We start from the raw sequence: 72,089 nt of genomic DNA, 5'->3' as shown, positions 1-72,089 counted from the left end.
GGATTAAGAAGATAGGGACTATAGATCATGATCATGGTAGTGACCGGTATTTAATGTGATGATGATTTGATTTTGCACTCGGCCTTGAACAGAGGTACTAGTATGGTCTCACAATTTTTTATCATTATAGTTGGACCTTAGCCAAATTCAAAATCTCATAGCGGCAAAACTTCCCGCCCACAAAATACAAAAATTTCACATGCTTCCAAATTCCCATTCTACCCATGTGGAGATGACAGCAAAGTCGGTTGGTGGGGGGTATGCCCGTCATTTTTTCTATCACCACATCCCTAGCCCGGAAACCCTCCCAAAAAAATTCATTTCCCTCAGACCACCCACCGGAACTTCCAAGTCCCTCTCTCCCACCTCCACGACCACCGCACCGGAACATCCCCGCCGGACGTCCCTGGCCTACCCGAGGCCTCGCGATCCTCGTCATCCGGCTGCCTGCCGGAGCCGCTTCATCGACGCCGTCATCAACCGGACCGGATCATCCCCGCCGAACCTCGAAACCATATGCTCATCCAGCAGTCTACCGCAGTCGCTTCAGCTGCGGTATCGTCCACCCCACCGGAGCCGTCGTCCACCGCATCGGATCTTGCTCACCGACACCGCTGTGCATGAACCGGATCTGCTTCACCGGCGCCGTGCATGATCTAAACTCTTCTACTGTCGCTTTTCTATTGCTTGCCTGCAAGTTCTTGTTTAATCTTGGGGGAACCTGTTTGTGCTAACGACGCGCCGTTACGTTTTTTGCAGATGATATGAGTAACCATGAATTGTAATGGCCGTCTCTCGAACCCCAAGTAGCACATGTAACGTACTTCATCACCGGATCTATCAACCCCAGGAAGATCTGCTGTGACTCCCACAGAGTGCTTCTCCTAATGTAAGTCCCTTGTTTTAGCGCCATGTTCTGGGTTCAGATGCTTGTTTGTCTGAAGCTCTTTTAGTTCATTCCTAGATATGACCGTAACACCTTGCTATTTTCTAGTTCATTGCTAACTTTAAGCGATTGAACATTTTGGTTTGCATTCCCTGCTATGTAGATGTAGCCATCATAACTTCTATCTTGCTCACTCGTTGTTACAAAAATTATAGGCTGCTACTATTTTGTTCATGCCAATCTTGTTCTCCCTGAACATGTTGGTTTGCATTCCCTGTACTACAGGTGATGCCACTGTTATTTCTATCTACTTCGTCGTAAGATAACAAAGTAACTGCCTGCTATTAGTTCATGCATGCTATCGCTCTACCATCCTGCAGTACAAATTTATTTGAACTCGTCACAGCAGCTACTTCCATCATAATTTTGTCTGCCATCTGATTCTTCAAAAGCTGCAGTATTAACTTGTTTCTCTTAATTGGCATGGCGCTCACATATAGAATGGTGAACATATTGGTGTGCATTCCCTCTTCTACAAGTTCACAGGTGATCCCACTATATTCCGTTTCTGGTCCATCCTAAGCCGTAGCATTAACTATCCTATATGTGTTGCTCATTACAACTTTATATCCCGAAACAAACTAATTTGTTTCCCTCATCTACAAGTTTATGAGTGATGCCATTATAACTCCTATCTGTTTTATTCCTAGCTATTATAGTAACATCCTGCTATTATTTAGTTCATGGCCAATTTTAAGTAATTGCACATGTTGGTTCGCATTCCCTGCTCTATAGCTTTTGGAATCGTAACTTCTATATTTGGTTTACATTCCCTGCTCTGTAGATCTAGCCATCATAACTTTATCTTGCTCAGTCGTTGTTACAAAAATTATGGCCTGCTACTATGTTGTTTGTGCCAATTTTTTACTCCATGAACATGTTGGCTTGCATTCCCTGTACTACAGGTGATGCCATTGTTTTGTATCTAGTTCATTGTAAGCTAACAAATTAAGGACTTAGTTTGGCATGCTATCACTCTGCTATCTAGCCTGTAGTACAAATAAACTTGTCATACTACTAGATAATAATTTTGCGTGCCATCTTGTTCTTCAAAAGCTGCATTATTGACTTGTTTCTCTGACTTGGCATGATGCTCACATATGGAATGCTGAACATATTGGTTTGCATTCCCTCTTATACAAGTTCACAGGTGATCCCACTATATTCTGTATCTGGTCCATCCTAAGCTCCAGCATTAACTATTCTCTATGTGTTGCTCATTACAAGTTTATATCCCGAAACATCTTGATTTGCATCCCCTTCACTATAAGTTCAGGAGTATTATTTAGTTCACAGCCAAAATGAAGTAATTTCACTTGGCACATGTTGGTTCACATTCCCTCCTCTTTAGCTTTTGCCATCGTAACTTCTATTTTTGGTTTACATTCCCTGCTCTGTAGATGTAGCCATCATAACTTCATCTTGCTCAGTCGTTGTTACAAAATTTATAGCCTGCTATTGTTCATGCCAATCTTGTACTCCCTGAACATGTTGGTTTGCATGGGACTCGACATTAGTAAGTCCGTTGTTTCATTCTAACATGCTCTGTTATATTGGCTATTGGTATGCGGCATGCACTCTTTGTTTGCTTATTGTGCGCATTACAATGATCTTGTTATAACGACGAAATGATTAGTTCCAAATTCTATGGAAAACAATATTGTAGTGTCTTTGCCTTTCCATTGTTGATGTCTTAACTTGTAATGTCTTTGTTTCAGATATAGGTGCTGCATGGACAACTTAAAAGATTGCCGGATCGCTTCATTGTATTGCTAGGTTTAATTACCATTCAATTTCTCTGGGTTCTGTAATATGTTTTCAAAGCCTTGCAGCTGATGTAATATTTAGTTAGTTTTTATAGTTCTTTCGCGCATTTTTTCTTTGGTGCTTGTGGTAAGTGAGGCTATCCGACAGAAATCATGTGCTGCGTAAATATTCTCAGTATCTAAATCACAAATTCCCATCACTTAAACGGCCCAATTAAGCGAAATCACATATGTGCCGGCATATAAACCCTAAACTAAACGTGCTTGCCCACTTACTTATTGGGCCAGCCCACTTGCTTTAAGGTGGACCCCACCCACTAATGGGCCGGCCCAGTAACAGAAAAGTGGACCCCACAAGCTTATTGGGTCGGCCCGCTAACTCGTCGGGCCAGCCCACCTGATTTACCGTGGACCCCACACACTAAATGGGCCGGCCCTTTAACAGGATAGTGGGACCCACCAGCCTTTTTGGCCCGGCCCACCATCTTGTTGGGCCGGCCCACTTGCTATATGGTGGACCCCACATACTAAATGGGCCGTCCCATTAACAGGAAAGTGGGACCCACCTGTGTTTTTGGCCCGGCCCACTTGCTATACGATGGACCCACATACTAAATGGGCCGGCCCTTTAACAGGAAAGTGGGACCCACCTATGTTTTTGGGCCGGCCCACTTTCTTGTTGGGCCGGCCCACTTGCTATATGGTGGACCCCACATACTAAATGGGCCGGCCCTTTAAAAGGAAAGTGGGACCCACTTGTGTTTTTGGCCCGGCCCACTATCTTCTTGGGCTGGCCCACTTGCTATATGGTGGACCCCACCTACTAAATGGGCCGGCCCATTAACAGGAAAGTGGGACCCACCTGTGTTTTTGGCCCGGCCCACTAGCTTGTTGGGCCAGCCCATTTGATCTATTGTGGACCCCACGTACTAAATGGGCTCGCCCGATAGCAGGAAAGTGGGACCCACATGCTAATTGGGCCGGCCCAATAACTTCTTGGGCCGGCCCACTTGCTTTAAGGTGGACCCCACTTTGTAAATGGGCCGGCCCGATAACAGGAAAGTGGGCCCCACATGTCTTGTGGGCCAGCCCTTTTGCCTGTTGACCGGTCAAACGAGTGCATTCGGCCCGGCCCACATGCTTAGTGGGCCGGCCCATTAAAGTTTTGACCAGTCAACCTGAGAGGTTAGGCCCGGCCCACGTAACTAATGGACCAGCCCAGCTATATAGTTGACCGGTCAAACTAAGTCAGCTGGTCCGGCCCGCAAACTTAATGGGCCGGCCCGCTTAAGACGTGGCAGGCCTCGTGTGGGCCTACCATCTACCACGGGGTTTAGCCGGTTAACGCCGTTAACTGCCAGTTAACGGCGTCTGCCACGTGTCAGTTTGCATGACGTCAGCAGTCAACGGGCTCCCGGAAACACTTCTGCAACGGTCCGATTTTCCGTGGCGGAAGGGCGCCCAAGCGCGATGGACCGAAAAAAACGTGGTAGGACTTTGCCTGACGCAGTTTCGACAACAGAACCCATATCGTCGGGTTAGGCCCATAGGCGACAAAAAATACCCCTTAGCGGACGATTTTGGGACGTTGTCTATCAGAACTTTTCTTGTAGTGAGTTATGCATCTAGGATGTGTGTATTTGTATTCAAATGCATACTCTAGTTATGCACACGTCTAGGGGGAGTTCCGTCTAGCTTTTGCAAATCTAAGAACCTCATCATAATATCTTATGCTATTGTCAATTCTTGTGGTGTCATCAAACACCAAAAAGGGGGAGATTGAAAGAGCAAAGTCTATACTCCATGTTTTGTGTGTTTGATAACAACACTTGAATGAATCTCACCGTGTACAAAGATTGTCTTTGATAGATTTGCAAGTGCACGGTGCCCTCGCTGAACACGTCATGATCAGAGTACTGAAGCGTAGCTTATAGGTTTTCTGGTTTTGTGTGTGTATCGTGAGGTGACATGGTTGGAGAGGAAAAGAGGAAAATCAGTTTCAGTCAAAGTGGTACTACCGGTACCAGTAGCGGTAGTAGCGCTACCCTACTGGTACCGCTCCAAAGTACCGCTCTGGAGGTTTTTACACTGAAAAGTCCCATAGAACACATTACAGTACCTTTACGGTACCTTGTGCGGTAGTACCGCTTGAGAGCGGTAGTACCGCCTCGGTACCGCTTAGGTACCATAACATGTGTTACGACACTACCGCTGTGGTACCGCTTCGATACCGCTTGGGATCCAGTAAGCCCCAGAGGCCAATGCGGTACCTCAAGCGGTACCTCAAGCGGTAGTACCGCTCTGTGTCCACGCGGCCAGATCTGTGGGGAATTTCGAATCCAGAGCGGTACTACCGCTCATCAAAGCGGTAGTACCGCTTAGGCAGAAACTGAACATAACGGTTGGATTCGGGGGGCCTATATAAAGGGCCCTTCTTCCCTAGCTCGTTTTGGTCTCTTCTCCTTCTCTCTCCTCCATTGTTGCTGAGCTTAAACCTTGAGGATCTCCCCAACCATCCAACCAATCTTGCCCAAATTTTGAGGAGTGGTGGAGGAGGCCCCGATCTATAGTTCTACCAAGAGAGATTTCACCAATTCGTGCTAGTCCTTAGTGGATCTTGGTGGTAGGGTTCCTATGGTGGGATCTTGGATGAAGTGCTCCTATGGAGGCTAGCTTGGAGTTGTGCTAGCCCCATAGGGTGTTGGGAGCCTCCTAGTTTTGTGGAGCTCGCCCCAACCTTGTGAAGGAATCACCGCCTCAACCGGTGCCTTAGTGGAGAAAAGGGAGCCCCTTTGTAGAGCTCTCTTGAGGAAGAAGGTGAGGCCTTCCTTCGTGGTGTGGCCGCCTAGCCTCTTGTGTGAGGCTAGCACCTCCTCAATGCAGACGTACTCCCTCATGTGGGAGGAACTGCGGGAAACAAATCCTCGCCTCGCCTTCGCGCCCTCCAGTTGTCCCGCTCCTCATCTTTATTGTTGTTGTTTGGTTCCTTTGCTTGTTGCACTAGCCTAGGATCATATAGGAACATCTCCACCACTAAAACTATCACATTTGTCTTCTGTTGCACTAAAAATTGAAAAAGATTAAAAATTGCGTAGCGCCCATTCACCCCCCCCCCTCTTGTTCGCTATGATCCATTCAATGATGCTCTATTTAGTGTAAAAGCGGTAGTCTCTAAAGCATAATCCACAAAACTATAATGGCGTCATTTTATTTTATCTCATCATTAATCCAACAAGGTTTGGATACGTCTCTCAGATACTCCATCATCGCTATGATACTCCAAGAAACGTGAGTTGTAGAACAATTTCATAACTCTCTTAGATGTTCGCCAAAACTCGTAATTCAAATATTTCCACCATGATCAATTCATAGATATTTAACTTTTCTATTACGATGATTTCCACTTCATGCTGAAATTTATTTGAATCCATTCAGATGTTTCAAACTTCTTCCTTATCGAATAAATATATCCACATATATATACTCAATTCATTGTTGGAAGTTTTCATGAAGTAGAAGAATCTCCCGCACACAACTATGCCCAGTGAACCACATACATCATCATGTATGTTTCCACTAAGTTAGTTGCCCGTTCAACTCTTGGCCTATGAACGGTATTTCAGTCATTCTCTTTAGAAAATATTTGCAAGCGCCAAACGATTCAAAAATCAAATGAATCCAAAAATCCATTTGCATGGAGTTCCTTCACGCGTTTCTTTCTAACATGACCTAAATGGCGGTTCCACTATAATAAGTGGAATTCACATCATTTGCCTTATGGCATTTTAGCGTCAGTGTTATGCATGTGTGCTTCACCATAAAAAATTATAATAACTTATCCATCGTACATGGAATACTGTCATAATTTGAACAACTCATTGTTTTCATTTGACCATAACAAAATAACAATTATAAAGTTCTTTATTATAAATCTGAAGGGCTAGGTAGAATGCCAACGACGAACACAGTAACACTTTTTATTCTATTCCAGACGTGCATTCCTACCATATTCCTTGTCAGTCATTTAGGCCATTGTATTCTTGTATTGTGTTGTTTTGTATGACACCTCATACAAACCAATATGGTATAAATACCCAAGAATTTCATTGTGTGACCAAACAAGGAATACATTCATAACATGTATATCATCTATATACACCTGAGCTAGACTTTCTAGTCTTTTATTTCTTTCTGCCAAAATCTTTTGTAGTTTCTATTTTAGCTTTCCTCATTCTCAGAAAACACTTCACCTTCAGTAACTTCTAGGTCCATTGGTCAAATACTAATAACCTTGAGGTTCTTACTTTGAAGTGATCATCACATGACAAGTGTTCCAGATTTCACTATTAGTAACCTTTTAATGTGATGAACAATTTCACTCATAATTTGTATCCATCAAATCATGACGACTTTCCGAGACCATGTCTGTACATGCTAGGCTCGTAAAGTTTAACCTTAGTACTCGTATGTGCAAATCTGGCTTGCACCCGTTGTATGCACACGTAGAATCTATAACACCCAATCAGCACGTGATGCTTCGAAACGATGAGTCTTAGCAACGGTGCATACTAAGGACGATCACTTCATGGATATGCGAATATCGTTAGTGCCCAACTAATTGGAGGATTGGGACGCCTGGCGTCTTCAACCTTCGTACATTCCCATAAAACTTATGAGTTTATGTAGTCTCACTAGATTATATTCTATCATCTTGCAATAAGGTCTTAGATATCAGATATATCTCATACCTTGCTTATTTATGAAAACAAAATTTCCAGCTCCTTATTTTTCAAATGGATTAGAACTTCAAGTTTCACGGAGACAAGATGTTTTTAGGCACTAATTGAAACAATTACTCTTTGAATCAGCAGTGTGAGGTTTACTAAAAATTTGCAATAGGACTTAATCATTTTTTGATTTTTTAACAATACGGTACCAGTCCGTAAAGTTTCTTGTCAGACTTAACAGTATTTCTATCTCAGTTACAAGACTAGTGCATGGTAGATAACGGATGTCAATTCTACAAATTTAATTCAAAATACTATTCAGACTATGTTCATGATAATTAGTTCATGTTTTAATCTAATTACTAATGAACTCCAACTTAATACAACATCCCTCATAGTTGTTTAGTGGCACACGATCCATATCCACTACACCAAAACCGATCATCATGTGAGATGATGTAGCTTCAATGGTGAACATCAACATGTTGATCATATCATCCATATGACTCGTGTTCAACCTTTCGGTTTCCTGAGTTTCGAGGTCATGTCTGTACATGCTAGGCTCGTCAAGCAAACCCAAGTATTTCCGCGTGTGCAACATGGCTTACACCCGTTGTATGCGAACGTAGAATCTATCGCATCCGATCATCACGAGATGCTTCAAAACGACGAACTGTAGCAACGGTGCATACGAGGGAAGAACACTTTATTATCTTGATATTAATGTGAGGGATCATCTTATAATGCTACCGTCGCGATCTAAGCAAGATAAGATGCATAAAGGATTAACATCACATGCAATTCATAATATGTGATATGATATGGCCTTTCTTCTTGTGCTTTTGATCTCGCACGCGAGCATGATCTCCATCATCACCAGCATTGCACCAAGGTCCATGGCGCCGCTTCATGGTTATCCATCACTTATAGCTACTATAACAACTACTTGAAATAAAGCTATTACATGACGAATAGACACGCAGATCTTAACAAATTTAAATACAACCATTAGGCTCCTGCCGGTTGCCAAAATACAATAATGAACATCTCATACATCAAATATAATCATCATCACATCATGGCCATATCACATCACCAAACCCTGCAAAAACAAGTTAGACGCCTCTAATTTGGTTTGCATATTTTACGTGGTTTAGGGTTTTCGAGTAAGATCCAATCTACCTACGAACATGAACCAGAACATTGATACTAATGTTGTCAATAGAAAGTGTAAATTGAATCTTAACTATGGTGAGAGAGACAGACATCCGCAAAGCCACTTATACAATACAAGTTGCATGTCAAGCGTGGAGCAAGTCTCATGAGATGCGGTCATGTAAAGTTAGCCTGGGCAGCTTCATCCCACCATCCCACAAGATGCAAAGTACACTAACTAAAAAAAAGAGCATCAACGCCCACAAAACCATTGTGTTCTTCTCGTGCAACAGATCTATGCATAGACGCGGCTCTGATACCACTGATGGGTTCGTTGCATGGAAAAAAATTCTACCGTGAACATGAACAAAAACCAAGATCCAATCTAGGAAGAAGCAAGATCTAATCTACCAAGATCGAAGCAACGAGATGTATGTGAGACTAACCCTCGAAGATTCCAAAGCCTACAAGATTAGATCTCGTTGCTGATGTAGTCGATCGTCATGTGCTGCAATCCGGCAGCACATCCGTACCCGTTCGTGCGTACAGTGTCGATGAAACCCGTCCTCTCCCTGTTCCAGCGGGCAGCGGAGGTGTGGTAGATCCCCTCGAAATCCCAGCAGCACGACGGTGTGGTGGTGGTGGAGGAGGAGAAAATCTGCAGTGCTTCGCCAAGCCGGAGCAGATGTGTAGTGGAGGAGAGGGGGCGCCAGGGCTAGGGTTTCAAGGGTGTGCGCCCCCCTGTCCCCTCCCCTCTTTATATAGGGGGAGGGTCGGTTTGGGTGGCCCCCAACCCCCTAGATCCATCTAGGGCCGGCGGCCAAGCAGGGGGGGAAGAAGTTTTCTTCCCCCCCCCCCCCCCCCAAGTTGATCCCCCCTAGGGTTTTGGGGAACCCTAGTGGGCTGGCCGACTTGGGCCTTGAGGGGCATGTGCCCCTGGCGCATTAGGCTAGGGTGCATCCCCTCGGCCCATGCTAGGCCTCCTAGGGTCGTGGGCCCACTGGTGGGACCCCCGGAACCTTCTAGAACCTTCCATGTCTTCCATCGGAAAAATTCTAAACTTTTCCGAAACCTAGAAATCAACTTCCCTTATATGAATCTTATTCTCCGGACCATTCCGGACCTCCTCGTGATGTCCTAGATCCCATCCGAGACTCTGAACAAACTTCGGTCTCCATCTCATATTCCAAATCTACTTATGCAACATCGAACCTTAAGCGCATCACCCTACGGTTCGTGAACTATGCGGACATGATCGAGACTCCTCTCCGACCAATAACCAATAGCGGGACTTGGAGATCCATAATGGCTCCCACACATTCAACAATAACTTAGTAATCGATTGAACCTACTGATTCCCTTTGTCACGCGATACTTTACTTGTCCGAGGTTCGATCATCGGTATCTCCATACCTAGTTCAACCTCGTTTCCGACAAGTACTCTTTACTCGTACTGTGGTATGTCATATCTTGTGACCTAGTCACATTCTTGCAAGCTAATTAGACGACATTCCACTGAGAGGGCCCAGAGTATATCTATACGTCATCGGGATGGACAAATCCCACTCTTGATCCATATTCCTCAACTCGCACTTTCCGAATACTTAATCCCGTCTTTATAACCACCCATTTACGCAATGGCGTTTGATGTAATCAAAGCATCCTTCCGGTGTAAGTGATTTACATGATCTCATGGTCGAAGGACTTGGTTAACTATGTATCAAAAGCTTATAGCAAGTTGAACTTAATGACTTGATCTCATGCTACGCTTACTATGGGTGTGTCCATCACATCATTCACCTAATGATATGATCTTGTTATTAATAACATCCGATGTTCATGATCAGGAAACCATGATCATCTATTAATCAACAAGCTAGTTAAATGAGAGGCTTACTAGGGACTCTGGTTGTTTACACAACATACATGTATTAATATTTCCGGTTAATACAATTATAGCATAGAGTGTAAACATTTATCATGAACACTAAGATATAACAATAACTACTTTATTATCGCCTCTCGGGCATATCTCCAACATCTCTCTCTCCCCCTCTCTCTCCAATCATCCACCTCCGCTTGCTGCCGGTTTTGGCAGGGCATTTCTAGCTCAGCTCGGAGGCCATGGTGTGCAGGCTCTGTAGCCATGGCTATTCGGTCGCGCCAATTGGTTCGTCCCTGGCTGCGACGAGGATCAATCCGGGCGGTGGCTGTTGAGGACCCGATCGCATTACTTTCTTTCAGCCTAGGGTCCACCATGTAAAAGTTAGGTACTTAGATGTAATTTCATGTTTATTTTGTGTCATGTTGTAAACTATGCTCTGATGTGTATTGCAAGTCTGGTTCCTTCAGTATCCTTCGGCTATCGCTCTCTAATAAAAAATCTATCTCGTTCTGACATTCCCATCTACTTGATTTTCCCAAGGAGGGCATGTTTTTCCCTAAACCTAACATTCCCATCTACTTGATTTTCCCAAGGAGGGCATGTTTTGCCCTAAAGCTGACGTTCCCATCTACCTGATTTGCCCAACGTGTAAGCACCATCGCTCGACTCGCTCGCTCGCACCTGGTGTGCACTGACAAACCCTGCACAACAATCAACATCACCCGAAAAAGGAGAGACACCATAAATAACAGCGGCCCCGTTACTGCTCTCCCTTCGTCTCCTTCCGTGTGATCCCTCTTCCTCCGAGTTTCACTGGACAGGCAAACACACATATGATGCATAGTAATAATAAAAAGGAAAAAAATCGACCTACGAATCTATGATTAAATAGGTTAAATTAGTGTTTTGCCCAGTACTACAGATCAAGTTCAAAAAAAATCCAACTACGGGGTTCGATTTTGCCCTAGTAATATAAAATTAAATAATTTGAACTAGTATTCCTCTAAAAAATCATTTTGGTATGCATTGTTTGGTACTTTTCATAGCTAGAGTGCTTACTCCCTCCGTTAGGGATTATAATCAGCACGCATCCCTAGATCATCAATTTAGTTACGACATAATATGAATTTTACGGCACAATAATTATATCATTACAAACTAGACCAATGGAACTTTTTAATATTATATTTTGTGTAATATATATCGTGTATTATGTTGGTCAATTTTACAACATAGGTATACTTGTGTGCCTTGTAATATTCCTAACGGATGTATAGCACATCACAAATTTTTGACTTCTTGCTTTGCTTTGCCATTTTACAATTTTGTCGAACCATCTTTGGCTTGATTTCAAATATAGGTCAACCTATCGGTGTCTGCTATGTGTTCTACTTGGATACAGTGCACACGCATATTTGGCCGTTAATTGTTTTTGGCTTCCACGCATCTTTCGGTGCATGTCCACGTATTTACCTTTTTTGAATTGTATTTCATGTACCCTTCCTCCCAATTAAATTTGAAATAAGACTGAGGGGACGAATTTATTCGTTTTAGATGCATCGCTCGTATTTGCAAGTTTTTTGGGGGTCCCGCAAATTCAGGGTAGCATCATGCCCCCTTCCCACGCAACACAAACAGAGTTCAACACTACCTAATTAAGCAAGGTTCAACACAAATAGTTCAACAACCCCTAATTAAGCTAATAGGTTCATCACAAACGCTGTTGAGCACCAAACATAAACAGAGTTCAACAAAATATGCTGCTTTTGAAGCAGTAGCAGAGACAAACATGCACAACAGTGATTTACCATCTTCTTCATGTCGTCTCCTCCGGTCCCGCTTCTTCTGCTTCTTTTTGCACATACCTTTAACCTTCGATGGCTTGGGATTGGGAGGAGGCACACGACCGGTCTCGATAGATTGGTTCAATTTCTTCCTTAGGAATAGCCCATAGGCCATGTGGTTGGCTATGAAGCCGGATCGGTTAACAGTTTCCCCAACTTTGACACAGCCGGACCCACCGGCTTCGGCATGCTGCAGGACGCTTTGAAAGTCAACCTTTATGCTCTTTGTGCAGAAGGGGCAGCTGTTCCTGGCACCAGTCCAGGGTTCACTCCAATACTTGTCGAACTTCCCCGCCTTAAGCTTGTTGAGAGTAGCCCTGGCCTTCCTATGACGCGAGTCGACATCGCTGTCAACATCATCAGTAGCAACATAATACATGCCAAATAAACAGTTGAAGCAAATATGTAGCAATTGCAACTAATACTGAATATGAATCCTAAAAAGATTCTGACGCTAATTCAAAACCCTATAGCGCAGAAAAAAGCAACAAGGGAGAGACCATAGCGCAAATCGATCCAGGGCTATGTCGAATAAGGGAGATAGGTGAATCGGAACATACTTCCTCCTCGTCGTCGACGATATTCTCGCTGAAGGTCAGCGGTGTCGGCTCAAAGATGAGATCAACCTCGTCCTCGTCATCGAGCGAATGCTTCCCAAGAGAGTGGACCCATCTACCAACAGCATCGGATGCCGATGAGCGACCGATGGCCCGACCATCGGCAATGGCCTCCACTTCGTCTTTGGCATCCGTTGTGTCGATGATCGCCGCCCTTGCGGCCATGCGTGCTGCGGTCGCGGCTCTGGCTGCCTCCTCTGCGGCTAAGGCCGCGTGGACTTCGCTTTCGTTGCGTCGACGGCGTCGGTTGGGTTCTCCATCGGTGGAATGGGAAGGGGAAGCGAAGAGAGGATTTTTTTCCTAGTCCGCGGAGAGAGGGAGAAGTGGGGACGTGAAATGTATAACTGATGATATTTCGAGATTTGGGAGACATAGCACGAACTGGCAGATGGACAGTGCATGGGCGCATTACCTCATACTGCCTCCGTCCTAGAAAGAGCGTACGTGTGAGTTTTCATGGCATGTTAAGGATTTTATTATTACATTGGGAAACTGTGATCGACCATCTCTCACCTCTTCAACTTTTCCACCTCCAATGAGCTAAGTGCATGTAGTAAATAAGAAAACCATATTATGCTAAATATTACTACCTCAATACCAAAGCGTAAGGCTTATATTATTTTTCAAAAATGTTGTATCACCCTAGCATGGATGCATCTGAACATAATGTCTATATACATGTACATGTACAATTGTCAATGCACTCAATAAAAATGAATGACTGGGCACCAGATAGTCTTCAACTATAACTCGTGAAATATTAGCAACATTTTGAGACAATCAATAGAAATTGGAACTATATATTTGCAGCATTAAAAAAAAATGGAAATATACCTACACCTTCATGGTCCTTTCTTCGTAGGAATACATGAAAGCATACACCGAAATCTGTACGATAGCTATGACAAAGGATCTTTTCTTTACGGACTAAGAGAACTACCACTGGACCAAAAGCTCAAGTATATGAAGCAAGGAATCCTCTATTTTTTCCAATGCACAAGCTAATCCGGTCTATCTATTTGCCGAATAGATGTAAAAAACTTTGTGATCATGTTGCTCTTACAATTGGAAGCAGTAAGAAAATTAGCTAAAAAATGACTCTACCAAACAGGTCTGCAGATAAAGATTGGTTACTAATTGTTGCAGCTTCAGAATCAACCCTTGCCACACACACACGCCTAATCAACATTCCGAACATAAGCAAGCACATATTTTGGAACTGATGCTTGAATATAAGCAACCACATGTGTATTATAATATGTTTACTAAAAGTTTATAAAAATAATTCATAAATTCATAGATATCAAAATAACATATGGAACTGCATCTTTTTATAAACATGAATCCTTCCTTTGATGACATATGTGCATTAGAACGGCAGTAATCTCACAAAAAAATTGAAAAGGAAAATCAAATGCATTATCACTTACTCGATTCCATGAGTCTGTCAATCAAGCGTTAGAACTATTGGACACTCAACTGTTATCCATCTTTACTATATCTACGGGACACTCAACTTGTATTTCTAAATGCATAAATAACAATGGCAAGTTAGGTTACCTTTTAAGGCATATCCGCAGCGATGTGGTATCAATAAACAAATAATGCATTCTAACTTTGCACTTTCACATGAAGCTAACCCCGTGGACCAAAATAAAGAATAATTTCAACATTTTGATTTCATTCTTTTTGGAAATATCACAGACCACTCATGGTTCTGAAATTATAATTATTATTATCTTGATAAAGCTGCCAATTAATTAACACTCCTGACAAAGTGGGGCTACAAATATACATGAAAGGAACGGTCCTACTCTGATTGCTTTCCTTCCTATCCCTCCGCGCAAATGGCCGGCCAGGGGAGGCAATAAAGTGGAGGAAGGGGATCAGCAGTGCATACATGATACTTAGTTTTTCTCAGATTCTCACGGTGCAAATATGAGATCAAATGGTAATATGATCATTTTCGGATTTTATTTAAGGACATGTCACAAACAAAGATCTTACAGAAAAACGATGAAAACATGTAGAGCCAAGCAAGATATGCAACTAACGTATCATGCCATTGACTTGTTTTCTGTGCATCACACAACATGATGAGATAAGAATCATCTAACTTAGTAAAGCGGTAAAAGTATAATTCCACTTACATGGAGATCCTTTAACTTTCAAGAATAAACTGGACTTTAGAACTGAAGATCAAATCGTAGTCATGATCTTGTAGACAAGATTTGCCTTTACAATGTCAGTACTCTGGATCGTTCAATGTCTGCAGAAATAGATATAATCACGTCAATTTCAGTACAGAAAAATTCTTATGAGGGAAACACCAAACATTTTATACAAACAGATAGGCTCTAGGCGTGTTTATATGCGCATTTAAAACCCCAGAAAGTATCCCAAAGCTGGAAATACTCTTGAAATGATTAAATCAATAATGCCCTCATGGCTTCCTGATATCCCACCAGAGCAAACTAATCCAATGTTTTATCTATCATGCAATAGATCAGAAGCAACTTTAGAACATAGCATGGCTTTCTCATACACAATCGTGAGATTAAACGTAACATGTGAGATTAAACGTGCATGCCTCTCTCATATACAATCCTGAGATTAAACGGCTGGGTGTGTTGTTACACATACATGCAGATGTCCAGGCATTCCCCGCACTGAAGTTGGTAAATCACAACAACAATCAACAGCCAACAGAAAAGCACTATCCCCAATCCTAATCATAAACAAAAACACAGAGAGTAATGCCCGCAAACCCCTCCCAATTCCCAAACCAGGCGTGAGCCACCCATGAACCCACCCGCACTCGATGAGCACGCCGCATAGATGACCGACAATGTGAGACACCAGAAAATCGCCAACGAAAAAACCACAACTGACACAGCCGACCGCCAAAATCTCTCCATGCCAAGCCACAAATAACCATGGCGGCCAGTGTGCTCCTCCCACAATCCACAGTGGAACGTGCCACCAAACACCCCCAAATCCTCAACAGAGCACACCAATTGTGGAGCTTCAAACAAAAAATTGGTCGAGCCAAGCTAGAGCAAAGCCTTCTGTAGGCCTGAATATATCTCTCAAGCAAAATAAACCGTACATGGGTTCGATTTGACCATCTGGCATGGAGTTGCATGCTAGAAAATCAGCTTTCCGAATCGAATATGCTTTGAAATCTTCAATGCCATCTTCATACATGCATTTCTTCAGAATTCTCTACTGAGAATTTGAGTTTTGAGATGATACGTGAATTGAAATAGGATGAAAGTAAGTTACAGTTGCAGTAAAATTAGAGGAGTCGGTGTGCCATGCTCCTTCCCTATGGGCTGGGTCGCCGGCTCGCCGCTGCTAGTGGTTAGCTGCCTACCGTCTTCGGTTTGGGGGCTGGGCCTAGACATGCTCGTCGGGTCGACACCGCTAATCGCCGCTGGAGGCTCGCCCTTAACCAGATCGAGGCTGTTGGTGCAGTATTGCTGAACCGACGTGCTGTTGACCCATCTCCCGGCGATCCGGCGCACACTACAGAAAACTAAAAACGAAGAAAGCACAGAGCGACAGCAGCCGGTGACCCGCGACACTGCAACCCTCCTCCACAATAACATTGAAGAAAGATGCAAAAATAAAAGACAGGGAACGAACCAGAGGGGGGAACAGGGAGACCCCGGCCAGCCCAGACGGCCGTGGCGGGCATGCCACCGGCGAGGCACAGCGAGAACGACCGAGCAACAGAGAGGCAGGCGGCCGAGCAGCGAGAAATCAGCGCAAGGCTGAAGGGAAACCGCCGCCACAGTCGACGCCTCCACCCCACAACCGAAACCACGAGGTGAATAATCAGCCAGCCCGACGGTCAACGACACAAGCAAACCGACCTAAGAATTAGGCTGACAGGTAGCCCAACAAAAAACGCCACACAACACGATGCGCGCAACGAGCGCCACGTCTGGAGCGCCAAGCATGAACGCAACGATCCACACGTAGGGCCTGCGATAGTGACATGCCGAACGCCCACAGGCGCTGGCAACCCTGGGAGCTTAGAGCTCTTAGGGATATGTCGTAGTATAAAAGCTTATGGTATTGAAGTTTAGGCACTGGTAGAAAAACAGGCTTCCGTCCAGCCCCATAAGTCGCGAAGCTATAGGAACCGCGACTAATGGGACCTTTAGTCGCGGTTCAGGAGGCGAACCGCGACCAAAGGCCTGGGCCCAGGGCGCTCGGTGGCCAGCTGGTGCACGTGGGGGGCTTGGCCAACCGCGACTAAAGGTGCCCGAAGGCCTTTAGTCGCGGTTGGCCAGGCCAACCGGGACTAAAGGCCCATCCCTATAAAAGGGCCTCAGCTCACAGCACTTAGCCAGTTGGTGCCACTTCTCTTCACAAGCTTCACAAGGGGGTGTAGGTTTGTTTTTGGTTCCTCTTATGCACACAAGGTGTTTGATAAAATGCCCCAAGAGCATGAAACAAACATGATATGAAGTGTTGGAGCCACACTTGAGCTTCTTTATTTATTTTTTCCTCCTCGATCACGGTTAGCAACTTGAACCTTTCATGTGTCATTGATAAAATATGCATGTGTGTAGTTCATTGTTTAATTTATATTGTTTGTAGCTAGTTAGTTTAACAAATGCATGATGGTTAATTATATATTTTATATTATAATAATGCAGATGAATCGGCAATGGATGTACGGTAACCGACTCTCCGGCGAGTTCACTACGGTTTTGAAAGATTTCCTCGTAGTGGCTAATGCGAACAAGCAGGGGGATTTTGTTATCTGTCCATGTGTTAACTGTAAGAATCAGAAGGGTTACTCTTCCTCAAGAGATGTTCACATGCACCTGCTTCGGCATGGTTTCATGCCAAGCTATAATTGTTGGACCAAGCATGGAGAAAGAGGGGTTATAATGGAAGAAGATGAAGAAGGGGATGATTTCATCGATGAAAGCTATCTTGCTCATTTCGGTGATACTTTCATGGAGGATGCTGAAGGTGAAGGGGAAGGTGAAGAAGAGGCACGTGATGATCCCGTTGATGATCTTGGTCGGACCATTGCTGATGCGCGGAGACGCTGCGAAACTGAAAAGGAGAGGGAGAATTTGGATCGCATGTTAGAGGATCACAGAAAGGCGATGTACCCCGGATGCGGTGATGACGCACACTGGATTTGCTGAAATGGAAGGCACAGGCAGGTGTAGCTGACTCGGCATTTGAAAACTTGCTGAAAATGTTGAAGAATATGTTTCCAAAGAATAACGAGTTGCCCGCCAGTACGTACGAAGCAAAGAAGGTTGTCTGCCCTCTAGGTTTAGAGGTTCTGAAGATACATGCATGCATCAACGACTGCATCCTCTACCGCGGTGAATACGAGAATTTGAATGAATGCCCGGTATGCACTGCATTGCGTTATAAGATCAGAGGCGATGACCTTGGTGACGATGTTGAGGGCGAGAAACCCAGGAAGAGGGTTCCCGCCAAGGTGATGTGGTATGCTCCTATAATACCACGGTTGAAACGTCTGTTCAGGAACAAAGAGCATGCCAAGTTGTTGCGATGGCACAAAGAGGACCGTAAGTTGGATGGGGAGTTGAGACACCCCGCAGATGGAACGCAATGGAGAAAGATCGACAGAGAGTTCAAAGATTTTGCAGCTGACGCAAGGAACATAAGATTTGGTCTAAGTACAGATGGCATGAATCCTTTTGGCGAGCAGAGCTCCAGCCATAGCACCTGGCCCGTGACTCTATGCATCTACAACCTTCCTCCTTGGTTGTGCATGAAGCGGAAGTTCATTATGATGCCAGTGCTCATCCAAGGTCCGAAGCAACCCGGCAACGACATCGATGTGTACCTAAGGCCATTAGTTGATGAACTTTTACAGCTGTGGGGCAGACCTGGTGTCCGTGTGTGGGATGAGCACAAAGAAGAGGAATTTGACCTACGAGCGTTGCTTTTCGTAACCATCAACGATTGGCCTGCTCTTAGTAACCTTTCGGGACTGTCAAATAAGGGATACAATGCATGCACGCACTGCTTACATGAGACTGAAAGTGTACATTTGCCAAATTGTAAGAAGAACGTGTACCTTGGGCATCCTCGATTTCTTCCGAAAATTCATCCAGTAAGAAAGAAAGGCAAGCATTACAACGGCAAGGCAGATCACCGGCCGAAGCCTGCGGAACACACTGGTGCTGAGGTATTTGATATGGTCGAGGATTTGAAAGTCATCTTTGGAAAGGGTCCTGGCGGACAATCAGTTCCGAAGGGAGCTGACGGGCACGCAGCCATGTGGAAGAAGAAATCTATATTCTGGGAGCTAGAATATTGGAAAGTCCTGAAAGTCCGCTCTGCAATCGACGTGATGCACGTTACGAAGAATATTTGCGTGAACCTCCTAAGCTTCTTGGGCGTGTATGGGAAGACAAATGATACAAAGGAAGCACGGCAGGACCAGCAACGTTTGAAAGACCCTGATGACCGGCATCCGGAACGGTTTCAAGGTTGTGCCAGCTACGCTCTGACCAAAGAAGAGAAGGTCATCTTTTTTGAATGCCTGAGCAGTATGAAGGTCCCGTCTGGATTCTCGTCCAATATAAAGGGAATAATAAACATGGCGGAGAAAAAGTTCCAAAACCTGAAGTCTCACGACTGCCACGTGATTATGACGCAATTGCTTCCGATTGCTTTGAGGGGGCTCCTACCGGAAAATGTTCGAGTAGCCATTGTGAAGCTATGTGCATTCCTCAATGCAATCTCTCAGAAGGTAATCAATCCAGAAGTTCTACCACGGTTACAGAACGATGTGATCCAATGTCTTGTCAGTTTCGAGTTGGTGTTCCCGCCATCCTTCTTCAATATTATGACGCACCTCCTGGTTCACCTAGTCGATGAGATTTCCATTCTCGGTCCTGTATTTCTACACAATATGTTCCCCTTCGAGAGGTTCATGGGAATATTAAAGAAATATGTTCGTAACCGTGCTAGGCCAGAAGGAAGCATCGCCAAGGGCTATGGAAATGAGGAGGTAATTGAGTTTTGTGTTGACTTTGTTCCTGACCTTAAGCCGATTGGTCTTTCTCGATCGCGGCACGAGGGGAGACTAAGTGGAAAAGGCACGATCGGAAGGAAATCAACGATATGTATGGACGGCCATTCTCTGACTGAAGCACACCACACAGTTCTGACCAATTCCAGCTTGGCGGCTCCGTACTTTGAGAAACACAAGAATATTTTACGCTCGGACAACCCTGGGAAGCCTGAATCCTGGATTAGGAAGGCCCACATGGAGACTTTCGGCAGTTGGTTGAGAAAACATTTAATGAATGACGATCATGTTGTAGATCAGCTGTACATGTTGGCCAAGACACCATCTTCGACTATAACGACTTTCCAAGGGTACGAGATAAATGGGAATACATTTTACACGATCGCCCAAGATAAAAAGAGCACCAACCAAAACAGTTGTGTCCGCTTTGATGCAGCAACCGAGAATGGGCAAAAGGTCACATATTATGGTTACATAGAGGAGATATGGGAACTTGACTATGGACCCTCCTTTAGGGTCCCTTTGTTCCGGTGCAAATGGTTCAAGCTAACAGGAGGTGGGGTAAAGGTGGACCAGCAATACGGAATGACAATGGTGGATTTCAACAATCTTGGTTACCTTGACGAACCATTCGTCCTAGCGAATGATGTCGCTCAGGTTTTCTATGTGAAGGACATGAGTAGCAAACCGAGGAAATGGAAAGATAAGAAAACGATCAGTACATCATGCGATGATCCAAAGCGCCACATTGTTCTTTCAGGGAAAAGAAACATCGTGGGAGTGGAGGACAAGACAGACATGTCAGAAGATTATAATATGTTTGCTGAAATTCCGCCCTTCAAAGTGAACACCGACCCAAGCATTAAGTTAAATGATGAGTATGCTCCATGGATACGGCAGAATCGTAAGCAAGCAGGGACACAAGGGAAGAAATGATGTGTAATAATTTATTGTGCCAAACTTTGTTGAATGGATCATGTGAATTATATTACCCGTGATGTGTTTGGTGTCCATTTTCGAATGATTCAATTGACTTGAGATAGCACTGATGATACATGAAATTTGGAGTGATTCAGTCATACTCCTGCCTAGGCGTATAATATGCATACTCGTAGTCTTCATAGCCGTCGTTGTACTGGTAGTCGTCGCCTTCTAAGTTGCCGCCGTCGTCGTCGCTGCTGTCGTCGCTGTCGTCGGGCGGCGCTCGTGGCTCGAACTGAGGGTAGCGCAGGCGGGGGATATCGCCGGCCGTGATGTAGTCCATGACGCTCTGCAGAGTCCGGCCGTACCACCATAGCCGACGGTCGGCCTCGTGGAAGTTCCCAGGAGGCAGACCGTCCTCCTCATACCTGGCGAGCGCCCTCTCACGCCGATTGATGAAGAAGGCGTCCCAAGTATGCTGGTTATCGGGATGCCAGCGGGGATTCATCCGCTGCTCCGGTGAGGTCGAGGTAGTAGTGGTTCATGATGGCCGCCCGGCGCGCAGTACCCTGAGGGACGGGAGGGACCGGCACGCCGCCGGCGCTTAGGCTCCAGCCGGCGGGGACGCGGTAGCCCGGTGGGCAAGGGTAGTTCGAGGCGCAAAGCTCCTCCACCTGCTGGTAGGTTAGAGTGGGTGCGGTGGAAGCCATGAGAGAGTGATGAGAGATTGTAGAGATGTGATAATGCTGGCCAAGCCGGGCTACATATATGTAGTGACAAATGGCGGGAAAAATGGGAGCGGGAAGACAGGAGGCGGGAAGAAAGTGGCGGGAAGAAAGAGGCGGGAAGAAATTGGCGGGAAAAAATTGGCGGGAAGAAAGAGGCGGGAAGACAGGGAAGAAATGGCGGGAAGACGAGGCGGGAAGAGGGGGTCGGCAGAAAGACAGAGGCGGGAAGAGGGGGCCAACGAGAAGAGAGAGGCGGCCGGGAAGAAATTTTGAATTGAATTAGTTTTATTTTTATGAATTTTTTGATAATTTGTATTTTTAAAATTTTGAATTGAATTAGTTTTATTTTTCTTAATTTTTTGATATATTATTTGTATTTTTAAGATTTTGAATTGAATTAGTTTTATTTTTCTGAATTTATTGATGTATTATTTGTATTTTTAAAATTTTGAATTGAATTAGTTTTATTTTTATGAATTTTTTGATATATTATTTGTATTTTTAAAATTTTGAATTGAATTAGTTTTATTTTTCTGAATTTTTTGATATATTATTTGTATTTTATGATTTATGAAATGAATTTGTTTTATTTTTCTGAATTTATTGATATATTATATGTATTTTAAACATTTTGAAATGAATTAGTTTTATTTTTCTGAGTTTTTCTGTATTTTTAACATTTTGAAAAACAAAAAGTAATTCAAAAAATACCTTTAGTCGCGGTTGGCCTCGCAACCCGCGACTAAAGGTCTGTCTTGTGAGGAACTAAAAACCCGGCGAAAAAAGCCTTTAGTCGCGGTGGGGGTCGCCAACCGCGACTAAAGGGATACCTTTAGTCGCGGTTGGCGACCCCAACCGCGACTAAAGGGGGTCCTATAAATACCGAGGCGTGAACCGACGCGCCGCTCTTCTTCTCCGCCGCGCCACTCTGCTTCTTCTCCGCTGCAGCCGCGGCCCTCGTCGTCGCCCTCGTCGCCGTTAGGGCTGCCCGAGAGCGCCGCGCTCGCCGTCGCCCCGTCGCTCACCGTCGCCCCGTCGCCGTACGTCGACGCGCCAGTGCACGTACTCATCTGCTTCCGCCACTTCGCGCCGCGCGCAGCCGCCGCCTCGCCGCCCAAAACATGCCGCCCGCGCCGCCTCGCCCGGCGCCCGCGTCGCCCTCGCCGCCCGCACCGCCGCGGCCGTGACAGAGAGGAGAGGGAGAGGCGAGAAGGCCGGAGAGACGGTCGGCCCGCGGCGGCCCTTTTTTTGTTTTTTGTTTACTTAAACAAAATTGCATTAAAATTTATTAAACAAAATTGACTTAAAATTAAACAAAATTGCCTTAAAATTTGTTAAACAAAATTGCCTTAAAATTTGTTAAACAAAATTGACTTAAAATTAAACAAAATTGACAGGTGGCCCTCACAAATAATTTGTTATACAAAATTGACTTAAAATTTTATAAACTTACCAATTTGAAAACATAAAATTTTGAAAACTTAAAATTTTGAAAGCTTAAAATAGTGCTAATTTTGTAAACGCACCGACCCCGCGTGTATACGGAGGGGGCGGCGAGGCGGGTTTTTTTTTTACGAGAGAGAGGATCGCCACCCTCGCGCGCCGCCGTATGTCCCTCGCCGCGCCGCTGCCTCTCGCTCTCGCCAAAGACCGCGCGCGCGGGCCAAAGACCTCGCCCCGCCGCGCGCGCCGGCCATAGATCGACCTCGCCCTCGCCGCCGCCTCGCTAGCTCTCGCCAAAGACCTCGCCCTCGCCGCGCTGCCGCCATTGCAGAGCGTCTTGTTTTCACGATTACCGCAAAGATCCCAATTATTGCCCTAACTAGTTGTATACGGAGCATCTCCGGTCGCGTCCCTTAAAGCGTATACGGAGGGGGCAGCGCTCGTCGCCCCCTCCGTATACGCGCGGTGTTTTTTTAGGGATCGAGAGGGGGCGGCGAGGGTTATGTGTCCTCGGCACCGCCACCGCCCTTTCGCCACCACCACCGGTCTCTCGGTCACGCGGTCACTGCGTCCCCCCTCTCGCCTCCCTCGTCGCCCTCTCTCTTTATATGTAGAAGAGATGTGATAATGCATATACACAATTAATTTGTTTTGACTACATGTTTTCAGGACTGACATATGGCGGACGATAGAGCTGACCCGATTATGGAGAACTATGATCCAGACGCTGAAGACCATATTTTCGGCATCATAAACGGCGATATTCTATATGTGCCGACCGGACAAGAAGAAGATGATATCTCTTCTTATCTGAACCTTGAGGGTGAAGATGAAGGGTGATGTCTACGTTCCCCCTCCTTTCCTGTAGACAGTGTTGGGCCTCCAAGAGCAGAGGTTTGTAGAACAGCAGCAAGTTTTCCCTTAAGTGGATCACCCAAGGTTTATCGAACTCAGGGAGGAAGAGGTCAAAGATATCCCTCTCATGCAATGCTGCAACCACAAAGCAAGAAGTCTCTTGTGTCCCCAACACACCTAATAGGTGCACTAGTTCGGCGAAGAGATAGTGAAATACAGGTGGTATGAATAAGTATGAGCAGTAGTAACGGTGCCAGAAAATAGCTTGCTGGCGTGTAGTTGATGGTGGTAGTATTGCAGCAGTAGTAACACAAGAAACAAGAAACAAGCAGCGATAGCAGTATTTAGGAACAAGGCCTAGGGATTACACTTTCACTAGTGGACACTCTCAACATTGATCACATAACAGAATAGATAAATGCATACTCTACACTTTTGTTGGATGATGAACACATTGCGTAGGATTACACGAACCCTCAATGCCGGAGTTAACAAGCTCCACAATTACTGTTCATATTTTAGTAACCTTGTAGTGTAAGATAGATCAACAGACTAAACCAAGTACTAACATAGCATGCACACTGTCACCTTCATGCATATGTAGGAGGAATAGATCACATCAATATTATCATAGCAATAGTTAACTTCGCAATCTACAAGAGATCATGATCATAGCATAAACCAAGTACTAACACGGTGCACACACTGTCACCTTTACACACGTGCAGGAGGAATAGAACTACTTTAATAACTTTGCTAGAGTAGCACATAGATAAATTGTGATACAAACTCATATGAATCTCAATCATGTAAAGCAGCTCATGAGATTATTGTATTGAGGTACATGGGAGAGAGATGAACCACATAGCTACCGGTACAGCCCCGAGCCTCGATGGAGAACTACTCCCTCCTCATGGGAGCAGCAGCGGTGATGAAGATGGCGGTGGAGATGGCAGCGGTGTTGATGGAGAAGCCTTCCGGGGGCACTTCCCCGCTCCGGCAGCGTGCCGGAACAGAGACTCCTGTCCCCCAGATCTTGGCCTCGCGATGGCGCCGGCTCTGGAAGGTTTCTGTGGGTTTCGTCGAACGTATCAGGGTTTTCGATCCAGGGGCTTTATATAGGCGAAGAGGCGGCGCAAGAGGGTCGAAGGGGCGACCACACCATATGGCGGCGCGGCCAGGGCCTGGGCCGCGCCGGCCTATGGTCTGGGGGCCCAGTGCCCCCCCTCTGGTCCTTCCCGGGTGTTCTGGATGCTTCCGGTGAAAATAGGAACTTGGGCGTTGATTTCGTCCGATTCCGAGAATATTTCGTTACTAGGATTTCTGAAACCAAAAACAGCAGAAAACAGGAACTGGCACTTCGGCATCTTGGTAATAGGTTAGTTCCAGAAAATGCACAAATATAACATAAAGTGTGAACAAAACATGTTGGTATTGTCATAAAACAAGCATGGAACATCGGAAATTATAGATACGTTGGAGACGTATCAGCATCCCCAAGCTTAGTTCCTACTCGTCCTCGAGTAGGTAAACGATAAAAGATAATTTCTGAGGTGACATGCTACCAACATAATCTTAATCATACCATTGTAAAGCATATGAGATGAATGCAGCGATTCGAAACAATGTAAATGCAATGAGTAAACAATTGAATCATATAGCAAAGACTTTTCATGAATAGTACTTTCGAGACAAGCATCAATAAGTCTTGCATAAGAGTTACTCATAAAGCAATAAATTCATAGTAGAGACATTGAAGCAACACAATGGAAGATTAAGTTTCAGCGGTTGCTTTCAACTTGTAACATGTATATCTCATGGATAGTTGTCAATGCAGAGCAATATAACAAATGCAATAAGTAAGTATGTAAGAATCAATGCACGGTTCACACAAATGTTTGCTTCTTGAGGTAGAGAGAGATAGGTGAACTGACTCAACATAAAGATAAAAGAATGGTCCTCCATAGAGGAAAAGCATCGATTGCTATATTTGTGCCAGAGCTTTGATTTTGAAAACATATAGAGAGCATAAAAGTAAAATTTTGAGAGGTGCTTGTTGTTGTCAACGAATGGTAGCGGGTACTCTAACCCCCTTGCCAGACAAACCTTCAAAGAGCGGCTCCCATTTTATTTTATTTTGGGTGGCACTCCTTCCAACCTTTCTTTCACAAACCATGGCTAACCGAATCCTCGGGTGCCTGCCAACAATCTCATACCATGAAGGAGTGCCTTTTTATTTTAGTTTTATTATGATGACACTCCTCCCAACCTTTGCTTTCTCAAGCCATGGCTAACCGAATTCTTCGGGTGCCGTCCAACAATCACATACCATGGAGGAGTGTCTATTTAGATTAATTAATTTGGGACTGGGAATCCCATTGCCAGCTCTTTTTGCAAAATTATTGGATAAGCGGATGAAGCCACTAGTCCATTGGTGAAAGTTGCCCAACAAGATTGAAAGATAAACACCACATACTTCCTCATGAGCTATAAAACATTGACACAAATCAGAGGTGATAAATTTTGAATTGTTTAAAGGTAGCACTCAAGCAATTTACTTTGGAATGGCAGGAAATACCATGTAGTAGGTAGGTATGGTGGACACAAATGGCATAGTGTTGTTTGGCTCAAGGATTTGGATGCATGAGAAGTATTCCCTCTCGATACAAGGTTTAGGCTAGCAAGGTTGTTTAAAGCAAACACAAGTATGAACTAGTACAGCAAAACTCACATAAAAGACACATTACAAGCATTATAGGACTATACATCGTCTTCCTTGTTGTTCAAACAGCTTACTAGAAATTATCTAGACCTTAGAGAGACCAATTATGCAAACCAAATTTTAGCATGCTCTATGTATTTCTTCATTAATGGGTGCAAAGCATATGATGCAAGAGCTTAAACATGAGCACAACAATTGCCAAGTATCACATTACCCAAGACATTATAGCAAATTACTACATGTATCATTTTCCAATTCCAACCATATAACAATTTAACGAAGAAGAAACTTTGCCATGAAAATTAAAAGCTAAGAACACATGTGTTCATACGAACCAGCGGAGCGTGTCTCTCTCCCACACAAGTATTTATTCAAACAAAAACAAAAACAAGAACATACAGACGCTCCAAGCAAAGTACATAAGATGTGACCGAATAAAAATATAGTTTCAAGAGAAGGAACCTGATAATTTGTCGATGAAGAAGGGGATGCCTTGGGCATCCCCAAGCTTAGACGCTTGAGTCTTCTTGATATATGCAGGGGTGAACCACCGGGGCATCCCCAAGCTTAGAGCTTTCACTCTTCTTGATCATAGTATATCATCCTCCTCTCTTGACCCTTGAAAACTTCCTTCACACCAAACTTCTCATAAACTTCATTAGAGGGGTTAGTACATAATCAAAAACTCACATGTTCAGAGGTGACACAATCATTCTTAACACTTCTGGACATTGCTCAAAGCTACTGGAAGGTAATGGAACAAAGAAATCCACCCAACACAGCGAAAGAAGCAATGCGAAATAAAAGGCAGAATCTGTCAAAACAGAACAGTCCGTAAAGACGAATTTTTAATAAATACTTCTGTTGCTCAGATCAGAAAACTCAAAACTAATGAAAGTTGCGTACATATCTGAGGAACACGCACGTAAATTGGCATATTTTTCTGATTTTTCTACAGAGAAAACAGCCCAGATTCGTTACAGATAGAAATCTGTTTCTGCGCAGAAATCCAAATCTAGTATCAACCTTCGATTAGAGGCTTCACTTGGCACAACAAAACACAAAACTAAGATAAGGAGAGGTTGCTACAGTAGTAAACAACTTCCAAGACACAAATATAAAACAAAGTACTGTAGCAAAATAACACATGGGTTGTCTCCCAAGAAGTTCTTTTCTTTATAGCCATTAAGATGGGCTCAGCAGTTTTAATGATGCACTCGCAAGAAATAATATTTGAAGCAAAAGAGAGCATCAAGAGGCAAATTCAAAACACATTTAAGTCTAACATGCTTCCTATGCATAGGAATCTTGTAAATAAACAAGTTCATGAAGAGCAAAGTAACAAGCATAGGAAGATAAAACAAGTATAGCTTCAAAAATTTCAGCACATAGAGAGGCATTTTAGTAACATGAAAATTTCTACAACCATATTTTCCTCTCTCATAATAACTTTCAGTAGTGTCATGAGAAAACTCAACAATATAACTATCAAATGAAACATTATTATCATGAGTCTCATGCATAAAATTATTACTCTCCACATAGGCATAATCAATTTTATTAGTAATAGTGGGAGCAAATTCAACAAAGTAGCTATCATTATTATTCTCATCAAGTGTAGGAGGCATAGTATAATCAAAACAAAATTTACTCTCCATAGTAGGTGGAACCAAAAGACTACTATCATTATAATCATCATAAATAGGAGGTAAAGTATCATCAAAGTAAATTTTCTCCTCAATGCTTGGGGGACTAAAAAGATCATGAAAACCAGCTTCCCCAAGCTTAGAACTTTCTATATTATTATCAACAATGGTGTTCAAAGCGTTCATTCTAATATTACTACCAGCATGCAAATAAGATTCCATAGGTTTTTTAATTTTCGCATCAAACAATCCATGTTTTAAATCAGGAAACAGAAATAGAAGCTCATTCTTGTCCATTATGCCAAACTAGTGTAAACAAGAAACAAAAAGTTGCAATTGCAGGATCTAAAGGAAATAGCTTCGAGTACTTACGACGGTGGAAAATAGCTTAGTAGCCGGGATCCGTAGTGTGAGTACCTTTTACCTTTCCTCCCCGGCAACGGCGCCAGAAAATAGCTTGATGTCTATGTTCCCCCTCCTTTCCTGTAGACAGTGTTGGGCCTCCAAGAGCAGAGGTTTGTAGAACAGCAGCAAGTTTTCCCTTAAGTGGATCACCCAAGGTTTATCGAACTCAGGGAGGAAGAGGTCAAAGATATCCCTCTCATGCAACCCTGCAACCACAAAGCAAGAAGTCTCTTGTGTCCCCAACACACCTAATAGGTGCACTAGTTCGGCGAAGAGATAGTGAAATACAGGTGGTATGAATAAGTATGAGCAGTAGTAACGGTGCCAGAAAATAGCTTGCTGGCGTGTAGTTGATGGTGGTAGTATTGCAGCAGTAGTAACACAGTAAAACAGTAAACAAGCAATGATAGCGATATTTAGGAACAAGGCCTAGGGATTACACTTTCACTAGTGGACACTCTCAACATTGATCACATAACAGAATAGATAAATGCATACTCTACACTTTTGTTGGATGATGAACACATTGCGTAGGATTACACGAACCCTCAATGCCGGAGTTAACAAGCTCCACAATTACTGTTCATATTTTAGTAACCTTGTAGTGTAAGATAGATCAACAGACTAAACCAAGTACTAACATAGCATGCACACTGTCACCTTCATGCATATGTAGGAGGAATAGATCACATCAATATTATCATAGCAATAGTTAACTTCGCAATCTACAAGAGATCATGATCATAGCATAAACCAAGTACTAACACGGTGCATACACTGTCACCTTTACACACGTGCAGGAGGAATAGAACTACTTTAATAACTTTGCTAGAGTAGCACATAGATAAATTGTGATACAAACTCATATGAATCTCAATCATGTAAAGCAGCTCATGAGATTATTGTATTGAGGTACATGGGAGAGAGATGAACCACATAGCTACCGGTACAGCCCCGAGCCTCGATGGAGAACTACTCCCTCCTCATGGGAGCAGCAGCGGTGATGAAGATGGCGGTGGAGATGGCAGCGGTGTTGATGGAGAAGCCTTCCGGGGGCACTTCCCTGCTCCGGCAGCGTGCCGGAACAGAGACTCCTGTCCCCCAGATCTTGGCCTCGCGATGGCGGCGGCTCTGGAAGGTTTCTGTGGGTTTCGTCGAACGTATCAGGGTTTTCGATCCAGGGGCTTTATATAGGCGAAGAGGCGGCGCAGGAGGGTCGAAGGGGCGACCACACCATATGGCAGCGCGGCCAGGGCCTGGGCCGCGCCGGCCTATGGTCTGGGGGCCCAGTGCCCCCCCTCTGGTCCTTCCCGGGTGTTCTGGATGCTTCCGGTGAAAATAGGAACTTGGGCGTTGATTTCGTCCGATTCCGAGAATATTTCGTTACTAGGATTTCTGAAACCAAAAACAGCAGAAAATAGGAACTGGCACTTCGGCATCTTGTTAATAGGTTAGTTCCAGAAAATGCACAAATATGACATAAAGTGTGAACAAAACATGTTGGTATTGTCATAAAACAAGCATGGAACATCGGAAATTATAGATACGTTGGAGACGTATCAAAGGGCGCCGTCAGCAAGATGATGTCGAAGAAACGTCGATAAACGACGATCTTCAATTGGAAGTAGCAACCACCTCCGGTGCCGAGGTATATATATATACATTGAGCCTCTGGTGATACAAACTAACTGATTTGAATAAATATGTGTGTACTAACGCGCGCGACTCTCTTTCTTATTTTAGCCCTCGGCCGGATCGTCGAAACAATCGAGTACGTCGTCAAAGCGTGGCGCAACCAAGACGATGAAACCAGGAGAAACATGCACCATCGAGGTTGTCGAGGAAGCAACCGGCAGGCCGCTGGAGCCCCGCAAGAACGCCACCAAGTTTATCAGCCAATGCGGAGCCGTTGTTAGAGACAACGTCTCGATCACCGTCCAGGAGTGGAATCAGCCAAAGAAGGCACGTCTTGGTTTCACTTTTGTCGATAAGAGAACAAAAAAAGATTGCTTCAACAAGCTTATGGAACATTTCGTTCTACCTCCGGAATACCACAAATACGATGAGGAGGGTAACAAGATTGAGGAAAACAAGGAGAGGAGGAGGCTAGTCAAACAGTTCGCTCTTCATAAGATGTCCGACGCATTCCGGAAATACAAGCAAAATCTAGCCCATGACTTTGTCAAGCAGAACAAGACTCCGGATTTCAAAGGACAATATAAGAAACTGCAACATGATTGGCCAGAATTTGTGAAGCAAAAGAAATCGGAGCAGTTCCTTCAAATATCGAAAAAAATAAGGAAAATGCAGCTAAGAAGGAGTACAATCATATTATGGGGCCAGGAGGGTATCGCCTTTGGGTGCCTAGGTGGGAGAAGATGGAGAACGAGCTGAGGGCGCGAGGAATCCGTCCAGGTACGGAGGGATGGGACCCAAGGGCCAAAAGCTGGTGGTACGGGCATGGGGGATCGCTGAACCCGGAGACAGGGAGTGTGTTTACCAGGGCAAAATAATTAAACCCACCCAAAAGCTTATTGAGGCAATGAGGGATGCTCAAGAGGGGAGGATCAAGTTCAACAGAGAGAACGACGCCCTGACAAAAGCCCTCGGGAATCCTGAACACGGAGGACGTGTACGAGGCATGGGGCACATTCCATGGAAAGTAGGGTTCCCCCAGAACGATGACCCGTACGGTTACAGAAGCCGTAAGAGAAAGATGGATCGGGAAGCAGATGTTGTGGCGCGGTTGGCATCGGAAATGGATGTGATGAAGAAAACCGTGAGTGTACTAGTAGCCGAAAGAGATGCAGCTCGGGCGCAGCATGAAGATCATCCATTGGATCTCGGAAGCCAGCAGCGGAGAAGCAGCGTGGCTTCCACGGAGGCCCTACCGGCTGGTGCACCGACGATCGAAATTACTGCACCGGAGCCTCTGGTGGTCGAAATTACTGCACCGGAGCCTCCTCGCTACCCCGTGGACGATATAAAGGAGATGAAAGCATGTCATCTGTATTATCCTATCGGGAACATGTCCATGAAGGTAGCCATCGGCAGTGCTTTACCACCTGGAGCACTCCACCACAACAACCCCATTCAAGATGGCTATGCTCGTGTCACGGTGGAGGACATAGTCCAAGGGTTTGAGGACCTGGACATTGACATTGCTACACCTGAAGGGGCGACAAGACTTGGAGATGTCAAGCGCCAGTTCATTCTATGGCAAAAGAGGTTTATCAAGTTTCCAGGCGAGGCGCCAACAAGTCCACCCCCCTACGGTGGTGGTGGTGGCGGTGGTGGCGGTGGTGGTGGTGGCGCTTCACCTACACCTCCTTCACGTCAGCCGATGCCACCCCCCAATTCACCTCCGGCGGGTAAGCAGCCGCCGCCCCCTAGTCCGCCCCAGGCGGGTAAGCAGACGCCGCCCCCCAATCCACCTCCGGCGAAGAAGCAGAAGCAGCAGTCCTGGATTATTAACCCGGACCCTTATGTACCTAAGATAACAAAGGTACCGGAGCCATCACTGAAGCCTCTCCCCACGAGGCCTTGGGAACGTAGTGCCGAGGAAGTCGAGGCGGCCGCGACTGCTGAATATGAGAAATGGAAAGTGGACTGCAAGAAGAAAAGAGAGCCCGAGCCCAATCCAGTATTTTCTGATGAGCAAAAGAAGTGGGCTAAGTCATTTTTGAACACACCGTCCCAAGCCGCGAAGAATCTGCCTGACGACTATGCACGTGAACTTCGTAATCAGGCACGCATGTTCAAGGAGAAGAAAGAGGAGGCCGAGAAAGCGGAATTACAAAGTGCACAAAGCGGGAAACGAGTTGCCCAGCTCGGGGAACAAAGTAAACAATCGATTGCCCCGCTTATAGTGACAGCCGCCGGTCCGGATGCCCCCGATATCATAGAAGCTGCGGCAGCACGTGGATTGACTGTAACGAGTGCCAGAGAACAAGCGGCCAACTTAGGTATTACTCTTCGTGAACTGTTAGGCCTTGATGAGGCGCCAGTGAAGGAGGTAGTACTTACATATGTGAAGAATGGGCCTCTCGTCGAGCCTGCGCAGGAAGAGGATCTACCTCCACAAATGAAAGGTCTGCTGAAATGGTACAAGGGTTACATAGAAAATAAAAACGCCAAAGATTATATTTATGCGGAAGTTGGATATGAGCATCACTTCAAACATTACTCTGTACAAATTCATCTGAGTGAATTGTTCCAGCTTTTCAATCTGCGCGAGCTCGACAAATCTATCATCAGTTGCTACGTTCTGTAAGTGATTATTTCTACCCCATCTCGTTCATATTGCCTGCACTATATATATATATGTCCTAACTATATTGTTGTGTCCGCTATTATACATGCAGAATGAAGATTAAGGAATGCAGAGTAAGGAACATCCATGATGTTGGGTTCATTGACCCACACATCGTTAATGGATATACGTTACATCATCACCCCGCCGACGTGGAGGAAGACCTGTGGCGGTTTCTTGATAAGCAGGAACTCAAAAGTGATATTCTATTTCCTTACCATTTTGGGTGAGTGTTTATGTCTTGAGCACATTCTCTTTTTTTTACTCCATGCATGGTATGTGGCCGGCTAATCGATGAGTTATGCATGATGTACTGTGCATGTATCGTGTCCGCAGGTTCCACTGGATTCTGCTAGTAATTAAAGTTGACAAATCAGAATGTCTCGTCCACGACTCTCTGAATATGGATAAGGCGCGTTGGGCCGACATGAGACAAATGATTCAAAAGTAATTGTTTTCATTCATTTGCGCTCTATATCGATCGGCCTATTTCGTTCATTTCCTAATTAAGCTTCAAGTAATTAACTAATAACTCTCTTGTTCATTTAATTTTCTTTGCCTCGTAGGGTTTGGAGACGGTTCTCAGATACAAAGGTCGGTGAATTCAAAAAAGAGCTACATTTCATGCGGTCAAAGGCCAAGAATGGTGGCGATATTCAGCCACCGGGAACCAATCTGTGTGGATACTATGTCTGTGAGATGATCCGGAGATACACCTCTGAGCGTGTTCCGAGTGATCTCAATGCTCAGAGGAATAACCTCCGGATGATGCTTAGTCCAGAAGCTCGCTTCCGACCACTTCAAGAGGAACTAGCTAGATGGTTCAGGAGGGAAGTCCTCGATCCTAAAGGAGAACACCATTGCGAGGACGTAGAACTATACATGCATTAAATTATGTATGGAAACTTGTTCAAACTTGTATATGGTCATCCGATGATATTGAATATATATTGTATATTCCTCTTGAATTCTTTTTGGTTCTAATTTCAAATTTGTTTGGAATTGTACATTCATATGCATGTATATATGTAGTACCGTAGAATATGTGAAACTCCTTCAAAATTACAATAAAGCACAAAAGAAATAAAACAATACAAATTAACCAGAAAACAGGTTTAGGGGGGGCAGGTTTAGGGGGGGCTAAAACCCTAAACCTGCGGCGGCCTTTAGTCGCGGTTGGCCAGAAGAACCGCGACTAAAGGTCCTCCGCCCCGACGGTCGCCTGGCGCCCACGTGGACGGGCCTTTAGTCGCGGTTCAACCGCGACTAAAGGGGGGCCTTTAGTCGCGCTTAATTGGTCGCGGTTGCGCAACCGCGACTAATGGCAGTTGCGAACCGCGACCAAAGGCCCTTTTTCCACCAGTGAGGGTAAGAGTGGAAGTTAAATTTCGATGATTCGAATCAAGTGTCTATCGAAGTTTAGGTTTTTATCATGTCAAAGTCAAATTTGTATGTATCAAATCTATCTAATAAATCTTAGAAGTGTTGGAATTAAATTACAAGTGTTCAAATTTAAGTTTCGGTTATTTAATTTCAAGTTGAACTATCGAATAAGACGGATTTGGTGCATACGCGACCTATTTTACATCACCTAAGCAGTCTTTTGGTGATGTAAAAATAGCAATGTGATGTAAAGATGTTTACATCAACATTTTTAGGTGCCTTAAAGCATCTCCAACAGCAGTGGTAAGACGCCCTCGCGCGGGAAAACCCGCCATTTTAGCACGGGGACGCGGTCGACACGCTCGCAGATGCGTGAAAATATAGCGCGTCCGGCAAATGGAAATGTTTGCCTCGCGCGCTAAATTTACCGCACCAAACCAACCGCCACACCGTCGAAGCGCCACCCACCGCTTTCCACCGCCGAAGCATTGCTCCAAGTTCTCCCCCTTCACTGCCAAAGCGTCGGCATGCCTCCGCTCAGGAGCTCCTCCGGCTACCACGTCGTGCGCATCCGACCGGCGGGCAACTTCTACGCGGAGATACGCGCCGCCGGCTACTGCCTGACGCTCGGGATGTTCAAGACCGCGCACGAGGCCTCGCGCGCCTATGACGCAGTCGCCATCCATGTCGCGACCTCAACTTCCACGATGTCAACTCCGCTGGTTGGCGCCTCTACCGCGCATTGTCACCATAGAGGAGGGGCAGCACCACCGATAGTGCCAGCGCCGGCCCGCCATCGCCGCGGCGGACTAGTGCGCCATGGCAGCATGGCGCGAGAACTTCCCTCATGACGTCGTCGACGAGAACAAGTTCTTCAAGCAGCAGCGGGCGGAGCGCAAGGCGGAGAAGCAAGCCAAGCGGGCGCGCAAGGTGTTCATCTTGGTGCAGATGGAAGGCCCGAGCACCATCGACGATGACGATCCTCGGTGGGCGCATCTGTTCTCGTCCATTGCACCGAGTTCATCGGACTCCGACATCGAGTTCGACGACTAGATATTCTTTAGTTTACGTTGTAATTTTCCTGTTTTAGTTTAGATCGTTGCATTTGTATCCATTTGATATGAAATTTACATCGAAATCTGTCTCGCGCGCACTGATTTTTGCTTGAAAAGTTTCTATTCGCGCGTGAAAATATAAAGTGCCTGGTAAAGCAGTCGCCTACCGCCCCGCGTGCAAAAAACGTAAATCTATACCTAATAATAAAAGCAAAAGGGTTTCTCCCTCGGTCGTTCATCCAATTCAAAACGCCCTAAAAAGTAGAGAAAATTACCCACCCTGCCACCCATCTATCTATACCTCTATACCTAATAATAAAGTACAAAGCGTTTCCTTGGTTCGGTCCGTTTGGTTTGGTCGCCCGTCCGCTTGGTCCGTTTAGCTTCGCTGGATCATCTTTCCTACGTCTTCACACCGAACGGAACCGCCACATACAGAGTCCTGGTCGATCTCGAGAGCAAGATTTCCTTCTTTGATCCGTCGATCGTGGTCCTGCCCACGTCCGATCTCGCGACGTGCATATAACTAGCGTAGCTTCGCTCTCCTTTTCCGTTGGTTTCTCTCTATCTCTTTCTTCAGAGAGTTTTACGTCGCCTTGGAGTCCACCTCCAACTCAATTGATCGTGTCCTCAAATAGCTAACCACACGATGGTCCCAAGTTTAGCTACGCTGCCTAGCCAATCTATCGAGACTTCGTCGCTTGGCCGCTATTCGCCATGGACATCGGGAGGGATCGGAGCTGCACAAGCACGATGTCGGGGAGGCCATGTTGTCGGCTGTTCGCCATGCCGGCCTGACGACAAAGAGAAGGCATTGGAGCCGAACGAGGACGATGTTCGGCTGCTCAAATCGAAAATACTTGCGATTGAATTCTCCCAGTCACGACACCCTGACCACGGGCTCCCGGGAAGGGCAGGCGCATCGAACCTCCGTTCCAACGCTGCCGGACTCTTGCCAGCGCGCCGGTCTTGATTCACCCGCCTGCCCCTTCGGTTACTCCGGAATTTGAAGAGGTTCTTCTGCTGTTCCTTGATCAGAATCAGGCCTGCGCGAGAGTTTTCTGTGCTGCCGCCAACGTTTCCGGCGGTTCTGCTATTGAGCGCAAAACTTCAGATCTTGGGCGTCGATTGCAAGGATTTTCATCCTTTGTTTGTGCAGAGACAGAGCCGGGGATCGTATGTCATGTAATGCGGCGAAGGGTCTTCAGTCTGGTGCTTGTCTTTCTGGCGTGCCTACACTGTTGCCGTAATGCCGTCGCTCGCGGGCCGGTAGGTACTGCTCATCCGATACGTCGACAGACACGTTCTGCAGCCAGGCATCCACGGGGAAGATCAGGAGGCCATTGTTTAGTCCGAGGAAGAAGACCGTCTGCCAGACCCCTGATCATAAGCTTGCTGTCATGTAAGCCATGTAAGGAAAGGGAGGTTGGATCAGCTTCTCAAATTTACGTATGCTTCTGGTCTCACGCCGAGTGCGCAATCTATCCTACATTTAATTCTGAATAGGGCTGTAGGATTTGCGTATATATGAAACACGTGGTATTTAGTTTCCAGAAAGCGAGGCACACATCTCCAGCGCTATGGGAATATAATAATTCAGATAATCTATTCGGACCCTGATTCCTTTCGAGCCCACTGCTGTTGTAGAAGAGGCACACTATGTTTTCATGTTTTCCTCTCTTCTTTGTTTCGTTCTAAAAGAGCATGTTATTGGCATGTACGACTGCCTGCATTCTGTAGTTTACCTCTGAATGTACATCGTAATGTTGGCTTGCTACTGTAGTTTAGTTTTGATTCTATCTTTACTTTTGGAAAATACAATTGTCAATTGGCTATTTGGTTTCATCGAAATATCACCTATACTCTCAATTTAAATTTAATTGTTTGGGTCTCACCGCTAATTTCAGAAACCTTGGTGCTGCTGCAGTTTCCGTTGTGACGGAGTCATCGGGGACTAATGCTTCAGAAGCACTTTCCGAGAACAAGGCTAAATGATCGTTCACTTAATGTGTTAGTGATAATTTTTGTTCAAAAGTAAAAAACATGCAGTGATAACATAGAATGTTTATCATGGAAAATAGAAAGGGCCGAGCAATGATACATAAATATAACTTGAAGTATGTAAAGCAGTCCACAAATCTTAAAAATTGAGTGGCCCATGATCGCTGTGTGGCAAATCAACATGGTCGTTGACTTCGCCACATGAATCTTCTTCGTGACCTACAAAATATTCACATGTAGTGAGACAAATCTTACAAACCCTCGCGGTGCGGCAAATCAATAGATTCGTTGTCTTTGGAACAAGATTTTTTCATGACCTACAAAATATTGACCCGTAGCGAAGCACGGGCAAATGTCCTAGTCAGCTGTAAATTTGTTTTATAGCGGGGGTGTTTTAGGAGCATGTTGGAGTCATGCTTTTATAATAGTTCGTTAGTTTTTTTTTTTTTTTTGAAATGTAATAGTTCATCGGTTGGAGATGCTCCAATCAGTACAATTATATAACCGGATCGCTAACTCCCGGTTAGCCGGAAACTAAGTTAGAACGTGATCAACTTGACTACCGTTAGATTTACATCGTGATTTGGGCATACGAGAATTATACATGGATATGTAACTGCACATGCATGTGTAATTGCGTATCCTTTTACCCCAATTACACGTGAATTACACATGAAATCAGGTTGACAGGAAATTAAGAATTTCCGGTCGACCGGAATCAGCCGCGTCCATTATATAAACTAGTACGGTGGGTCTTGAAGAAAAAATAGAAGAAAACACAATTCCATTGACTACGAAATATAGAAGATACAGAGAGCTATGTTCTGTAAATAAGGGAAAACATTATTGGATGTTCAGGATAAGGCCGAGACGTCAAACAGTACGTGGAGTTGGTTCAGTATGAGGAGCCAGGAGTGTGCTCCGCCGGAAATTCGGTCTATGCTCTTAGCAGGGTCAACCGATTTCCAGCCAATTCCCAGTACGGCAGAGAGGCGCCAAGCTGCGATCCTGCTGTTGATCGACATAGATGGCGACATCCACCACGACATCCTGCTGTTGAAGAACACACAACGCCTCTCGTAGCCAAAATAAGAAGGGGAAGAAGATGACTCCGCGGAGGACGGCCATCCACCGGCTCCTCCATGTCGTACTCTTGGCCATGGCGCCACCCTTCCGTGGTTTCGACCTCCATGGACATCGGGAGGGATCGGAGCTGCACAAGCACGATGTCGGGGAGGCCATGTTGTCGGCTGTTCGCCATGCCGGCCTGACGACAAAGAGAAGGCATTGGAGCCGAACGAGGACGATGTTCGGCTGCTCAAATCGAAAATACTTGCGATTGAATTCTCCCAGTCACGACACCCTGACCACGGGCTCCCGGGAAGGGCAGGCGCATCGAACCTCCGTTCCAACGCTGCCGGACTCTTGCCAGCGCGCCGGTCTTGATTCACCCGCCTGCCCCTTCGGTTACTCCGGAATTTGAAGAGGTTCTTCTGCTGTTCCTTGATCAGAATCAGGCCTGCGCGAGAGTTTTCTGTGCTGCCGCCAACGTTTCCGGCGGTTCTGCTATTGAGCGCAAAACTTCAGATCTTGGGCGTCGATTGCAAGGATTTTCATCCTTTGTTTGTGCAGAGACAGAGCCGGGGATCGTATGTCATGTAATGCGGCGAAGGGTCTTCAGTCTGGTGCTTGTCTTTCTGGCGTGCCTACACTGTTGCCGTAATGCCGTCGCTCGCGGGCCGGTAGGTACTGCTCATCCGATACGTCGACAGACACGTTCTGCAGCCAGGCATCCACGGGGAAGATCAGGAGGCCATTGTTTAGTCCGAGGAAGAAGACCGTCTGCCAGACCCCTGATCATAAGCTTGCTGTCATGTAAGCCATGTAAGGAAAGGGAGGTTGGATCAGCTTCTCAAATTTACGTATGCTTCTGGTCTCACGCCGAGTGCGCAATCTATCCTACATTTAATTCTGAATAGGGCTGTAGGATTTGCGTATATATGAAACACGTGGTATTTAGTTTCCAGAAAGCGAGGCACACATCTCCAGCGCTATGGGAATATAATAATTCAGATAATCTATTCGGACCCTGATTCCTTTCGAGCCCACTGCTGTTGTAGAAGAGGCACACTATGTTTTCATGTTTTCCTCTCTTCTTTGTTTCGTTCTAAAAGAGCATGTTATTGGCATGTACGACTGCCTGCATTCTGTAGTTTACCTCTGAATGTACATCGTAATGTTGGCTTGCTACTGTAGTTTAGTTTTGATTCTATCTTTACTTTTGGAAAATACAATTGTCAATTGGCTATTTGGTTTCATCGAAATATCACCTATACTCTCAATTTAAATTTAATTGTTTGGGTCTCACCGCTAATTTCAGAAACCTTGGTGCTGCTGCAGTTTCCGTTGTGACGGAGTCATCGGGGACTAATGCTTCAGAAGCACTTTCCGAGAACAAGGCTAAATGATCGTTCACTTAATGTGTTAGTGATAATTTTTGTTCAAAAGTAAAAAACATGCAGTGATAACATAGAATGTTTATCATGGAAAATAGAAAGGGCCGAGCAATGATACATAAATATAACTTGAAGTATGTAAAGCAGTCCACAAATCTTAAAAATTGAGTGGCCCATGATCGCTGTGTGGCAAATCAACATGGTCGTTGACTTCGCCACATGAATCTTCTTCGTGACCTACAAAATATTCACATGTAGTGAGACAAATCTTACAAACCCTCGCGGTGCGGCAAATCAATAGATTCGTTGTCTTTGGAACAAGATTTTTTCATGACCTACAAAATATTGACCCGTAGCGAAGCACGGGCAAATGTCCTAGTCAGCTGTAAATTTGTTTTATAGCGGGGGTGTTTTAGGAGCATGTTGGAGTCATGCTTTTATAATAGTTCGTTAGTTTTTTTTTTTTTTTTGAAATGTAATAGTTCATCGGTTGGAGATGCTCCAATCAGTACAATTATATAACCGGATCGCTAACTCCCGGTTAGCCGGAAACTAAGTTAGAACGTGATCAACTTGACTACCGTTAGATTTACATCGTGATTTGGGCATACGAGAATTATACATGGATATGTAACTGCACATGCATGTGTAATTGCGTATCCTTTTACCCCAATTACACGTGAATTACACATGAAATCAGGTTGACAGGAAATTAAGAATTTCCGGTCGACCGGAATCAGCCGCGTCCATTATATAAACTAGTACGGTGGGTCTTGAAGAAAAAATAGAAGAAAACACAATTCCATTGACTACGAAATATAGAAGATACAGAGAGCTATGTTCTGTAAATAAGGGAAAACATTATTGGATGTTCAGGATAAGGCCGAGACGTCAAACAGTACGTGGAGTTGGTTTTTCGACCGGCAAAGCGCAAGCACACCCATCCGTCACTTTTCCAGCCGGCCGAGCTATTTCCGTCACCCGCTGTACCCACGACTTGATAACTCCGACCACTTTGCAGCGGTAGTGCCACTGATGTACCTCTCCGTTTGTTGCATCACAAACATGTTCACCAGCATCAGCGGCGGTGACAGTCGCCACATCCCGGACAAGTGGGTTATGTAGAACGTGCTTGTCGAAACCCTTGCCAAGGAACCGCTTCAAGAAGCTGAGCTGGACTAACCTCGCCCACGTCGACGTCTCCTCCAGATTCGGGCACTGGCCGTGCTTGATGTCGGCGGCGAGATTGGCCACTCTGTCGTCGGGTTCTTGCATGTTCTTAGGCGAGGCATGCCGCGTCAGGATGAGCTCGGCCCACATGGCCAACACCACGCCGGCGGCCGTCCGAACAGAAAGGTCGTCGCTCTCGAGGATCTCGGCAAGGTGGTGGGGCGGGATCGTGGTCTCTTTCCACTCGTACGGGCAGGTATTCAAACCGACGAGGGTGCTGAGGAGCAACGTCCAAGCGGTCACAGCTGCGTCCAGGACCTCAGGGCTCACCGTCCAGCTCTGGCCTGTTTCGGAGAGGTCGGGGGCTAACCTTGGGTTGAACACGGCCATGACGGCCTTCATGCACTCATGAGTGTCCTCCGGCCGGTGAGCGCCGGCGAAGGTGACGGCGGCGATGCATTGGAGAGCGGCTACCAGCGTCGCCGTGTCGGACGACTCGTGCATCGTGTTCCTCGCGACGGCGAGCGCAGCTCCGAACACCGCGTCGAAGTAGTACTTGTTGGGTCTGGCCCCGACGGTGAGCGCGAGGAGGCCGATGGCGCGGTAGGCGAGCCTGGCCTCGGAGGCGGTGCCCGCCACGAGCGAGCGCAAGCAGCAGTCGGCGATGGTCAAGTCCCGGAGGTCAATCTCGTCCACGGATTTGAAGCCCTCGAGCGCACCGACGAGGTTTTTCATGGCGTCCTCGTATAATGCCTCCTCCCGATTGGGTCGTCTCCTGCTCCCGCGGAGCCTCCAGATGCAGCTATCCAAGGCATCGTAGTCTCGCTCTCGCATGCCGTTGTTTGTAGCGGAAGCACGAGAGATTCGGGCACCCATCAAGCTAGCTATCTACGCCAGAGTTCAGAGGATCGATCGATCGATCAGATCGCTCGGATAACAGCGGGAGGACGGGGACAACGCGTGGGGATTATAACTTCTTTAAAACGAATCGGTAACTCTAAATCTGTACAAACAGTTCGCTAGTTTGTCCGCCTGCAGTCCTACTTCGGGCCAGGTTACACGGGCCTCAGGTTTTTGTCGGGCCGGGTTTGACTATTGCAATATTTCGGGCTTTGGGCCGATCTTGGGCTTGATTCTTGAAGATCAGGGTTTTACAAGCCCGTCCTGACACCCAGCCTGGCTCTAGGTATGGCTTAGGCGTGATTACAGCTGGTATAAATGGTAAAGAAAATTTAAATCGTAGATTAGCCCATAAACGAAATCTGACATGGGTGTCCACATGCCATTGACTACATAGTGCTGCTCTTTCTTTCTTTATTGAACCAGTCCCGGGGGGGGGGGGGGGGGGGGGAGAGACCAAACATCAAGCAATCTCACCGAGATAATTTCAGTTGTAGGACCTCAACGTGAATCACCAACTTGAGATAGTGGTGCTCTTTCTTCCTTCATTGAGGATCATTCTCGGGGGGGGGGGGGGGGGGTCAAACTTCATCAAGCAATCTCACCGAGATAATGTTGAGTTATAGGACCTTAACGTGAATCACCAACTTCAGAATTTGTGGCGTACCATTTCCGGTCTCCAAGTGCCCATGTCCTCTTCTAATGATGTGTGCTATATCATTGTTTCCCATCTTCACAATACAAGAATTATCCGGTGTAGCCCGAGCTAACCCGCCGCCTCCCTCTCCAGCCACCCTCCCGGGCGACGGCTGAGGCCCCTCCTCCGCCTGCGCCCCACAGCCACCCGCCACCCATCGCCCTCAGCCGCTGCCGGCCGCGGCCCCGACCCCGGCGCTGTCCTTGGCCCTGCCCCCCGTGCCTTGGCCCCGGTCCCGGCCGGGCTATGGCGGTGGTGGCAACGCCCCTCCGTCGAATCGACGAGGGGGAGAAGAGGGTTTTCGCGGCGGCATTCCATGGGAGGTGATGTAGCGCCGGTGGAGGAAGCCGGGCGGCACGACTACTTGGCCGGGGCCTGAGGCTCTCCGTCGGTAGCCATGGAGGATTCGGTGGAGCGGTGGCGGCCTCCGCCCACGGTAACGGTTCGGCGGCGGTACGCATGATCCGCGCCGCTGTCCTCTTCCTTGGTGATCCGGCAGGAGGGATTGGCGGCGTGGGGGCTGCTGATCTTGCTTTGTTTTTGGTGGCGGTCCTCGGGTTTCTCGCATGCGAGGATAAAGATCTTCCGGAGGTCAGTTTGCTTTGATCTGGCTGGAGAGATGAGTTCGGGAAAGCTCCGCTGGCGAATGGAACAGTGCATCTTTTGCCTACAGTTTGCTGGATCGGGTGGTTCACTTTATGTTCATATGCTCCAGATTCTTGTGGTCACTTCATTTTGGAAAACATACATCCAAAAACTTGATAACATGTATTTCATTTCTAAGCCACAACACCCGTTGGGTAGAATATGGAAAAGAACTTAATGAAGTGTGACACATATTTATAAACAACATTGGTTAGAAATATAACCATACGCCACATGATCGTTAATTAGGCCGGTAAACTTGCCACATTCATGTGTATTTCATACTGTTCATAAGGGAGTAAACATGATAAAATGAGTCGGAACATTAGCTTTATTCATTCACTCTCTAAATAAGACTTCTCGTTGGTTCCATCCTACTTGGAGAATTCACCATTGTAGTGTAAGAGAAGTGAATGTCATCATTTCCCATATTTCACTGAGACAACCCATTCCGCCCTTGAAATGTGGTAAACTTGACCATAATTTTGATGAGGTCTAACTATTCAACTCAATCAGTTACATCTTAATTAGGCCATAGCACAGGGATATTCACTTTGGCTCATAGGAGCATTTGCTTCCATTGTGTGAATCTACATTTCGAAGTGTCAAAAAATTCTAAACTAAAAATTTTCATGTACATCTACACATTTTATGTTCGTACACAAGTTTTCAAAAAAAACTATAAAAATTTGTGGCTCCAGTAAAAAAGACAATTTTTGATGATATAACACGACTACGTACAGGACATTTTTTTTATCTTTTTTGTACACGCCACATAAAATGTTGTTTCTCCATGAAAACGTGTGCACTAACATAGAATGTCACGATGTACAACAAAAAAATTATGTTAGAATTTTTTGACATTTTTAAAATTGTTTTTTAATTATTTTGTATAATAGGAGCATTTGCTCCTATGAGCCAAAACGCCACCTCCCATAGCACACATCAATATTACACAAGATTCATTCATCGAGGACATAAATTTTCTCACTACATGGTGAGACTAACAGAAGCTGATTCATTACAAAGAACAAAAGGTTCGTTTGAATAAACAAAAATGGTTTATAATGCTTTAATCTTTATTGTCCTCATAGCAAACATCTTTTCCAATTACTGGAAATGGATAGCATCTTTACGAGCATCATTATAAATATTAATATAACTTACAGTGACAAGCTCATTTTTATTCTAACCCGTAACATTGTTGAGCTAAAACGGGAAAGAACTTAATTATTTAAAATAGACACATGACAATAATCAATGTTGGTCAGAACATTGCCATATACCATGATAACATTTGCTCATAAATAAATCTCTAATCAAAACTTTTCCTTGGTTTCGTATTGACTTGAGAAACTGTAAAATCACATATTCACCAGTGAAAAACATTTGCTAGGTTAACATTCAATATTAACATAAAATACCAATATAATGCAATCCAACATGTTATTAGACACATGGATTCATAACAAATTGGTCATTCTGCCATCAAATTTTGACACTATAATCTCAGTAACATTAATCAAACATGTCAAAACAATCATTAAAACTTCCACCGGTATGGTAGAAATACCATTTATGTTGGACATTAACATCATAAAAAATGACACCTCACTGAGTAAACATTACAGTGACATAAAATGACATGAATATAATCATACAAGATGTCCAAATGAAAATTGGACATAGTATTACACCATGATTCACCGGAACATTGGTAAACAATAATAGTCAAATAAATGATAACACATGACCATAATGTTAACCATCACACTAATACATTACAATTCTTTAAACAGAAACATCCTTCATCAGAGAATCAACATTATTTTGGAGCCTTCATCTTCAGCATTTGCATGTCATAAGACGTAACATATTGACACATTAATTTAGCATAATACTATACATTGTGACTAGTCTAATGGTTCAACATTATTAGGTCATATACTGAAAACCAAACCACGCCACCATCAACTTTTTCTTAAGGTGGTATAAGCCCATCAGTGATGATCACGTCATCAAGCAATGCCATAATTATGGCATCAACATAAGATCAATAATAATGATCACATCATAGAAGATAAAACCTTTTTTTTCATATAAACATATACACACCGCCGACACCGTCAAAGCGGATCTAGCGCAAACAGTTTGCCAGCCGAGCTATCTCCGTCACCCATTGTACACACGACTCGATAGCTCCGACAACTTTGCCGCGGTAGTGCCACTGATGGTGTACTTTTCCGTCTGTTGAATCGCAGCCAAGCTCATCAGCCTCATCATCGGTGACAGTGGCCACCTCCCGCACGAGTGGGTTATGTAGAACGTGCTTGTCGAAACCCTCGCCAAGGAACCGTTTCAAGAAGCTGAGCTGGACCAACCTCGCCCACGTCGACGTCTCCTCCAGATTCGGGCACTGGCCGTGCTTCATGTCGGCGGCGAGATTGGGCACTCTGTCGTCGGGTTCTTGCATGTTCTTAGGCGAGGCATGCCGCGTCAGGATGAGCTCGGCCCACATGGCCAACACCACGCCGGCGGCCGTCCGAACAGAAAGGTCGTCGCTCTCGAGGATCTCGGCAAGGTGGTGGGGCGGGATCGTGGTCTCTTCCCACTCGTACGGGCAGGTATTCAAGCCGATGAGGGTGCTGAGGAGCAACGTCCAAGTGGTCACAGCTGCGTCCACGATCTCAGGGCTCACCGTCCAGCTCTGGCCTGTTTCGGAGAGGTCGGGGGCTAACCTTGGGTTGAACACGGCCATGACGGCCTTCATGCACTCATGAGTGTCCTCCGGCCGGCGCGCGCCGGCGAAGGTGACGGCGGCGATGCATTGGAGAGCGGCTACCAGCGTCGCCGTGTCGGACGACTCGTGCATCGTGTTCCTCGCGACGGCAAGCGCAGCTCCGAACACCGCGTCGAAGTAGTACTTGTTGGGTCTGGCCCCGACGGTGAGCGCGAGGAGGCCGATGGCGCGGTAGGCGAGCCTGGCCTCGGAGGCGGTGCCCGCCACGAGCGAGCGCAAGCAGCAGTCGGCGATGGTCAAGTCCCGGAGGTCAATCTCGTCCACGGATTTGAAGCCCTCGAGCGCACCGACGAGGTTTTTCATGGCGTCCTCGTATACTGCCTCCTCCTGATTGGGTCGTCTCCTGCTCCCGCGGAGCCTCCAGATGCAGCTATCCAAGGCATCATAGTCTCGCGTGCCGTTGTTTGTAGCGGAAGCACGAGAGATTCGGGCACCCATCAAGCTAGCTTATCTACGCCAGAGTTCAGAGGATCGATCGATCGATCAGATCGCTCGGGTAACAGCGGGAGGACGGGGACAACGCGTGGGGATTATAACTTCTTGATTACTCCTTCCTTAAAACGAATCGGTAACTCTAAATCTGTACAAACAGTTCGCTAATTGTTTTTTTTTTTTTGAGCTTAAAACAGTTCGCTAATTTGTCCGCCTGCAGTCCTACTTCGGGCCAGGTTACACGGGCCGCAGGTTTTTGTCGGGCCGGGATTGACTATTGCAATATTTCGGGCTTTCCGATCTTGGGCTTCATTCTTGAAGATCAGGGTTTTACAAGCCCGTCCTGACACCCAGCCTGGCTGTAGGTATGGCCCAGGCGTGATTACAGCTGGTATAAATGGTAAAGAAAATTTAACTCGTAGATTAGCCCATGAAACGAAATCTGACATGGGTGTCCACATGCCATTGACTAGATAGTGGTGCCCTGTACGGAAAGTACCATGTGCACATGAGTACAAGTGCTCCTTCGACTTTTGGATTTTTGAAAATTTCCAAACCTCGCTCTTTTATGTTTTCAAAAATTATGGTATTAAATATGTAGATATATTTAGACACGAGGAGTGTAGTCAAAAAAGTCCCATTAAAAAATACTTTGTATTTTGGAAAATACAAAAAAGACAAATTTCTGACTATAAATAGTAGTACAATAGTACGTATATTTTGTCGATGTCTTATCGAGAAATTTGTCTTTTTTGCATCTCCAAAAATATAACGTATTTTTTTGACGAGACTTTTTTGATTCCAATCCTCGTATACACATCTATCTACATATTTAATGTCATAATTCTTGAAAGCAGAGAAATATGAGAATCTGAAATTTTCAAAAATCCAAAAGTGAAGGGAGCACTGACTCCCATGTGCACAAAATCCTTGTCCTACCCTTTTTTCTTTATTGAATCAGTCTTTCTTTATTGATCAGTCGGGGGAGGGGGGTCAAACTTCATCAAGCAATCTCACTGAGATAATGTTAAGTTGTAGGACCTTAACGTGAATCACCAACTTGAGAATTTGTGGAGTACCATTTTCAGTTTCCAAGTGCACATGTCCTCTTCTAATGATGTGTGCTATATCACTGTTTTCCATCTTCACAATACAAGAATTATCTGGTGTATAGTTTGTGAAGAGCTCTCTACAATATGTAGTATGCATGGTAGCACCACTGTCTGGTATCCAAGTCATATCATCACCATCTGCAAGGCTATCGGGGGGGTGACCCCCGGTAGACCAAGACTATGGAAAATATGCCATAACATATCATTCATATACCGGATTATAGATTAATCTGGATCCTGAGAGTTAGGCTTAACTGTGCTAAGTTAGTACGGTGCGGTATACCAGGAGGGGTATGCCGAAGTGCCGGACTACATAAGAGATTGAGATACAAAGGCAAAGATGCCGGAGCTCAAAGGTAAAGATACCGGAGATCCGGCATAGGCTCAACTGTAGCATGTCGGCATTCCAGTCAAAGATTCCGTCAAGGACCAAAGGACAAGATGAGCGACGCACTTCAGCTTTTAATCGAAGCCCTGACGCCAAACCTGAAGATGACGTAAAAGAAACCGGACGAGGTCATCAGCCTCTGATTAAAGACAGAAGTATCGTCACTGGGGCCAAAGAAGGTTTATAAAGTAGCTTAGCTCATCAAAGTTGCCATTAGGGTTTCTTCCCTTGTAAGCCACCTCTCCCCTATATAAGGAGAAGAGGCACACCCCTGCGCGGGACGGTTCATTGGACAATTGATCTAGGGTTCGGTAGAGGTTCTCACCTTGTAGTCCGTACGTCTTCAACCTCTGGCCCTTGGCCAAGTTCCTGAGAATCAATACAATCTTGAGTGCAATCTCTTTCTCCCTCTTAACCTTCCCCTCACCCGGATCCTCAAGTGTACTTCCGGCCCCAACTTAAGCCTACCCATGGCATCTGTTGTTCCACCACGACGACAGTTGGCGCCCACCGTGGGGCCAGCAGCTGCGCTTGCCGGAGTTCATATCCGGGCGAGTCTCCTCACCGTCGCCGACGAGCGCGTGGTATCTGGCCTCGTCCAGCGCCTCGGCTCGCTGGACTTTGTCAACGACAACGTCGGCTGCTTCGCCAACGGCGACCGCTTTCCCAAGAACGGCCGCATCATCGAGTTTGGCGCGCACCGCGTTTACCTCGGCACCGTGCCAGAGCCCCAGTACCCATCGCTGGTGTTGGTGGCGCCGGATCCTGCAAGGTCTGCAGCTGCCCGCGGGACGCGCATCGACCGCGCCGCCGGCAGCGTCGAGGTCATGATGGCCGGCGCAGCCGGAGCGGGCCAAGGAGCAGCAGAAGAGGGCGCTGCGCAAGCCAAATCCGGGCGCACGTCAAAGCCTCCCACCGAGCACGACGAGATCACCGCCGGGACCTCCAACGTGCCACCGGCGGCAACTCCGCTCCAAGCTTCCATGAGTGTGCTGGCAACGCCAATCGCGCACAACGCCGATGTCGCGGCCGCACGAGCTGAGCTAGAAGCGCAACGGCAAACGCTGCTCACCGGCGGAGCAGATGTCATCCGAGCCCAGCGGGAGCTCAACCTAACCCTCCGTGAGTATAACGCAACGCATGGCTTTGCTTCAGTTAGTGCAAATCCCGCTAGAGTAGCAGGAAACCGGCTTAGAGGTCGTAACTTAGACCAGGATCTGCATCGGGAAGTTCTTTCCAGTAAATCTATGTTGGCTTCTTTGGGACCGGTAGAGAAACCTAAGTATAGCAGTCCGGATAAAACTTTGAAAGTTGCTAGGGCTGAAGTAGAGGCATGCGATTCACTATCAGGTGATGCTCTCGCAAAACAACAAGCCCGAGTAAAAGAGTTACTTGCAACAATCGAGGCACAAAATGCTGAGATGGCCCGGAACAACAAAGCGGCCATGGCATCTCAAACAGTGCGTTCGACAAAAAATGCCGGAAGCAAGTCCCATGGGCAGGCCTCGTCCCCCCATCCGGACAGAAGAAGATAAAAATATGCAAATTCACAACAGATGACTATGTATGATCCGGTTCTGGCCGGAAAGCAAAAGTCTGGGCAATATCATACCGGCAGAAAAAGCCAAGGGGCGGGTCATGGCTATGCCGAAAATGGCTATGCCGTAAACGCTTATGCCGGAAAAGGCGAAACTGGGAAAAATTATCGGGCGCCCAGAGCGGCGTACGCTGATGATGAAATGCCACCACCAAGGTACCCAAGAGGAAACGACGCAGTACCCAACCGGTATGATGAAGCCGATTCCGGGTTGGAAAGAACCGGATACCACCGTAATCCTTTGGGAGAATGTGTGGGAGAAAGATGCCTGCCGGAGCGAGATGCGCAGCACAGACTGGATAGAGTATACTTGTCCGAGATGATTGAATCTAAGGGTCCGCCGGGTCCAAAGTGTTTTGGCCCCCGGATCATGAGTGAAGAACCGCCGGTGCGTAACTTTCAGTTGCCCCTGGATACAAGAACATACGATGGCAGTACCAAGCTAGAAGATTGGCTCGCGGATTATGTTACAACGGTATATGTCGGTGGAGGTGGAGGAACCGCAACTGGCGGAGGAAACCGGCGCTGGGCGGTAAGATTCATACCGTCAGTCCTAGTTGGACCGGCACGCATTTGGCTAAACAATTTCCAGCCGGAAGCATAAATGGATGGCTTGATTTTGAAGAAGCATTCGTGAGAAACTTCAGCAGTACATACCGGAGACCAAACAGGCCGCAGCAGCTCGCCATGTGCCAGCAGCGCGAGAATGAAACAGACCGGGAATATCTGACCCGGTGGAGTTCAACAAGAAACTCCTGCGAGGATGTGATAGAAGCACAGGCCATCAGTTGGTTCTGTAATGGGTGCCGGAGAGGCTCACCGTTGTGGCAAAAATTACAAAGAAACATGCCAACCACTTTGGCCGAAATGATCCGGGTGACAGATAGCTATGTGTTTGGAGATCCAATGCAGCCGGCAATCGCGGGTGATCCATTGCCAAGAATCCCACCGCGCCAAGATCAATACCGGAACAACCACCATAACAAAAGGAGGGAAGATTTTCCGGATAGAAGATACGAAATGCAGCAAGTAGCCGTAGTGCAAGATAACTCGGGAGCCGGTGGGAGCCAAAGGCAAAAAACCAGAACTCAGTCGTGGGCTGGCTAGAAGAAACAGTGGGTGGAGAAAAAACCTTGGCATGATCAGCCAAAGTACACCATGGAATCCGCTATGGAGCAGCCGTGCCACTGGCACACTCCTAACCACGCGAAGCCGGTGAATCACTTGACAAAAGATTGCTCCTTGACCAAGCACTTGATGACAAGGGCCGCAATGAAAGATGCTAGAGACCAAGGTTTTGATGCACTGCCACCACCGCTACCGTTAACCGGGGCAAATGCGCAGCCGGTTTTCGCACAGCAAAACAAGCCGCATCAGCAAGGAGTTCATCAGGTGGTGCAAGGCAACAACAATCATGCCCCGCCCCCACACCACAAGGCCGGAATGTTTACCATGATCCGGACGTATGATGTTTGGTCTTTGTGACCAAACCAAGAGACCGACAAAGTGTGCATCGCCGCTCCATGGAAGTGAACGCCATCATACCGGCAGTGCCTAAATACATGTTGTGGTCAGAACAAGAGATCACTTGGTCATTCAAGGATCATCCAAAGGTGATGCCTAATCCGGGGAGGATATGCTCTGGTGGTGGACCCGATCATGCACGGAGCAACATCGCGAGTTCGGTTTAGCAAAGTGTTGGTGGATAACGGCAGTAGAATCAACATCATGTACCGGCACACCATGCACATTCTTGGCATAACCTAAAACATGATGGAGCCAAGCCGCATGACGTTCCACGGCATAGTTCCGGGATTGTCCTGCTCGCCAATGGGAAAAGTGCGGGTTGATGTGCTATTCGGTGGCCGAGATAAATGCCGTGTCGAGAACATTCTGTTTGAGGTTGTCGATCTGGACAACCCTTACCATGCACTGCTTGGGAGACCGGCATTGGCTAAGTTCATGGCCTCAATTCATACAGCGTATCTAAAGATGAAGATGTCGGCACCTAACGGTCCCTTAACCGTGGTGGGAAACTACAAGGTCAAGCTAGAAACCGCATCAGTCGGATCAAACTTGGCCGAGTCGCTGGTCATAGCGGAGGAAAAAAGAAGGATACAAACTGCTATCGCGCTGGCTCAATCATCCCAGCTGAATTAGCGGCAATGAGCAGCCCGCTTGGCGGGGTGGTTTTCAAACCGGCAAAGGAAACAAAAGACATCGTGTTGGATCTGGCTTACCCCGAGCGCACCGTTCGTATCGGTGCCGGCCTAAGTGAAGCATAGGAAAGCGCGGTCGTCAACTTCCTCCGTGAGAATCGGAACATCTTCGCCTAGTCTACTGATGACCTGGTGGGTGTGCCGAGGGAGTTGGCTGAGCACTCTCTGAATGTCCGGAAGGATGCAAAGCCGGTAAAGCAACCTTTACGCCGGTTCGCTGAAGACAGGAGGAAGATTATCGGAGAGGAGGTAACAAAACTGCTGGTATCCGGCTTCATCATCGAAGTCCTGCATATCGAGTGGCTGGCAAACCCAGTGCTGGTCGAGAATAAGAAAGAAGAAGACCCCAAAGCACCCAAGGCTTGGCGCATGTGCATTGACTACACGCACTTGAACAAGGCATGTCCCAAAGACCCGTTCCCATTACCCTGGATTGATCAGGTGATCGATTCCACAGCTGGATGTGAACAGTTGTCATTTATGGATGCTTACTCTGGTTTCCACTAGATTCCCTGAAAAAGGAAGATCAAATAAAAACTGCTTTCATTATCCCGCATGGGGCTTATTGCTATGTCACTATGCCCTTTGGTCTGAGAAATGCCGGTGCAACATACCAGTGATGTATGCAGAAATGCTGGTGCAACATACCAGCGATGTATGCAGAAATGCCTTCATGATCAAATCGGTAAAAAGTTCATGTCTATGTCGACGATGTCGTGATAAAAACTAAAGTAAAAGATACCTTGATCGACGATCTGAGGCAAACATTTGATAACCTAAGAAGGTTCCGGATGAAACTCAACCCAGCAAAATGTACCTTCGGAGCACCAGCCAGAAAAATTCTCGGTTTCTTGGTGTCGAGCCGCGGCATTGAGGTCAATCAGGTTAAGATTCGAGCCATCGAAAGGATGGAACTACCACAATGTCTCAATGACGTGCAAAAGTTCACCGGATGCTTGGCATCCTTGAGCCGGTTTGTAAGCCGGTTGGGAGAAAAAGCCTTACCCCTGTGTGCGCTAATGAAAAAATCAGACACTTTCATCTGGACCTCACAGGCAGATGCGGCATTCAAAGATATGAAAAAGATGCTAGCCACCGCGCCCATTCTGGCATCTCCCTTGGAAAAAGAGCCCATGATGCTCTACATAGCAGCAACAAACTGGATCGTAAGTGCCGTGGTTGTGGTGGAAAGAGAAGAAGAAGAAGGAAAAAACCGTGCAGAGGCATGTATACTACCTGAGCGAGGTGCTCTCCCTCTCGAAACAAAATTACCCACACTACCAGAAAATGACTTATGGCGTGTTCATGGCCTCTACAAAGCCGAAGCATTACTTCGAGGAACACCCGATGACGGTGGTGTGCGAGGCTCCTATCTCGGAAATCATCGGCAACAAGGATGCAAGCAGCAGGATCGCAAAATGGGCAATCCAATTGTCACCATACGTGCCGCAGTACAAAAGAAGAGATGCGATTAAGTCGCAGGCACTGGCAGATTTCCTGGTAGATTGGGCCGAGATGCAATACAAGCCGCCACTACCGGAAACAGAGTACTGGAGGATGCACTTTGATGGATCAAAACTCAAGGAAGGACTTGGAGCCGGGGTGGTGCTCACCTCACCAAAGGGAGACAACTTGAGGTATGTCCTGCAAATACACTTCAGGGCATCAAACAATGTCGCTGAGTATGAGGCTTTAGTCCATGGGCTCAAGGTAGCAAAAGAAGTCGGAGTGCGCCAGATCATATGTTACAGTGACTCAGATCTTGTGGTACAGAAGTGTTCCGAGATTGGGATGCAAAAGATGCAAACATGGCAACATACCGGTTCTACGTGCAGCAAATCGCCGGGTTCTTTGAAGGATGCGAGTTTCACCATGTGCCGAGGGCAGAAAATGACGCAGCTGACACTTTGTCCAAGCTAGGCTCATCCAGGCAAGAAATATCTGCCGGAATAGCGCTATCCCACCTAAGGAAGTCGTCGATCAAACCGAGTCCGGAATCCGAATCAATTTATGTGCCGAAATCGCACATTGTCCCGATGGACATTGATAACCCAAACCCGGGGACTGCTCCCTCTGGCTCGGAGACTGCTGCATCTAACCCGGGGACTTCAGGGTCGAAGCCGGAACAAGCTATGTCTGTGGATCGCATGGAGATCGATATGTCGGTCTTTGTGGTTAGAGAAGCACCAACCTGGGTAAAACCTATTAAGGAATTCCTAGTCAACGGCTGTGTGCCAGCTGATGAAGCCGAATCAAGAAGATTTCAAAGGAGGTCCAAAGCGTACATCATCATCAATGGTGAGATGTACAAGAGAAGCGTAACAGGAGTGCTACAGCACTGTGTGGAACCAGAAGAAGGAAAATAAATGCTCCGAGAGATCAACCAAGGGGAATGTGGGCACCATGCTTCATCAAGGGCATTGGTAGCAAAAGTGTTCTGGCATTGGTTTTACCGGCCCGCGGCTTTGGAAGACGCTGAGGACTTGGTCCGGAAGTGCAATGGATGCCAGAGGTACATCAAGAAAAATCACATCCCGGCCAGCCTCCAGCTTAAAAACAATCCCGATAACGTGGCCCTTTGCAGTTTGGTGCCTAGACATGGTCGGACCATTCCAGCCGGCAAGAGGATAAATGACGCATGTCCTAGTAATGGTGGATAAGTTCACCAAATGGGTGGAAGTTAGACCAATCCGGAAATGTGATGGGCACACGGCCGTCAAGTTTCTGAAAGACATCATCTTGCGGTATGGTTACTCGCACAGTATTATCACTGACAACGGCTCAAACTTCGCCCAAGGAGAATTCAAGTGATTTTGTGAGGATAACAGAATCCGGTTGGATCTAGCCTCAGTGGCACACCCGGAAGCTAATGGCCAAGTGGAAAGGATGAATGCACTCGTGCTGTCCGGAATAAAACCATGGCTTATCGAGCTACTCCAAAAAATGCCAGGATGTTGGCTTGATGAATTACCATCTGTGCTGTGGAGTATAAGAACCACACCAAACCGATCAACCGATTATACACCGATTTTTGATGGTATATGGAGAAGAAGCGGTCATACCAACCGATATTCTCCATGACTCACCACGAGTTCAACTCTATACACAGGAAGAGGTCAAAGAGGCCAGAGAAAATGATGTCGATTTGCGAGCTGGCATTGGCAAGATCAGCCATATACCAATAAAATCTCAGACGCTATCATAGCCGGAAGGTAAACCCAAGGGTATTCCAAGAAGGAGACCTGGTGCTACGTCTAGTGCAGCGCACTGAAGGATGGCACAAACTATCAAGCCCATGGGAGGTGTTGTGGGCTAAGCCCTAGGGATGGCCCGATCTTCACGGATTTGGGTGGAGTTCGTGGGGGAGGTGGATGAACGCGATGAACACGTGGGGGAATCGCGGGATACAACGCACACACACACACAAATCGGTTTTCCCTCGTTGGCCCGAACCACCAACTCGATAGAAGTTGCAGGAAAAGACCTTGCGGTAGAAGTCCCGCAAAAAGATCGACGAATCGAGATCCTATGAATCTAGAAGGGCGAAAAGACCAAATCGATAGAAGTGCAAGCAAAAGATCCAAAGGATAGAAGTGCAAGCAAAAGACCAACTTGATAGAAGTCGCCAAAGAGATACAAAGGATTCGATCGGAGCCCGGGTGGGTAAGCGAAGGGGTAAGTTACAAGCTGAAAGTGCTGATGTGTTGAAACACGCAGGGGCGGAAGTTCCGGCCAAGTTGGGCGGAAGTTCCGGTCAGGGGCGGAAGTTCCGGTCCTGGGGGCCGGAAGTTCCGGCCAAGTTCCGGCCTAGTTCCGGAAATGGCCAATTTCCTTGCAGATGGTTCCCGGGATGTATTTGGCGTGTTTCCGGAACAAGGGCGGAACTTGGGCGGAAGTTCCAGTCGGCGGAAGTTCCGGTCGCAGGAGGCGGAAGTTCCGGCTGGTGGCTTTTTCCTGGGCGCTGGAAAGCATCTTGGCGGCATTTTGGCAGCATCTGGCTGGAAGTTCCGGTCCTGGGGGGCGGAAGTTCCGGCTGGGGCGCTGTAGCTCCACCTTCTTCATTTCCAGCTCTCTCTCCATTGGCTTGGTCTCCATGGCTTGCTTCTTGGTCGATGTACCTGATTGAACATAGGGTATTTGCATGAAGTAGCAAGCCATCCAAGGGGGTATCAAATGCATACGTGGAGAGGAGCGAATTCACCTCTTGGTGTAGGGCTTTGGCTCGAGCTCGTGTCATTGGGCCACGAGGAGGGCTTGTAGGTCTTGATGTAGTGTCGACCTTGGGTAGGGCTGCATCATCTCCCCCCCTTGGGAAAGAGTCGTCCTCGACTCTACGTTCTCCTCATCGCCATGATAGGGTGAGAGGTCGGACACATTGAACGTGTTGCTCACCAAGTACTTGGATGTTGGTATGTCGATGACGAAGGCATTGTCGTTGATGCGCTTGAGGACCTTGACGGGACCATCACCTCGGGGCTTGAGCTTGGAGTTTCTTTCTTGAGGGAAACGGTCCTTGCGAAGATATAACCATACTAGGTCTCCTTCATTGAAGATCTGTGCCTTTTTCTTCATGTTGAGTCTAGTGGCTTGGTGAAGAACTTGTTGCTCGATCGTTGCCCTTGTATCTTCATGTAGCTTCTTCATGTATTGGGCTCGTTTGTCGATGTCCATGTTGACTTGTTCATGTAGTGGAAGAGGAAGGAGATCAATTGCCGTAGGTGGTTCGAACCCGTAGACGACCATGAAAGGACTTCTCATTGTTGTAGAATGCTTGGAGCGGTTGTAGGCAAACTCCGCATGCGGGATGCAATGTTCCCATGACTTCAAATTCTTCTTGACAAGGACTCGGAGTAGTGTGGAGAGGCTTCGGTTGACCACTTCGGTTTGCCCATCGGTTTGTGGATGTGAGGATGATGAGAACAAAAGCTTGACGTTGAACTTGGCCATTAGTGTCTTCCAAAGGTAGCTCATGAACTTGACATCTCGGTCCGAAACAATGCTTCTTGGTACACCGTGGAGTCTCACAATTTCCCTAAAAAACAAGGAGGCAATGTGTGAAGCATCATCCGTTCGAGAGCATGGTATGAAATGAGCCATTTTAGAGAATCGATCAACCACTACAAAGATAGAATCATGACCATATCTAGTTCGAGGCAATCCTAGTACAAAATCCATACTTATGTCGGACCAAGGAGCATGAGGAATAGGCAATGGTGTATAAAGGCCATAGGGGTTGGAAGTGGACTTAGCTTGTAAGCATGTTGTACACCGTCGGCAAAGACGCTCCACGTCTCTCTTCATTCTTGACCAATAATAGTGAGTGGAAAGCATTGCATATGTCTTGTCTCTTCCAAAGTGTCCCATAAGACCACCACCATGCGATTCTTGTAAGAGCAAAAGGCAAAGCGAGGACATAGGAATGCAAAGTTTGTTGCCCTTGAACAAGAACCCTTGGTGCAAATAGAAATCATCGATGCCCTTATCATGAGAACACTTTTCAAAGAGCGGTCCAAAGAAAGTATCGGAGGCATATAAATCTTTGATTTCATCAAGTCCCAAAACATGGAAATCCAATCGAGTGAGTAAAAGGGCGAGTTTGCGGGAAAGAGCATCCGCAACTACATTGTCCTTGCCCTTCTTGTATTTGATTACATATGGAAAGGACTCAATGAACTCGACCCATTTTGCATGTCTTTTGTTCAAGTTGTGTTGGCTTTTCAAATACTTCAAAGACTCATGGTCGGAGTGAATGACAAACTCTTTTGGCCAAAGGTAATGTTGCCAAACTTCAAGAACACGAACCAAAGCATAAAGTTCCTTGTCATATATAGGATAGTTGAGGCGTGCGCCATCTAACTTCTCGCTATAGTATGCCACGGGTTTTCCATTTTGCATGAGGACACCACCAATTCCAAGTCCACTCGCATCACATTCAATCTCAAAAGTTTTTGCAAAATCGGGAAGAACGAGTAGTGGTGCCTCGGTGAGTCTCTTTTTCAATTCATCAAAAGCGTGTTGTTGTGCCTTGCCCCAAACAAACGGAACATTCTTTTTGGTAAGCTCATTTAAAGGGAAAGCAATGGTGCTAAAATCTTTCACAAAGCGTCTATAGAAACCGGCAAGTCCATGAAAACTTCGAACTTGAGCAACATTTGTAGGAGTGGGCCAATTGTGTATGGCCTCAACTTTCGAAGAATCAACCTCAATCCCATTGGCGGAAACCACAAATCCAAGAAAAACCAACTTGTTTTGAGCAAAGGTACACTTGGCAAGATTTCCAAAAAGCTTTTCACGACGCAAGATGCATAAGACTTCTCTCACATGTTGCACATGGTCCTCGAGATTTTTGCTATAGATGAGAATATCATCGAAGTATACAACCACACTCTTGCCAATGAGAGGTCGCAAGATGTGATTCATGAGATGCATGAAAGTAGATGGAGCATTGGAAAGGCCAAATGGCATGACAAGCCATTCATAGAGACCGAGTTTGGTCTTGAATGCCGTCTTCCATTCGTCGCCTATTGCCATGCGAATTTGATGGTAGCCACTACGCAAATCAATCTTAGAGAAAATCGTGGCACCACTCAATTAATCTAGCATGTCATCTAAACGCGGAATGGGATGGCGATAGCGAACGGTAATGGCATTGATGGGGCGACAATCCATACACATTCGTTGCGACTCATCCGGTTTAGGAACGAGGATCACGGGAACCGCACAAGGGCTTAAGCTTTCGCGAACATACCCTTTTTCGAGGAGTTCTTGTATTTGGCGTTGGATCTCCTTTGTGTCTTCGGGGTTGGTGCGGTAGGCGGCGCGGTTTGGGAGAGGAGCGCCGGGTATGAGGTCAATGCGGTGTTCGATGCCTCTAAGCAGTGGTAGTCCATGAGGGAGCTTGTCGGGGAAGACATCTTGGAATTCCTTCAAAATAGACAACAAAGACGACGGAAGTGATGTTAAGTTGTTAGTCTCCGAAGATGGCCCCTTGCAAATGAGCACGTAGTGCAATTTGGTGGATGGGTTGTGGTGCACTTCTCTCATCTCACTCTTGGTAGCTATGAGGACACTCTTCATCTCACTCACATATGGCTTGTGGCGCTCACTTCTTTTTGGTGGGTCACTCTCTCTCCGCTCATCTCACTAGTGGTAGTAGCTTCCTTAGCCCTCGCTAAAGCCTTTGCATTGTCCACAATTACTTGGCTAGGAGTCATTGGGCGTAGGATGAATGTCTTGTCGCCGACCTTGAAGCTATAGGCATTTGTGTAGCCATCATGGTTTGCTCTTTTGTCATATTGCCAAGGCCGACCAAGTAGCATGTGACACACCGTCATGGGTACTACATCACAATCAACGGTGTCTTCATAGGCTCCGATCTTGAAGGATACGGAGACGGTGTGTTGTATCTTTACATTTCCATTGTCGCTTAGCCATTGCACATGGTAAGGATGGGGGTGTTTCCGTAGTGGAAGGTTGAGCTTGGAGCATAGTTCGGTGCTTGCAAGATTGTGGCAACTCCCACCATCGATGATAACCTTTATTGATTTGCCATTGATTCCGGCTCTTGTTTGGAAGATATTGCATCTTTGGTCTTCATTGGGGAGCACATGGGTTGTCAACACTTTGGTCACCACAAGTGATGGGTTTGCGTCATGCACACATAGGACTTGCTCTTGGTCTTCCGAGTCATCATCTTCATGGTTGGTTGCGGCTTGTACCAAGGCTTCATATTCACCTTCGCTCAAGTACTCCACATCTCCATCATCTCGAGTTATCATAACTCTTGTGTTCTTGCATTCAAAGGATTTATGTCCTTGAGCACCACACTTGAAGCAAGTGATGTTACTAGATCCCGTGGAAGCTTTGGAGGACATAGTGGATTAACCCGACTTGAAGCTTGTTGTCTTGAAGGCACTCTTCATTTGCTTGGGAGGATCCTTGGAGGCGATAGCACTTGTGTTTTTGATGCTTGAGGAGGTGGTTGTTGCATTTCTTGAGGCAAAGAAGGACTTTGTCTTGGCACTTGCTATGTCTTCTCGCACTTGGCGCTCGGCTCTTGTAGCTTGATGAAGTAACTCAACCATGTTGGTGTAAGGCAAGAACTCCACTATCCTCTTGACGGGAATGTTCAATCCATTCAAGAATCTTGCCATTGTTTGCTCTTCTCGCTCGTCCACATTGGCACTCATCATAGTCATGTGCATCTCCTTGTAATATTCCTCGACGGACTTGAAGCTTTGCTTGAGTTGAGTGAGCTTGTTGAAGAGGTCACGTTTGTGGTGGTTGGGCACGAAGCGTTTGTGCATGACTTCTTGCATCTCTTGCCATGTGCCAATGGGCTATAAGTCTTCCTTTGCACGCTTCTTGTTTACTTCTTCCCACCAAACGTTTGCATATCCCTCAAACTCAAGTGATGCCATGGCCACCTTCTTTGCTTCGGAGAAGTTGTGGATGCGGAAGATCTTGTCAACCTTGAGTACCCAAGATAAGTATGCATCGGGGTCTTCCTCTCCTTGGAACTTGGGCATGGTGAATTTGAGCTTCCCAAAGATTTCTTCCTCATTGCGGTCATTGCGTCTAGGAGGCGGTCTTGCATCATCTTCATCCTCATTATGGTTGCGAGGTTGTGGAGGGCGAGGTTGTGGACCTTGAGCATCTCTATTGTTGTTTCGATGTTGTTGAGGAGGAGGTGGTCTTCCATGATCTTCATCTTGATCATCATTGTTGCGGCGGTTTCGAGGCATCACACTTTCTTCACTTGATGCTTGGTGATGACTTGATTCCTCATTCCTTTCCCTAGGAGGTGGTCTTCTTCCATGAGGGCGATCATCATGATGGTGACGGTTGTCTCGACCTTGAGGGCGGGGTGCACCATGATGTTGAGGTTGCACCACATTGATGATTTGGCGCTCTTGAAGCGCATGCCTTTCTTCTTCTTCATTTAGGCGTTGCCTTCTAGCTTGAGCTTCTTGTACTTGTCGTTGCCACTCTTGTTCTTCAAGTGCTTGTTGTTCATTGCGGATACACTCTTGTTCCCTTGCGCGAACTAGCTCTTGATCATGCCGGAGGCGTTCTTGCTCTTGTTGGAATTGAGAATTGAGGTTCTCTTGATGAAGGCGCTCTTCTTCAAGGCGTTGACGTTCTTGAACAAGGCGAAGGCGAGCTTGCTCCGCTTCTTGAGCTTGTTGGTGAAGCACTTGAACATCCACATTATGGTGGCGTGGGTCTTCATTAGAATCATTGTGAGACGATGAAGGAGCTCTTGACCTTGAACTTTGAGAGCGGGAAGACCTTGAGTGGTGTCTTCTATTGAGTGTTGTGAGGATATTGTCCAACGCCATCTTCATCTCCCTTGTTTCTTGGGCTTGTATGGCGAGTGTTGCCTTCAACCCTTGGTCTTGCTCTTCCATCTTCTCACGGAGGTCTTGAACTTGATTGTTGAGGTCGAGCCGTTGCACTTGAGCTCGTTCTTCATAGCGTGCGACGGTCTCATCGATCCTCGCCGTGAGGTCATGGATGCTCTTGTTGACGGCTTGAGTAGCTATCCAATGTTGGTGCCGTGTCATCGGTAGTTGGTTCCCTTCTCCACTAGACATGGTTACAACTAAAACAAGAACTATGTGGTGGGTGGTTAGGAGAAACTACCAAGAAAGTCAAAACTTGCGAACCAAAATCGAAAAGGTGTTTCAAGGCGAAGGACAACCGATATGTATGCACACACACAAAAACAAAACTCTATATGGTGTTAGGTATGGATGTGGAAAGCCAAATGGAAGAACCAAACGAAAAGTCTATTGTCAAAAGTGGGTAAGATCCAAAAGTCACAAGTCAAAAGCGGTGATCGCAAAAGGCATACACAAGGTGGAACACACACGTGGGACAAAATGGGGTTAGCGCGACTTGGAAAATGAGCACGAACAAAATTGGTCCTAACGAAGACTACTAGCTCGGTGTCACGCTAACACAAGAGAGACCGTGGCTTGGTTGCAAAATTGAGAAGCAACAAGATTTGCGCAAGACGCCTCTCTTCTCTTTTCTCTCTTTTGCTTATAAGCTTTGGACTCTTTTGTGTTACTCACACTCTTTTTCTCTTTTTGTATTTTTCTCACTATGTAAGGATACTACTATCTATGTAAGTATGTCACACTTCTTTTGCTTATCTTTTCACACGAGCTTGCTTCGTAGCTTTGCTCAACACACGCACACCCTCACGGTCGGGACGCTTGCGCAATGCTTCGCAACACTAGAAAGCCACTCTCGATAGGAATGGTACGCAAAAGAGGCTACGGCTACAAGTTAGGGGCAAGTTATACCGCTTGATGATGGTGGCCGACGACTTCGAACTTGCTATGGTGGAGGTGTCAAATGAACCGCTTGGATCCTCGGGGTGCCGTCGTCGTTGTTGTTGCGGAAGCTTTGTGGTTGCTGAAAGGGCACACAAACCGAAGTCCAAACACAAGGGGTTAGTACCAAAACGAAAAACGAAGGAAGCTGTCAAAATTTTGGCTGGCCGGAACTTCCGGTCCTGAGGGGCGGAACTTCCGGTCGCAATCAGATCTGCGGGCGGTTCATCGATTTGGGCGGAAATCCGGGCCGAAATCCTTCGAATTCGAGAAAAATTTGGCACTAGAAGCTGTGGGAAGGTGGGGGAATTGCAGATCAACACCAAAGACAAGTTTCTATTGGACCAAAACCACCAAAAACTCAACAAATCGAGAGATCCAACCAAGGCCAATTTGGGGCTATTTTTTGGGAAAATTTTTGTAAATTTTTTTGGGCGAAATTGGTGGAATTGGGTGGGGTGGAGGTCAAATCCGTGGCAACCAAAGAGCTGCTGATACCATATGTTGTGGGCTAAGCCCTAGGGATGGCCCGATCTTCACGGATTTGGGTGGAGTTCGTGGGGGAGGTGGATGAACGCGATGAACACGTGGGGGAATCACGGGATACAACGCACACACACACACAAATCGGTTTTCCCTCGTTGGCCCGAACCACCAACTCGATAGAAGTTGCAGGAAAAGACCTTTCGATAGAAGTCCCGCAAAAAGATCGACGAATCGAGATCCTATGAATCTAGAAGGGCGAAAAGACCAAATCGATAGAAGTGCAAGCAAAAGACCAACTTGATAGAAGTCGCCAAAGAGATACAAAGGATTCGATCGGAGCCCGGGTGGGTAAGCACAAGATCCTAGATCTAGATTGGTTTTCCCACAAGGGTGAGCAAAGCTCAGGTTTTAGTTCATCTCAAGTCTAATCTCAGATCTGAGCCAACTAGGCTATTTATAGTAGGTGGGGCGAAGGGGTAAGTTACAAGCTGAAAGTGCTGATGTGCTGAAACACGCAGGGGCGGAAGTTCCGGCCAAGTTGGGCGGAAGTTCCGGTCAGGGGCGGAAGTTCCGGTCCTAGGGGCCGGAAGTTCCGGCCGGGCCGGAAGTTCCGACCAAGTTCCGGCCTAGTTCCGAAAATGGCCAATTTCCTTGCAGATGGTTCCCGGGATGTATTTGGCGTGTTTCTGGAACAAGGGCGGAACTTGGGCGGAAGTTCCGGTCGGCGGAAGTTCCGGTCGCAGGAGGCGGAAGTTCCAGCTGGTGTCTTTTTCCTAGGCGCTGGAAAGCATCTTGGCGGCATCTTGGCAGCATCTGGCCGGAAGTTCCGGTCCTGGGGGCGGAAGTTCCGGCTGGGGCGCTGTAGCTCCACCTTCTTCATTTCCAGCTCTCTCTCCATTGGCTTGGTCTCCATGGCTTGCTTCTTGGTCGATGTACCTGATTGAACATAGGGTATTTGCATGAAGTAGCAAGCCATCCAAGGGGGTATCAAATGCATACGTGGAGAGGAGCGAATTCACCTCTTGGTGTAGGGCTTTGGCTCGAGCTCGTGTCATTGGGCCACGAGGAGGGCTTGTAGGTCTTGATGTAGTGTCGACCTTGGGTAGGGCTACATCAGGAGGGACCTTTCATTGTGAGCAAGGCTTTGCACAATGATGCATATTACCTGATAGACGCACATGATGCCAAGAAAGGAAAGAAGGACAGGTCAGGAGAAGATACCAAACGCCCACATAGCTCTACTTCGCCCTTTCTATTCCTGAAGATGTAATATAAGGGGTTCCTTTTTGTACCTTATTTGCTATCAATAAACATGCCGGCACCTCGAATGTATCTAGGGGATTGCCTTTACCGGAATTGCATGAAATGTGTTTATTTTTTCTGTATGCCAGTTTCTTTGTTTGAAATTTTCTTTTCCGGTTTAGTAATGTGTTTGACCTAAGGGTAAACCTTCGACTTAGCTGATGTCCGCAACCCGGCTTCATGGCAACCAAGACAAACCATAAGGATTTGAACACACGAAAAACGAAAAAGGAAACCAAAACAAACAATCTGGAACAAAGTTTAACTAACCTCGGTTATACCGGTTTTTTGTGAAAAATTTCGATTTTTTTCTTTAAGTTCGGGAAAGTGTCTGCTTGGCAAAAGAACTTTGGCCTCGTACGTCAAACACCCAAAAGAGGTAGACAGAGCCAAAGTGAAAGAACTAAGCATGCATTGGATTGAACTCGGGAATGAATCCGGAGTCTTCACCTCGGAAGTTGAAAAGAAAACAAACCGAAAGGTTCCCATTAAACCAAACTTACCGGTTTAGCATAACAAGCTTAAAGAGGTTCAAACATCTCAAACCTAGCAAACTAATCAGTTTGACGCACCGAAAGACTTAACTATATATTACATCTGACCACCCGACATACCGGGGGATTTCACTGATTGTTTATGATAAGACAGGACCCAAGTTTTTCACTCATAGAGCGGAGATGAGCTGTCCGGGGCTTGCTCAGTAGCGACGGGTTCGTTGTTGCCAGCAATGAGTTCTTCAGGGGCATTTACCTCAGCTTCTTCTTCTTCGCCATTTTTGGCTTCTTCTTCGTCATCAGTAAATTCCTCTTCAAGATCAGCCAGAGGAGGAATGAAGGTGCTGGTAGAGGCATAGCACGCAATGCGGTAAGCCCGGTCGCGGTGCGCGGCAGCTTTCACTGGATCAGTGTTAGTGGGAGCATCACCGCGCATGGTGATGAGGATGCTCAGATCCAGTGACTCGTACCACGAGCAAACAAACCGCAATGTCGTATCAGCTCCAGCCCCGCACAGCAGAATGCCGCCACTCGCTCAGCCACTTGTCGACATCGAGAAGCCGGTCGGTGAGGGAACTGACGTTATCCGGAACAGGGTCTTCAGGCCAAAGGCACTTGAAAACCTGGATAGCGGCGTCCAGTAGCTGAGCAAGGTGCCGGTCGATGATCTTCATGTGCGTGATGCGCGAGGAGAGAGCAGTCAGATAATCTTCTGTAGTCCAGGGGCTGGCATCTGAAGCTGGATTCTCAACCCGAACCTTGGCAACGGCCGTTTCGGCACGTACCTGAGATTCCGGGAAGATCTCTGCAGAAAGCTCGAAAGAGGCCGGTGTAAGAACAAACCGGTAAGAAAAGAAAGCTTTTAAGCAAAGGCAAGGTACATACTCTGGGCTTTGTCATCCAAGCCCTTGATAAATTGGCCAACCGAGGCCTGGACAAGCAAAAGTTGGTCGTTCCGCTCCTTCTCCAGCTTCCGCAACTTCCTCTCCTCCTCAAGCTCTTGGCGCAGCTTGTCCTGGGCTTCATCAAGTTGCTTCTTGGCATCCTCAACCTTGGCTTCGCCGGCAACGATGGCCTCCTTCAGCGCCCCAGCGTGCTGTAGCCCGGACTGGACCAGTTGCTCCTTGAGGTTGGCGGTTTCATTCCACTGAGCCTGCAGGTCACGCTGGTGCTGGAGGGACAACTCTTCCTTTTCGGCTAAAATCTGGAATGGATGGAGTTAGTAGAATAAGATAACAAGGGAAAAAACAAACTGACAGATGCGGCTTACCTTTAAGTGCAGCAACTTGGCTGACGAGGTCGCCGAGAGAAGCTTCCAGCAGGGCAGTTGTACAAAAGAAACCTTTTAATAAAGTTCATCAAAGGAAAAACCGGTGCAAAAGAAGCCGGTCAGCTCAAACAAACCTTGGCACCGGCTATGGGTAAGCTGAAGCGCAGCAAAGGCCTCGGTCAGGTCACGGTGCTCCCACAGCAGATCTTCAAAGAGTTGTTTGCGTGAGTGCAACACGCCCTGCAAAAGTTAAAAGAAACCGTGAGGGATGCCGGTTTTTTGGTAAGTTTTGCGCTAAGTACTGCGTGCTTAACCCGAAACTCTGGGACTATGTATGCCGGTTTTTTGGCAAGTTTTGCGCTAAGTACTGCGTGATTAACCCGAAACTCGGGGACTATGTATGCCGGGTTTTTAGCAGTTTCGCGCTAAGTACTACGTGCTTAACCCGAAACTCGGGGATTATGAGGATATATCTATAAGATCTAAGTTGAAAACAATCCAGTATGAGGATAAAATCTGAATCAGGAAGAAAAACTTACCAACACATTGGTGTTAACATCGTGCCAGGCGTTGTCAAACTCGCGCACGCTGCGCTTAAGCCGGTGCATGTGTTGCACCATGCTCCGGAGGCCCTGAGCGCCCACTTCCGGTTTCCCGTCCTTGCCCAGCCCAAGGGTAGCTTCAGTCATATCGGAGAGGTTCCAATCATTAACATACCTTTGAAGGGAGCCCAGGTTTGCCTTGCCACGATTCAGCTTGACGATCCGACCCAGTTGTGCTGAGACCTTCTCGCTGGCGGTGATCGCAGCGCGCTCGGCATGCACAGTAAGGGCCTGGGAGCCGGTGGGATGAGCCGACGCAGCTTGGATAGCGCCAGAAAGCTGCTCCGTAGTGATGTTCGCGCTCTTCCGGGAGAACTTCTTGCCGGAAGGAGCAGGAGGAGGCTTGCTGGCAGATGCCGGTGGCGGCACAGCCACGCCCTTGGCCGGGGAAGGTGGTTTCGTTGGTGCAGAAGGACAAGTCTTGGTGAGGGAAGCAGTTGGTACTCTACTTGTTTTCTCAAGGACGGGCGGAACCAAAGGTTCTAACCGCCCGGTTTGTTCTGAACTGGCGCCCATGTTGCTGGCGCCGGTGTCTTCAAATTTGGTAGGGGAACAAGAATCCTCCTCGGCGCGGTGATGTTCCTTGCTAGCGGCCGCGTTCCCCGAACTTGTAGTACCTCCCCGAGGGGAGGAAGGAGCTTTGCCAGCACCAGAGTGTGCTGGACTTTTCCGAGGAGCATCTTGGCTCGAGTCGGTATATTTGGGAGCCTCCGGCCTCATCCCGGGCACGCTCCGAGTAAGTTCAAGAGCAGGCCTGAAAGATGAAAGATGTAAGTTGGTCGCGAGAAGTATCGGGAGTAAGACTCAAACCAGAAAGATGCGTTAATGAAGTTTACCCGGTGGAGATCGGGATGGCATTCTTCTTCTTCGGAGGAGGAGGACCGCTGCTCAGAACCTTCCGACGCTTGGAAGCCAGAGCGTCGCTGGTACCGGCATCAGGGGCTGAAGCCTTCCGGACTCAAGAGTCCGGAGGGTCTCCAACCTCAGCAGCAAGAGGGGTCACATGCTCCAGCACCTGACGATCCTGATCAGCTCAAACCGACATAGCAGAGAGAGCATAAGACAAGGGAAGCGGATCAAATACCTCAAGTATTATGCAATCATCATCGTTGCTGCCAGAAGCGTCGGCCCAAGCCCTCGAAGGGCAAGAAGTAGGAGTTTTACCGGAACATTTGGTGTGCGTGGAGCCCATCTCGTGCGTGTTTCCGATCTTGAAAGGATCCGGGTCCTCGTCGTCCTCGTAAGTGCATCCGGGAACGTAAGATTTCGGCTCCTCGGCACTGATGCGAGCAAACTTCTGCAATACAAGGAATAAATAAGTTAGAGAACAATTTTCAACATTCCGGAAACAATATTCTGGAAGCCCCAAGATCTTACTTGGGATGCTGGCGGGTGTCGGCGGCTGTGAGGCTGCATACCCCACTTCCAGTCGACCGACATCTTTGTTTTACAAATCTGTTTGGCATTGGCGACCACATCAGATTTGCTGAGCGGGAAAGCTGTGATCCTTGTGGGATCAAACCGCCCAGTCATTTGGCACATTTCATGGGTGCGGCGTTGAAAAGGGGAGAACCCGGTGACATAGGCGTCCCCAATGGGCCTGCCAAAGATAGTACCCGGGGTTTACTGAAGGCCCACTACCCGAAGAATAAGAAGATTCGGAAGCCCAAGATATAATTAAGGAAAGCTAGAGTTGTAATAGGAAGTGTTATTTGTAATCTTGCGGGATGAGTTAGAAACCTTCCCGGACTCTGTAACTTGTACAAACACGAATCCCTCGGCTCCGCCTCCTATATAAGGGGGAGTCGAGGGACGAAGAAAGGATCGAATCATTGTTTTCCCAAACCCTAGTTTTACAATCGTCGAGTACTTTTCGGCTGCAACCTTCGAGATCTACTTGCCCTCTACTTCTAACTAAAACCCTAGTCTACGATCCGTAGGCATTGACAACTTAATACCTTGTCAATTGGCGCCGTCTGTGGGGATTAGAGGCGACAAGGAGCTGATCTCGACGGCACGTTCAGGATCGTCGACTTCATCGACAGCAAGCAACATCATGGACAAAGGTAAACAGATCGAAACTGGTCTCGTTGATTTTATACCTCACCCGCCCTCCCGTGTGGATGCATATACGTATCTGGAGGAGCCCATGGAGATGACGTTCGGAAGGTTCCACTATCGCGTCGGGAAGGAAGGAACGTATCGTCTCGAAATTCCAACCTTCTCGAGGTTTTCTGTGGAACATACTGAATCTTCAAGCTCGGCATCATCGGTCGAGTCTGGCGACGAAGAAACCTCTTCACCACGCTTCATCAGTACCAGGGCAAGCGAAAAACTCGCCAAGATCTTCAGCGACATGTCTTTCGAGTCGTCTGCGGACTCCTATATAAGCAGCGATTCTGAGAGTGTTGATAGCTTCGATTTCATCGACAAGTCCATCACCATTGGAAAGGTCTTCACCAATCTCTATGATGGTGTCACCGAATCCAGCAAGGAGCAGAATTCAAAATATCATCAAATCTACGCCATTGGAGAAGCAAGTCGCGATCAGGAGGAAACATCGGAGGCTTTCGACGATTTGGGAAATCCATACGTCGATCCCTCTGACCTAAGGCGAGGTTTAGGCACCAAGTACGTCGGGCCTACACCACGTGTGAGAGTTCAACTACCACAAGCAGCGTGGGACAGAGCCGCAAGAGCCATGGATGGTTCAGAACCAATGGCGACAACTGCCACAGTTGAAGAATTGCAGGCATACCAATATAGACTAGCTCGAGCTGGAAGGGAATTGGAAAAAGCAGCCACCGTAAATGTAAGAAGGGAGGCAGCTTCCGCTTCAAGCAGGCGAAGGGCAGATTTAAGTCGACAATCAGGAACTTCGGGAAGCAATCACAGAGAAGCTCGCAACAGGGCAAGGTCTCGACTAAACAATATACCTGAAGCAAAGAGGGAAAACCTAGTCCGAAATCTCGACATGTCCTTTATGACGATAGACACAAGGGGAAACATTATCCCGAAAACACCAGAAGCAGGGTACATGGCGACGCAAACTTTCATCCTGGCGTCCAAACCACCTGTCGGGGATCCTAGAGAGGCACTGTACAACATGGCCATGGCGGGAGTTGGAGCCATGGGAGCGGCGTTCGTAAATTCACCTCCCGAAGGATCAGCAAGGCAAAATAGTCCACGCCCTGCTGTCGTAGAAGCAGTTCCAGAAAGAACAGGTGAAGCAAGGGACGCGGAAATCCAAGCAAGGGTAGACAGAGCACGACAACATAGAAGGGAACATCGATATTCTCCAGAGATAGCTGAAGAGGACATGTGTGGGCTGCCATGTTTTACGAGGAGGGTCCGAAAAACTCGGGTGCCTTCAGGGTTCAAGTTGCCCGATAATTTCAAAAAATTCGACGGATTGCAAGATCCTGAGGATTGGCTGGTAGATTATCTCGAGACAGTGAAATTGATAGGCGGAACAAGGGCAACGGCGATGCAAAGTATTCAGGTGCACTTGAGTGGAGCCGCAAGATCCTGGATAAAGAAGCTTCCTTCCGGTTCCATCGACAGCTGGACGGACTTCGAGGACATATTCGTCAAGAACTTCCGGTCTACCTGCAAAAAACCTGCGACACTCGAGGAACTGAGGTCCTGTCGACAAAAACATGATGAATCAATGAGGAAGTACATCCAAAGGTGGAACATCATCAAAAACTCGGCAGAGAACATATCGGATGAGAGAGCGATAGATGCGTTTGTGGCAGGAGTTCGACGAGGAGATTTTGTGGAGGACTTGGGGAGAACCAACCCAAGAACAGTATCAGCATTAATGGAGATAGCAAACAGATGGGCAGATGGCGAGGATGCTGTGCAGAACAAACGACACAGGTCACCTGAGGAGGACCGTAGTCGAAATTTGCAAAATAGACGACGATTTTCTCGATTCTCGAGTTACGATCCACCAGGACAAATTTTGGCAGGGTTTCGAACAAACTTTGGAGGAAGCAACAGAGATAATTATCAACAAAGCAGCGAGCAGCGAAGCGACAACAGAGATGATTCCCGAAATAACAGGCCAAATAATGGGCCTAGGTTCCAGAAGCCTTTCGTGTCCCCCGAGGATATGATGAACGGTCCGTGTCAGATGCATTTTTATGTCGACAATAACGGGAAGAGGCAGTCAGGACACTTGCAGAAGGACTGCCGAAATTTTCAAGCAATGATGAGGTTCGCTGGGCAAGCCAATGCCCAGGCAGCAAGTCGCAATCCCCAGGGACCTAGGAGTGAGATCCACCTACCACCTCCTCCCGCAATTACAGATGAAAATCGACATCAGCTCAGAATAGCGGCAGCACCAGCACCACCTCCTTATGTGGATCCAACAGAGCTCAGAAAGTAATCTACTTGCCCTCTACTTCTAACTAAAACCCTAGTCTACGATCCGTAGGCATTGACAAGTTAATACCTTGTCACCCGGCGCGAGACAAAGGCGTGCACGATATCATCGGCGCAGATGTTGGTGGTGTCATTGAGCGTCTCGATAAACCGGATAATCCGGTTGGTTTCATCATGGCTGTCCTTGGGGTTGAATTGCTAGTTGGTTCTGGCGGGTGCGCCAGGGAGGTACGCCGGAAGGTTGATCAAGTCAGAAGGCCCGAAATTCCTAACATAGAAGAAAGTTTCTTGTCACGCCCGGCAAGACTCTAAACCGGTGAACTTATAATAGGGGCTCCCCTGGCGGGGCGTGAGTATGCACGCCCTGCACTACACTACTGGTTTGGGGGTTGGGAGTTGCGGATCCTGGATCGAATTGATCCGGAGGTTGTAGAAGCGAGCAAAGGTTTCGACGGTAGGCAGGAGGCCGACGAAACCTTCCATGAAGGAAACAAATGAAGAAAGATAAAAAATGGCGTTGCCCGGGAGATGGTGGGGCTGAAGCTTGTAGAAGTCAAGAAAGCGCCGGAAGAAGTCTTACGCCGGAAGACCAAACCCGCGCTCAAAATGGGCGGTAAAAACTACCACTTCGCCTGGATTGGGCACATGCTCACGCTAATTACTCGTAATCCGGCAAAATACCTCTTCCGATATCCTCTAGGACCGGTACAACCAGTCAATCTCCGCTTGGCTCACGTCAGAGCCCCTCCAGGTGCCGCGCATGTAAGACGCGGGGTCTGGGCCGGCATCTTGATCCGGTCCACCGGATTCTTCCTCCAACACGTCGATTTCTTCTTCTAGCATCCCGACTTCTTGGTCTATGGCGTCCTCGTCGCCCAAAGAGATCTCGGGCTCCTCACTAACCCGTGAGCTACCGGAAAGATCTAATCCTGATCCTTCAGATGCCATCAAGCCAAGAAGCCGGAGCTACCTAACAACAAGTTTCTGAACTTCTACTCGATTCGCGAAGATCTAGACACAAGAGACAAAGAGAGAAAAAGGGGATAAATACATCTACCGCACCTATGTTGAACACGAAGAACACAGAGAAGAGAAAAGAGATGGATCTAGGCGCACTAACCTTAAACAGGCTGTGAAGGTTTGATGTCTACGGGTGCTTCTATTCTTGTAGACAGTGTTGGGCCTCCAAGAGCAGAGGTTTGTAGAACAGCAGCAAGTTTGCCTTAAGTGGATCACCCAAGGTTTATCGAACTCAGGGAGGAAGAGGTCAAAGATATCCCTCTCATGCAACCCTGCAACCACAAAGCAAGAAGTCTCTTGTGTCCCCAACA

The 72,089-nt window shown here is 46.8% G+C and overlaps 3 protein-coding genes and 2 long non-coding RNA genes across 5 annotated transcripts; 3 read left to right on the top strand and 2 right to left on the bottom strand.

The window, feature by feature from the left end:
* Nucleotides 1-36,055: 36,055 nt before the first annotated feature.
* On the top strand, nucleotides 36,056-37,290 carry LOC127330563 (uncharacterized). The gene is made up of 2 exons (XR_007869333.2): nucleotides 36,056-36,469; nucleotides 36,615-37,290. It is a non-coding gene; the product is annotated as an uncharacterized lncRNA (long non-coding RNA).
* A 1,276-nt stretch (nucleotides 37,291-38,566) lies between these two features.
* Nucleotides 38,567-39,764, top strand: LOC127330561 (uncharacterized). Its single transcript, XR_007869332.1, has 2 exons — nucleotides 38,567-38,943; nucleotides 39,089-39,764. It is a non-coding gene; the product is annotated as an uncharacterized lncRNA (long non-coding RNA).
* A 983-nt stretch (nucleotides 39,765-40,747) lies between these two features.
* On the bottom strand, nucleotides 40,748-41,916 carry LOC127329281 (uncharacterized). The gene is made up of 2 exons (XM_051355812.1): nucleotides 40,853-41,916; nucleotides 40,748-40,754 (listed from the first exon to the last, which is right to left on the bottom strand). The coding sequence occupies exons 1-2, from the start codon at nucleotides 41,914-41,916 to the stop codon at nucleotides 40,748-40,750; spliced, it is 1,071 nt and encodes a 356-aa protein (XP_051211772.1).
* Nucleotides 41,917-45,461: 3,545 nt separating this feature from the next.
* LOC127329280 (uncharacterized) lies at nucleotides 45,462-46,562 on the bottom strand. Its single transcript, XM_051355811.1, has one exon. It carries the CDS (start codon nucleotides 46,560-46,562, stop codon nucleotides 45,462-45,464), a length of 1,101 nt encoding a protein of 366 aa, XP_051211771.1.
* Nucleotides 46,563-51,441: 4,879 nt separating this feature from the next.
* LOC127329278 (uncharacterized) lies at nucleotides 51,442-51,813 on the top strand. The gene has a single exon (XM_051355809.1). The coding sequence runs from the start codon at nucleotides 51,442-51,444 to the stop codon at nucleotides 51,811-51,813; it is 372 nt and encodes a 123-aa protein (XP_051211769.1).
* The last annotated feature ends 20,276 nt before the right edge of the window (nucleotides 51,814-72,089 follow it).

This window comes from Lolium perenne, chromosome 2 (genome assembly GCF_019359855.2).
Source record: "Lolium perenne isolate Kyuss_39 chromosome 2, Kyuss_2.0, whole genome shotgun sequence".
NCBI classification, from domain to species: domain Eukaryota; kingdom Viridiplantae; phylum Streptophyta; class Magnoliopsida; order Poales; family Poaceae; genus Lolium; species Lolium perenne.
This window is presented reverse-complemented; position numbering and strand designations above follow the sequence as displayed.

Coding starts and splice junctions, on each gene's coding strand:
- LOC127329281 (XM_051355812.1), bottom strand. CDS start 41,916: ATGCGAGAGCGAGACTACGATGCCTTGGATAGCTGCATCTGGAGGCTC.
- LOC127329280 (XM_051355811.1), bottom strand. CDS start 46,562: ATGGGTGCCCGAATCTCTCGTGCTTCCGCTACAAACAACGGCACGCGA.
- LOC127329278 (XM_051355809.1), top strand. CDS start 51,442: ATGACGTTCCACGGCATAGTTCCGGGATTGTCCTGCTCGCCAATGGGA.